Source organism: Carya illinoinensis, chromosome 1 (assembly GCF_018687715.1).
Source record: "Carya illinoinensis cultivar Pawnee chromosome 1, C.illinoinensisPawnee_v1, whole genome shotgun sequence".
Taxonomy (NCBI): domain Eukaryota; kingdom Viridiplantae; phylum Streptophyta; class Magnoliopsida; order Fagales; family Juglandaceae; genus Carya; species Carya illinoinensis.
In genome coordinates, this window is record NC_056752.1 from 47,763,769 (window position 1) to 47,835,857 (window position 72,089).

Below are 72,089 nucleotides of genomic sequence, written 5' to 3' on the forward strand. Positions count from 1 at the left end.
GAACTTAGTCTTGTCTCCCGTCATATGTCTTGAACATCCACTATCTAAAAACCATTTGTTTTTGTTTGTGGAAGACTTCATGCATACCTATAAAAACAATTAAAATGATTTTTCTTGGTACCCAAGTTCTTTGGGTCCTTTATTTATTAGTATTAGAAGAAACAAGATTTTTAGGTACCCATATGACCCTAATAGTCATTGTATGATTTCTTCTAATAGGACAAGTATGATAATTATGACCATTTCTATTACAAAAATTGCAAATAGCATGTGATATATATGAAAAAATTGAATGATTATAATAATATCCTTTTTTGACAAAATTATTTTTATGAAAAGAATTTTGAATATTAGTCTTTGATGTAGAATGATTATCAAAGAAATTTTTATAAGGTTTGTATTTTTGTTTTGGCATATATCCCAAACCTGCCTTGTCAAAAACACATCTTTGACTACCAAGAAGTTTTTCAAAATTTCTTTTTCCATTCGTAAAATTTTCAACAATATTTTCTAAATCGGTTTTCTTCTTATTCAATTCAAGATTTTCATTTTTCAAAATGATATTTTCTTTTCTTAAAATTTCAATTTCGTTTGTTAAAGAAGAATTTTTCTTTTTCAAAGCAGTATACTTGATATCCAATTTTTCAAATTCCTCATATACCTCTTCTAAAATATTTTGCAATTCTTCATATGAAGGATTTTCAATATTATCAAGCTTTGTTACCTCAATGTCATCTTTAGCTATAAGACAAAGATTTGCTGATTTTTCATTGCTTGCTTCACTATCTGAGCTACTTGAATCATCATCCCATGTAGCTTTCATTGTTTTCTTGCCCTTGTTTCGATCTTTCTTTAGCAGAGGACAATCTGGCTTGATATGACCAGGTTTATTGCATTTATAACAAATTAAAGTGTCATTTTTACCTGAATCTTTCTTGAAAAACTTTTTGAAGGATTTCCTCGGAGGAGTTCTATTTTTCTTCAAGAACCTCTGAATTCTTCTTGTTATCATTGCAACTTCTTCATCTTTATCTTCATTTTCCTCATCTTCATCACTTTCACTTTCATGAGGAACAGCTTTAAGTGCTAAGCTCTTCTTTGGCTTTCCTTCTTCTTCTCCTCTTTTCAATGTGTACTCATGGGTGATAAGTGACCCGATGAGTTCATTGACTTCGAGCTTCTTGAGGTCTCTAGCTTCAAGAATCGCTGTCACTTTTGATTCCCAGCGTTTTGGTAGAGAGTTGAGAATTTTTCTTACTATTTCCACCTTGGAATAAACTTTGCCAAGAGCTGTCAAGCTGTTTATGATGTTAATAAAACGAGTGTGCATACTAGAAATAGATTCATCATCATTCATCTTAAACATTTCATATTCATGAGTAAGAATATAAATTTTTGATTCCTTGACTTGCGAAGTTCCTTCATAAGTAACTTCCAAATTATCCCAAATTTCTTTTGCCGTAGCACAAGTCATTATTCTATTAAACTCATTTCCATTGAGAGCATTAAATAATAAATTCATAGCAGTTAAATTCAAAGTATAAAGTCTATCGTCTTCACGATCAAACTCTTCTTCTTCCTTTTTGACCTTTACTCCATCAACCACTTTTGTTGGAATATAAGGTCCATTTACAATACATTTCCAGATTTCTCGACCTTGAGCTTGAAGGAATATTCTCATTCTAACTTTCCAGAATGAGTAATTATCTCCACAAAAGAGTGGAGGCCGACTGCTAGATTGACCTTCACCAAACGAAGCTGAAATGTTAGCCATAAGATCTTAACTCAAAAGATAGTTAGTCTTATAATAGAGCTCTTAGCTCTAATACTAATTGTTGCCCAGATAACTAACACAAGAGGGGGGGTGAATTGAGTTGTATAAAAAAAATAACAATTATAAATTAAATATATAATATAAAAAATAAACAAAATATGAAATAACAATAAATATAAAGAGTAAGGATAAGAGAGAAGCAAACTCAGTATGTTAACGAGGTTCGGCCCCACTACCTACGTCCTCGCCTCAAGCTACCCCTTGAGGATTCCCAAATTCACTATTCAACCTCATTCAGGTGGAGATAGAAACCTATTACACCTTTGAACAACACCGCTACAAAGGATCCGTGTAGAACACCCTCTACACTTGCAATCACCTTACACGTGGTGATTCAACTATTCCCCGTGTAGAATAGTTGAATCACACACAAGGGTTATACACACACTTTTTCTAATACAAGAGCTGATAGTGGGTAGGTTATCAGAAAACACTCCTCAATGAGTGAAATAAGAACAATACAGCGCAAACTATATCTCTCAAAATGAACAAGGATTAAGGCTCAATGCTTAGAGAAGAGAGAATGAAAGCTTTGAATGAATGTTGTATGCTCTTGATGTTGTAAATGTGAAACTCTCAAATGATCTATTTATAGGCATATGAGACTTCATATTCAAATTTAAAAAGATTCACATGTCAAAGACAACATCATTCACTTTTTCAAAAAATTCAAATAAAAGGATCTTCTTTTTCAATTGTCAAAGACAACATCATTCACTTTTTAAAAAAATCAAACCTAATCTTTTGCTTTTGGCATATGACAAAATGAGCACACTTTACTTTTCAAATTTTTCAAATAAAATCATCTACCTTTTGTATAAGTTCAAAAAAGTATCAATCACTTTTGAAAATATTCAAATAAAACATGCACATGTGAAAGATGACAATCAATCATCTTTAATATTTTCAAAATTCAACCCTTTAATCAAGGCATGCATATGTAAAAGATGACAATCAATCATTTTTCAAAATTTTCAAATTTAATTTTCAAAAATATTCATGCACATGTGAAAAATGTATTTTAATGCTTTATGATAAAATATTAATTTTGAGCATTAATCCTAATTTCGAATTTTGAAGAGATTTACAACATTACTCTATAATTTTAATGTGAACTTGTTCCCTTCTTGCTCATGCTTGTTTCCTTGATGTGCTTGACTCCATTGTGTAGACAACTTGAGTTTGAGACTTATTTATTCTTTGAATTCATTTGTTATCATCAAAATCCACGTGTAAATATATAATTACACAAAACTTGAAATTTTGGGTTCAACAGTGGTGCTGCGACGACAGGATTGGATGACTGAGTTCTATGTTCGTGATGCTATTGCGTGGAGGTTGCTCTCGGGTTTGGGCACAACTGACTCCACTAGGTGGTTGCCGTGCGTTTGAGATTGTGGACCTTGATGTTTGGTGGTCAAATGGAGGAAAAGCTCGGTGTGGAAGCTAGGCAGGGTGGTTGCATGGCTAATTTGGGTGAGTTGATGGTGGTTGAGCTTGCAGAGGTGATGGTTCATCGTTGCTGTGGGGAAGATGTGGGTTGCTTGTTGCAAAGTCGTGTCTCTTAGCTGGTCATGGTGCACGACGATGTGGGTGGTTTGCTCGTGTCTTTCGATTTGGACAGTTACGCACCCCATCTCTGATCAATTTACAATACAAACGGCGTTAAGTAAAATAATAAAAATTAATAGAAACTAAGAAAAATGAATGGAAAAATAAGAATTGCTATTAGATAGTCACTTATATAATGAGATAGATATGGTTAATCAAAAACTCTACGTGCAGTCATTTTTACGTTCTCTTTGCATACTCCATTAATATAATTAGTTGTCTCACATTTTTTTTAAATTTAAAATAATTCATATTTTGACTAATCACATTAATAAAATGTGTAAAAAATACATAAAAGTTATTGTATAGAATAGAGCTCTTAACTAATTTAGACCGGGCCCCAATTAAAATATCCGAATAAATAATGGGTATATAATTAATTAATAAAAAAAATCTGATCAGCATAGTAATAATATGATTCTTTAATAAATAATTATAATAATAACTCCATTATAAAATATTTACACCACACACCATCACGTGATCGGCTACCATCACAAACTTATTCAAACTACATGCAATTGAATCATTACTTCTTTTCTCGTACTCTTGCACATTTTTTTCCATTTGAGATGGATCGAGAAGCTGGTGTGGGACATGCCATTAATTAAAAAAACATTTGGAAAGTGATTGGGCCTGTTAAAAATATGTTTTGGAAGAGAATTGTTTTGTGAAGGTTGTTTTTGTTTTGTTTGCTACGGATCGAACCCGAGCTAAAATGTTTTCGTGATTTGTATTGTTTTGGTATAAAGATATTTAGATTAAAAATAAGACAAATTTGAGAGAATTTTTCAAAAAACTCTTTATTCCCCTAAAGTTAATTTTAGATTAATGTTGCAACTTGCATATGATCCTTCCCGGGCATAGATGTTGTTTCCATTTGGATCGATATTCATTCACGTACGCATAGATCTGGAGCAATACTTGAACAAGCAATCTGGGGTGTACGTACGTGCTGGCGTACTATATGCATGCAGGCAGCGTGAGCTAGACATATTATATGGTGGACGGGCCGGGATGCATATATGAAGTACCTATAGTCGAATCATTTTGGCAATTTCCAAGTTGTCTCGATGCTGCATGCCAATGATGCCATTTTATATACAATACAGGTAGATGTGAAGGGATTAATAAGTACTCTGCACGCGCGGATAAAGAATAAAATCGAACATCTCATATAGTTTTTGTTCAAATTTTAAGTCCTCAAGTGTGAGATCACAAAATAATTTTAAAGTTCTAAATTTGAAAGATACTTAAAACAGACCCTACTATATGTATTTACAGAGCATTTAAATATGATATTCTCTCTTTCCTTCCCCTCCCTCTCTCTCTTAAAAAGCTAAGGGCTCCAGATTTGATTTTTGCTCTCCCTCAATCTTCCTCTCATTCTCTCCCTCCTCTTTTCACCCACCTTAGCTATCAAGGTTTTTTTTTTTTTTTTAGTTTTATTTTGCTTTATAGAAGAAGGCAAATCTACGGCTTCCCGACAATTCATGAGAGACATGCGTGGCACATGTAGATGACTAGATTCACATGTCGAAAATCATTTAGAGGAAAGTTGCGGTTTTGAGAGATCTAGTCACCACAAGTAGTTCTCACACGCCACCCACATCTACACATGCCATCCTTTCCGACAACTCTTCTCAACACATGTGTTAGATCACCAGAGTTGTCACCACTAAACCTTTCAGATATGATCATTATGGTTGAAAAGAGATAAGTGTTGCCTTTACGAGTCGTCACAGATTCTGAACTCTACCTGAGTTAGTCCAAACTATAATATGTCATTTTTTCGCATCTATTTTATTGTTTTCCTTTTTGGTTTCCTTATTGTTAATTAAACTTTTTTTAAAAAAAATTTATCTCTCGGATGTTTGTCTGTAGAGGTTGAGTCCTCTAGATGAATGGTGAGGTTGAATCTCTATTTAGATAGAGAGTGTTGTCTCTTGGATGTTTGACTGTAAATAGTAACAAAATAGTGAAGACCAGATCAGTCGCAAAAGGAAATAGTATACTGGTGGGGCTCCAAATGCATTATTTTGGTTTAAAATGTACGCCATGTTTGATATGATGATATATCAGAATATATCCAGTCATGGATGTAAGTTTCTCTAATGAATGAATCATGATGAAAACTTTCCTTAAAAAAATATAATATTCTGTAAATCTTGTATAGTTCATGATTACCATATGTAGTGTTTATCTTTTCTTTCTTTAATCTTAAATTCTAAAACTTTGAGAGATTTAATTTAGGGTATCTTAATCCAAATCTACTATATAAGTTTAATGGCTGGAAACTTGAAGAATATTGCTTTTGAGTTTTGACCGGCCAAAGATATATAGTAAATTAGTAATTGGATGGATAGATCATATCCTCGGGATATAAATGGGCATGCAGATAGAAGTAATATAGACATATTATTTTCATTATAGCGCGCACACACACATATATATATATACTAGGTGAGAGTAACGTGCAAAGCACGTTTGTCTAATTTTATGAAATGATTATTTGTAAAAAATAATATATATTTTATAAAAATTATTAATGTCACTTAATAATTTAAGGCATATTGGAGAAAATAAAAAAATTAGTTCAAAGTATCATATAATCCAATACATGTTTATAACATCTATAATTTTAGCAAAGATGTATACGAAAAATTTAATAAAAGTCTAACACAAACGGTAGTTCAAAATATGTGTCGTTTGATGTTTGTATTATAATTCATCAATTTATATCATCCTGTAAACAATCAATAGAGACAACATTGAAATTCTTATTTTGCTGTTGGTTGAGTCGATCAGGGATAACATAAAGTTAAAACATAATCTTTTTATAAAATTTGTGGTATAATATTTTCTATATATAGCATATATATAAATCATAAAATATATTTTGAAATTGTTGGCCGAATTTACTCTTTCTTGATTAGCTCAAGGATCACGGCCTCTGTCACGTGCCTATCATAGCAAGCCCATGTATGGAATATGACTTAGCGGAAGCTACTTCCTACTACCATGGGGAAAAAAAACACTTTGATTAAATGCACTTATATTATATATTATATGAGATTTTTAAATTTGAAATACTCAATAATCTGAGTTAATGAAACGTATAATATACGTATATTATATTTAGGGATTCACGTCTTATGCACCTAATACACGTGTATATGTTAAGGAGAAAGAGAAAAATATAATAACTAATCTTTAATTATTTATTATTATATAAACTATTAAGTATTATAATTATTAAGATTAATAAATCATATAACAACATTGAATGCTATCTCTCTCAACATTTATGTCTTCAATTTATGTGCCAAACCGTTAAAACAAACGGTGTTAACTTTAACGGAAAAACAAGAAAAACCGTTAAAACAAGATTTTCCGTTTCATACACACTTTTTATATATAGAAGATATATATACACACACACACAACAGCTAATTAATATATATATATATATATATATATCCCATGCATGCATCACTTTCATATATCATGACTCATCAGTAGCAGTACCATTGCTAGCTAGCGGCTGGAGTTAAAGAGGTCATGAGGAATATGGCCCACGGATATATCTCTACCGGCCATTGTCAAGATCCAGTTGCTCATCTCGTGCATGCATGGCTGCTTTTGCCCTGCTCTTGATCTTTTCACACGAGCTTCTAATGCATGCTAGGTAATGCAAAAATGGAAAAATCATGTTGCAACCATATGCAGTGACGATTTTCAATTTTTCTCTTTGAATCCCATTTCCAGCTAGCTCTTCCTCGTTAATTGATTAACCTTTTTCCATTTAATTATATCATGATCATTTACGTGCTGGCCATGCAGCACCGTAAAAAATTGGCTAAAAAAACCGAACATAATTACAATAATATTGTGTATCTTACTACGTACGTACTCAAGTCTGAGCTATTTTGCATCGTGGTACTGATGATCATGTATATATCAGGAAATGATAATTACTTATATTTAGTGCAGGAAAGGCTATGGGTTGGTTGCCTTTCAACAATACTGTTGTTGCGAAGGTGTGGATGTTCCATTTGGGCCGAACTCAGTCCAAAGTTTAGCAGAATCCAAATCCGAATCTGTTCAACATTTTATGCGATGCATGTATGATTGGATTTCGGATCTTCTTAGATTTTGACCATCCAAACCAATAATTCCATCCACGTATCACCCATCAGCCACTCGACTAACCTTGAAAAAGAAATAATTTAAAAAAAAAAAGAGTAAATGCAACAAAATGGAATTCTGATTAACATTAGAAATAATATTTACAGTTATAAAATGTTTAAATTTTATACTATTTTTTAAAAATTATTTTTAATAATAAATTTTACTTTTTTAAATAAATTATGCAGAACTTGCATATATCTTGAAACTATATCGCTAGAATACAAAGGGGTGTGGACAAGTAAAAAAGACCAAGCTACACAATTATCATTATCAATGACAAACAACTATTCATGCCATTAGCTTTGAAACTTTCAATACTACCTTATTATAAGAAAGAAGGCAACTTTAAATCTGATTTCCTTTCTCCAGATCCAGAGACTCAATTATTTGATGGACCTACGTAGCACGAGAAAAGTCATCGTGAAAATCATTTAGTATTTTTTTAATCCTCTCAAACATTATAAAAAAAATTTACAATATCATTAAAAAATATTCACTTATTCATTTAAAAAAAAAAAAACCAGGACCATTGTCGAGACACCAAGCGTTTTCCATTACCATTAATCCACCCATAGAGCAAAATCATCTGTTAGGTCAAAGCTTTTTCTGATCTCTCCAACTTTTATTACTGAAAATGCAGTCCTAATAGGCTATGCCATAGACAGACAAAGCAGCACAGCAGTCTAAGGCCCTCGGAAACGTACACCAAGTGAGCAAACTCGGAATCAATTCTTTCATGCTGACTACAAACTGGGCAATGAGAAAGTGGGGAACTCAGTCGACAGACAGACGCCCATTATAGTGAAACACACATGCAGGGAATCAAAAACTAACCCCAACTCATGTTTTGGTCCCACCCAACGGAAATTTACAGGTTTAAATCATTATTGACAAGATCCTTCAGTCTTTCCTAGATAACGACTTTTCCTCAACTTCTTACTAGATTCTTTCCATGCTAGAGAATGGTTCAGTGGCAATAATTCGATCAATTTTGTGCAGAAAAGGGTAAAAAGGAGTAGTTTAGTTTAGTCAGTCATCGAATGGACATAAAAAGTAGCACCAATCCATCAGCCTCAATGAAATGACCAAACATATTCAGACCCTGGATGTCCTGATATCAGCTCAGAAAAGCTAGAAAAGAGAACGAAAAACATTTGCAGACATTGGCTTCTTTTATTTATGGATATTTCTGTGCTTTCCCTTTCTCTGTTTTCCCAAGATAAAAAAAGGGAATTGGTGTTATATGACTGTCGTATCGGCCAATGTACCCGTTAATTTCTAAGTTCGAGTTGTCATTCTACCATTCTGAGAATTTCCCACATGAAATTCTCAGTTTCCAAATTATTAAATATTCTGGCTCCGCCACTGTGACTGTACGCAAACACTAGTGACTCTTGGTTAATGCCCCCAGGCTCTGAACCCAACTCGAGTAATGTAGGCTTTTTGTGTGTGGTGAATTGGAACCTGGAAATTGGAAGAAAGGAGTTGTTCTGCATGTATTTAGAATACTGGAGAAAGCGAATTTCCAATCGTTGGCTCTATCTGCATTAATAAATATCAATCTTTTTCTCTTTACATTGATAAAACAAAGAGTTTTGAAACTGAAGAAAATCACAAGCCACTGCAAGCACCCCTCTGTTTAGCTACAAACAATATAGTTCATCCTTTGAAATTAAATTTGGCACTGGAGGAAGATGAGTAAAGTAGTGAGGAGGCTGAAAAGCTAGTGTTATTGCTTTTAGACAGCAAGCTTTGCATGGCAGGTCTTGATGATGAAGTGGCTGGAACACCACTAGAGTTCTTATTTTCTTGAACATTGCTTACAGGAGAACCCTTGAGGAGGGCATCCACCTTTGCATACTCCTCTCTTTCATGTTTAATTTCCTTGAGCATTGCCGCCACATCTTTCATTGTTGGTCTTTCATCAGGGGAGGAGTTTACACATAATATGGCTATGCCTAATGCTTGCATCATTTCCTCTATATCTGATTCTGGTCTAGATAGGAGGCTTGGATCAAGGACCTCAATTCCTCCTCTCCTTTGTCTCACCCAATCCACTAGATGGATCCCATCTGGTATTGTTGGATCGATTGGTTGCTTTCCTGTCAAGACCTCCAAGACCACTACGCCGAAGCTGTAAACATCACTCTTTTCGGTGATCTTCATCATGAATCCATATTCTGAAAAGAAACATTAAAGCCAATATGTTATTACGTTGTTGTATTTAGAGGGCTGGCTAAACCAGCCATTGTGGAAATTGCTGGAAATCTCATATTGCTATTTGCAGAGACTATAATAAACATGGAAACAAACATACCTACAACTATGTTGCAAATGGAAATAGTAACTCACCAGGAGCGATGTATCCATAAGAGCCGGCAACAGTATTGGAAGACCGGGCAAAGTCTCCATCCTCAACAAGCTTGGCTAGGCCAAAATCAGCGATATAAGGCTCAAATTCAAGACCAATTAGGATGTTGTTGGCCTTGATGTCCCTGTGAACAATTGGAGGGGCACAATCATGGTGTAAATAAGCGAGGCCTTGTGCTGCCCCCAACAAAATTTGGTACCTAAGTTCCCATTCCAAGGCATTTCCTGTCCTCTCATGGAGTAGACTTCCCAGGCTTCCATTAGGCATATAATCATACATGAGCAACCTTGTGTTTCGATTCCAACAGCACCCCAGGAACCTGACAATGTTCTTATGACGGATTGAGCCAAGGGTTTTCACCTCTGCAGAGAAGGAATCACGAACTCCACATTTCTCGTCATTACAGTCGGCGGCTCCAGCAGTTGTCGAAGGCCAGAGTTTTTTCACTGCAATCACTTCACCGTTGTCCATATCGGCTCGATAAACAACCCCAGAACACCCTTTTCCAATCACGTTCACATCTATTAAGCATCTCAGCACTTGGTCCACAGAGAAACTTAGTTTCTGGAATGGAGTGAATTGCCATGGCCATAAGTCTCCCAATTCCGAGTCATCATCATTTCTGATGCTTCTTCGTGCCCTTATGACTGCAGTCATCCCCATAACCAGCATTGCCACTGTCAGGGTGATCAGCAAGGCAATTGCTAGTTTAAGTTTCCGCGTCCGCCTTAGATCATCCTCATTTCTTGCTAGTCCTGTCCTGCCAACATCGCCCAAGAAACATGAGTCGTGGCTCGAAGAACAGAGTCCTTGGTTTCCAGCTAGATCCATTGGTGATAATTGCCGAAAAAGCTTGTTGTCAGGAAGATAACCGGTAAAGTTATTGTAGGAGACGTTGAGCAAAACAAGATTCACAAGCCCAGAAAGTGGATTCAAATCCCCCTCTAGCTTGTTATGAGAAAGGTCCAGGATGGAAAGCTTATTGAGAGCAGATATCTGAGTCGGGATTGGCCCAGTGAGTCCATTGTAACTGAGATTAAGAGCGATTTCGAGAGCTTCAATCCGACCCAGTTCCGTCGGGATGCCGCCTGTAAGTTCATTGCTGCTGAGATCAAGCAATTGGAGACTTGAACAAAGACCGAGAGATGGGGGCATCAATCCAGAGAATGAATTCCTACTTAGAATGAGTTTGTTTAAGGAAACAAGACGACCGAAGCTTGCTGGAATCTGGCCGGAAATTTTGTTGGACGAAACATCCAAGACCTGGAGCCCGGATAGAGATGAAAATGAATTAGGTGTAGGACCTTCTAAAATGTTGTTGCTGAGGTCTATCATTTGCAATTCTGTACAACTTCCAATCTCATCTGGCACCGACCCAGAAAGACGATTTCCAGCCAGATCAAGAAAATTTAATCTTCTGAGATTACCTATTGTGTTAGGAATCCCACCAGCAATCCTGTTGCTTCCAAGCCGTAGCCTCACGAGAGAACTGCAATTACCAATTTCTGGGGGTATTGAACCCGAAATATCATTGGAAATCAATAGTAGCTTTGTGAGGTTTTGGAGCTGAAACAGGCCCGGAGGAATGCTACCTGTGAGTGCATTGTGAGATAAATCTAGTGCTTCAAGATTTCTACAACTAGCCAAAGTGGAAGGAATGCTTCCTTCAAGCTGGTTATCCCAAGCAAAGAACACCGTGAGATTTGACAACATCCCAAGCTCTGGTGGGATCAAACCTGATATCTGATTTGTATCAAATTGTAACTGTAAAAGATTTGTAGCATTGGAAAGATTTGACGGTATGAATCCAGACACATTGTTATTACTAATCATGAAATCTTGAAGCTCCGAAAGGCCACCTAAAGTTAAAGGTATGGTTCCGGATAGAGAATTCAATGATATATCAATCATTTTCAAGCTACTGCAATTGCCAATTTCTTCTGGGATCACCCCAACAAGACTATTCTGCCACAGCATCAACTGCTCTAGTTTTTTAAGCTTACCAAACTCTGGCGGTATTGAACCAGAGAGGCTATTTTCATAAAGAAACAAGTTTTCAAGCTCAGAGCAGTTACCTATTTCAGAAGGTATTTCACCTGAGACCATTGTAGTGTAGATTGACAAAGTCTGAAGCTTGCTAAGCCTACCTAATGAGGCCGGTAAAGAGCCTGAAATTCTGGTATCAGCCAGCCCCAACACTGTCAAATTGCTGCAGTCTCCAAGCTCATCAGGGATTTTCCCAGTAACATCCTTGTTTCCGCCTGTCCGAAGAATTTCAAGGCTCGACAATCTGCCAATCTCGGAAGGGATTGTCCCGCCTAACAGATTATCGAAAAGCAAGAGGTTTTTTAGCCTTGTGCAGCTGCATAGCTCAACTGGGATTTTCCCAGTGAGTTTGTTGGAGTTCAATATCAAGTCCTCCAGGTTTCGGAGATTGCCTATGCTTGGAGGGATTGAGCCAAAAAGACTATTTGATCTAAGGTCTATGGTTTTAAGTCCAATGCAATCACCAATCTCAGCTGGGATGGTTCCGGTGAGATTGGCATCAGATATAACCAGTTTATGAAGAGCACGAAACGAAGAGAGATTGGAAGGCAATGGAAGCTCGAGCTGGACAGATTGTATACTAATTTCGGTAACTAACCCTTGTGGGGAGCATGCTATGGACGTCCAATTACATGGGTTGGTGTCAAGTATGTTCCAGTTGGAGAAAGACGACGGCGGTGGGGAAGTGGAGCTGTGGAGCCAAGAGAAGAGAATGGAGGCTTCATGGTTTGCTGTGGAAGCAGGGGTGTAGAGAAGAGCAATGAGGAAGAGAAAGAAAAAGAATGAAGAAGAAGAAGAAGAAGAGGGATTGTAGAAGAAGGAGAAGAAAGATTGCCTCGAGCTGGGCATCGACGACATTTGCCTCAATTTCCAAAACTTACGTCTCGGGTTTGCATCATCGGGTTTTGCAGCCTCTCTCTCTCTTTCTCTCGCTCACACACACACTCGCTGTGTTCCTGCTTTCTTGCTTTGAACTCAAGCTCAAAGAAGTAGTACTTGGTTTTTCTACGATTCTGTGCAAGGCAAAGCACAGAACCACAAACACACCGAGACAAACCATATTAAAATAAAGAAATGAAACCAAAAAAAAAAAATGCCTAGAGATCGGCAAAACTGCACCACCACCGCACCACAACTTGATGTCTCTCTCTCTCTATCCACTAAGGTGATTAGAATAATGAAAGAATTGCTAGCTGGGTTCACGCACATAGAGGAAAGACACCATTTTTATATGAGAAGGACGACCACCACGACTTCAAATCTTTCTTTAGGGGTGATTACTCTGATTGACTCCCCCTACCATAGTGAGAGAGTAGTTAGCTCCAACTTCAAGTCAGCATAATTATTTCTTACATGTAATTCAAACTTCAAACAGAAATTGATGGACTTAAAATCTTTATTTGGCTCATGGGGAAAGCCAGCTTTCTGGGCTTCAGCAAATTCATTGATGAGCCCTCTCTATCACCCAATCAAAAGTTCGTTTGAATATATGTGTATATACATATGTGGAGTTAGCTTATGTATAAATGCTAATATTATTTATTAAATTACAACTGTTTTGTATAAAACTGGGAAACCAATGACTATCTTCTGATAGCGTTCGAGTTGTTACCGTCCTGTCTCCCTATATTTAGCCGATATGGCTGGAAAATGGCTGCACCCTATACTCCAATCACACATATATATGGCAAGTGTTATGTCCACAAAAGATTTCATAAAAATAAATATAGGATACAGGATTTTATAAGATATCGTTAGATTTACTTTATAATTAAAGTAGTTTTATAATTTAATAAATCACAATAAGTCATGTTAACTTATGAGTTTTACTCTTGTGAAATTGGTTAATATATATATATATATTATATTGGGGAGGCACGCATTGTACAAAGCACAGTACTTGTTTTGATAAAGATCTTGGGCCGCTCCCGACTGATGATCACCATGTATATATGTCTCTTCCTACTAGCTAGATCTCCGGCTTATATACAAGGATCTAATTGTAACTATAATTGAAAGTCTGATCCACGGGAGGATCAGACTTAAACTCCAAGAAACGAAACAAAAGAATGTGCACAAGATGATGGTTGATTGCTAATTCCGCAAGCAATTGCCTGCACCATAGCATGCAAGCCCATGCGCCTTAAGCATGCATGCATGGCTTAATATCTTCTATATATAAAAAGTGTGTATGAAACGGAAAATCTTGTTTTAACGGTTTTTCTTATTTTTCCGTTAAAGTTAACACCGTTTATTTTAACGGTTTGGCACATAAAATGAAAACATAAATGTTGAGAGAGATAGCATTCAATGTTGTTATATAATTTATTAATCTCAATAATTATAATACTTAATAGTTTATATAATAATAAATAATTAAAGATTAGTTATTATATTTTTCTCTTTCTCCTTAACATATACACGTGTATTAGGTGCATAAGACGTGAATCCCTAAGTATAATATACGTGTATTATACGTTTCATTAACTCAGATTATTGAGTATTCCAAATTTAAAAATCTCATATAATATATAATACAAGTGTGTTTAATCAAAGTGTTTTTTTTTTCCATAGTAGTAGGACGTAGCTTCCGCTAAGTCATATTCCATACGTGGGCTTGCTATGATAGGCACGTGACAAAGGCCGTGATCTTTAAGCTAATCAAGAAAGAGTAAATTCGGCCAACAATTTCAAAATATATTTTATGATTTATATATATGCTATATATAGAAAATATTATACCACAAATTTTATAAAAAGATTATGTTTTAACTTTATGTTGTCTCTGATCGACTCAACCAACAGCAAAATAAGAATTTCAATGTTGTCTCTATTGATTGTCTACAAGATGACATAAATTGATGAATTATAATACAAACATCAAACGACATATATTTTGAACTACCGTTTGTGTTAGACTTTTATTAATTTTTTCGTATACATTTTTGCTAAAATTATAAATGTTATAAACATGTATTGGATTATATGATACTTTGAACTAATTTTTTTATTTTCTCTAATATGCCTTAAATTATTAAGTGACATCAATAATTTTTATAAAATATATATTATTTTTTACAAATAATCATTTCATAAAATTAGACAAACGTGCTTTGCACGTTACTCCCATCTAGTATATATATATATGTACTGTTTTATATTCCATAATAACCGGACAATTACTTTATATATATGACATGATAATACCGTCTTAATGATCACGTGCCTAATGCAGTCGTGCACGCTCCAGATGAGCTGGTTTTGTTAAATTAATTTGCTTTTACTGACATATATGTATATATATTATATACAGAGCAAAAGAGATTAGACTCAAATTGCCGTTATATCCAATGGCATTTATGTTGTGTTTTTCTTTTATTCCAAAACGTCCAATTTTCTCTATGTATGAAATTCAAATAGTTATATTTCTGAACCATATTGAAGACTTTTGAGATGACCTCTGCGCCCATTTTGAAAATTAGCATAAAGTAGCTTATAAAAAATTGTAACGTAAAGTAATGCCAGCTCTGGCATCTTCCATAAAGTATTATCCAGCAGAAGTCTATATTATGTGACACTAAACCCTTTCAATTTCATTGTAGAAACATATTAAGATTAATGAGAATAAGTAAATTTTATTATTTATATCATATTTTTAACACTTTCCTTCACATGTAAGTCAGACTCTCAATTTAGAGGAAGACTTCTACCCTTAATGAAAAAGAAAAAAGAAAAAAGTATTACACATCCAAGTTAATGGGTCCATCTTAAATTGTTCAGTCAATTTTGATCTCTCGGTCAACATGCATGATCTTTCTCTCCATTCTAAATTATTGGCACTAATAATTCTCTTGATGACAGTCAAGCAAACAAGGCTAGGATTAGGAATTTGACTCTTTCAAGCTCTGGACCCTCTTACCGATGATTCAGATCCTACATTCCATAGCCATGAAAAGAAGAAAAAGTGAAGAAAAGAAAGCGAAAGAAACAAACAAGGCATCTTCTCATCATATAGAACCTTAGACGTCATGAATATTAAGTAGAGAAAATAAATAATCGAGGGTTTTGGGTTGAAATGGGGACGTTTGAGTGGAGTGGTAGCTAGCTTAGCTTAGCTTAGCTTTACCATGCATTAACCCACAACACATCCCTGATTTTGAGGCCACTTCACGTGGGAATCATAGGAATCCAAAAATTAGTAGCCTGACCAAACCAAACCCTCTTCCATAAACAAATCCCATGTTGTACAACTTGTCGATCTATATGGATATATTAGTATAATAATCATAATTAAGGCATATAATATTCAGTATAGGACCTTAAGGTTTCCCTAGAACCACTGCTTTGGGACCATAAACAGCCAAAAAATAAAAAAAATTAAAGGTAATTAAGCGGCGGTGCTACCGCTTGACAGCCCATGTTTTATGGGTCGTGACCTTGGAAAGCTCCAAATGGAATCTATACACGTTTTGTTTCTATCATTGCCTTAGAAGAAGCCTAACCTAAAAACAGTACTCTTGCTCAGTGCTCACGGTCACACCCACTCCACCTCTCAGCTTGTCTTTTGAAAAGTAATACTGATGAGGAATGAAGGTTTTGAGATCTAGATCGCTTTTGGATCTTCTTGATTCTTGCATATTTGTCCGCATTACTCTTTCTTAATTAGTGCAAGTAAATCATTTCCAGTATGTTAGTAATGAACGGGGATAAAAAAAAATTATCATTAAAGTTATTTTTATGCATTTTATTAATATAATTGATTGCATTATTTTTTTAATATAAAATAATTATTTTAATCAATTACATCAGTAGAGTATATAAATAATATGTAAAAGTGACTGTATATAACAGAATTAAAAAAGAAATATATGGACTATTCCTAGCTATATTACTATTTGAGAGTCGATTCATGCAAGGCTACAAAGTATATATAAGACTGGATTTGAAAGTACTGATCATCCGAGGTTGAGCTAGCAGAATTGAATGACAATTTTAATGAAGTGTCATGTGTCCCATATTCATGTAGTTTATGGACATGTTGCCTGCTCAAACAAAAACCAAATATTGCTGTCGAAAACAAAAAAGCTTCTCCAGTAGCACTCCTCCACATCGATCCCATATATTCTTCTGCTACTGGCTATATATATTATATATATATATATATATATATATATATATATTTATCCCACTCAATTAGTGAGGGCAAGCAAGCAGTTCCAGTACTTTCAATGCTACTGTACGATGGTAGGACTAAGGGAACAATGACCAGTCAATTGGACTTATCACGTGTTTTTTTTTTTTTTTTTTGGCATAAACCGTTTATAACAAAAGTAAGCACAAAAACTCCGTTCGATACATACGAGAAAGAAAAATGTCCAAAAGGCAAAAGCTGCATGGAACCCTTGTCTGCTGCACTTGTTTTGGAGAAGTAAACTGTGAACCTATAGGGGAAAGGTGCAGATGAACCATGATTGGGCCAAGCTTATCTTTAAGGCTTTCTGCAAACAAATCTAACTGGCTCCGCCTGTCTCAATTAATTTTTGTTTCTTTTCACAATATTTCTCAACTTATTTAATTAAATTATTATAAATTTTTATATAAAATAAATAAATAATTTAATTTTTTTAAATTTTAAAATAAAAATAATATTAAAAAATATATTTTAATAATATTTTATTTAATTTTTAATTTTCATTTCAACTCATATAATATCATCTATAAAAACAAACGAGACCTAAATATGAGATAAAATTTTCTTTTGTATTGGAAAAACTCAAATCCAGAACCATATAATAAAACTATTTATTAAGTACAGTTACGAAATACTCCTATCCCATTATAGGATGGCAAGTCAGGGCTTAGGTAAGGATTTTAATAACATTACCGCGTCATTTATATTTTAAAAATATTTAATAATTAATACTTAAATAATATTTTTTATAATATAAAAATTATAGAAGTAACGATTAATCTATATTTTCTTACCATTTAATAATTTTTCTTAATAATTTTTTTTCCTTACATGGCACAAAAGAAACATCTCAAGCCCATTTCATATAATCGATGTGTGCGTGTTTTGGACCCAATTCGGTCTTTTATATCACATGAGCTGTAAATAAATATCGGGCCTGTAGCCAATTCTGAAAAACAGCCCAATTCCGGAATCCAGTGAGTCAATCCCGAGTCCGAATCTCTGTCCAAAAACCCACAGCCGTTGGATTTCTCTCGCCCTAAAAATAAAGTGCAAAGTCCTAAAAATAAGAAATCATTCTGCCGAACAACTTGAAACAACTCGTAGACGTTGAGGATCTAAACCCTAGCCGGCTCTCTACTGAGGTATGCTCTCTAGCACATGAAAAACTCTGTTTTCCTTTCTCTTGCTCTGCTTTCTTGGCATACCATTAGTTTGAGAAAACTCGGATATGGCTGTTTTACGCACGCGCACAACACTATGGGCTGTGTTAAATTCTCTCATCTTCCAAATCGATTACTGGCTCTGAAATCTTTTTATGTGTGTGAGAGATAAGTTGTCGTGTTTGCTTAAAAAGAAAAGGAAGGTAGAATATAACGTTTTAGTGTCTGGTTTTATTAGTGAGATGGGGATCAAGGCAAAGAAAGTCATGAAGAAGAAATTGAAGAAGGCTTCTTCGCACTTCTCAGTTTCTGCGCGCAAAAATGAAGCTCCCGACTTCTTGGTATGCTGCTTATAACTTTGACATTCTATACTCCTGCTAATGTATTAATTTACCTTCTATTTAATCAAGTTACCTTATTTTTATTGACATATTAAAGCCTCTAGAAGGTGGTCCTGGGCGTAAAATTCCTGAACAGAAACCACCTGAGGATAAAGTTACAGTTCTCTACATTGGTCGGATACCGCATGGGTTCTACGAGAAGGAAATGGAAGGTGTGATTAGATTGTTATGTAATTTTAGATAAAGAAAAGTGAAGCATTTATATATTAGCAGTCATGTCCATGGAGTTGTCCATTTTTCTCTTCACTGATCAGGTCATTACTTTCAGGTTTCTTTTCACAATTCGGTAAAATCAAGAGACTAAGAATTGCACGGAATAAAAAGGTTAGGTACCCGGGTTTATATGTAAACGGTTTTCTTGTAGCTACTAGCTTTTATAGTTGTGCATCTATGCATTTTTTTTTTTTTATCAAACATATTAATGTGGATGTTCTTTGTATTTTTTATTGTTTTCATTTTTCTTTTGTTCTTGGCATCTCACATCCAAGTTTGTCTTGTTAATTTTGGGGAGGGGGTTGGGGATTAACTTAGAAGTTGGATTGACCTTTTTCTATTCTTGAATTTATGTGAATGGACCTTTATAAGAAGTTGGAGTGGCCTTTTGTTTATTCCTTCCTTCCTGTGGTTGGCAATTAGGGGTGATTGCTGTGGGGGCTTTTGAGTTCATTTGTTTGTAAGATTGTTATGTTGTCATTTCCCTCTCTTTGGCATTGCTGTGCCGGCTCATGGATTTTAATCTGAGCTAGAGCATAAGGAGTTCGTAAGAAATTTGGCTAGGATAGATAAATCTTGTCTTGCATATGCCTTGCTCAAGAAGGTAGATTTTAATTTTGGATGCTGAATTGGGAAGGATGGAGAATTGGGTAGGAATGGATAGGGGTCATAGTGGGTAGTGAGCTCTATTGGGTCCCCTGGGTCGCACCTTGTTGCCATGGAGTTAATGCTTTGATTATAGGTCCCGGTTTAAGCTGTAGTTAGAGGGATTTTGTTTGTCTTAAGGAAGATCATTTCACTCCAGCCGCTTAGAATGCAACATGCCAGGTTGACTTTGGTTTTAAACACTTCAAATGGTGAATTTCTAAATTTCCAGATGATACATTTCTTGTAATTAAAGCTGTTCCAAGAAATAAGTCAGTTGCTGAAAACAGATTTTCTGTTGTCATTCCAAAGATTCTTGATTATCTAGTGAGGTCTTCCAGTTTTTCTGCTGCTTAGACTGACAGTTATTGAATAGGTGAGATCCCCGTATATAAAAAAATAAGAATGAGATCATGATAGAAAATTGTTGAAACACTAGAGGCCTCGCCTGTGATTAAGTTTCAGATTCGCACATGTGCGAGCTAAACTAATGGTTTATTTATTTATTTATTTTTATTTTTTATAATTTTTTACTTTCTATAAAAATACTAATGGTTTTTTATGTTTATTTGTTCAATTAAAATTTTTTGTTCTATGTTTGTGGCGTTAACTCTTCTGTTTCTCTTAATTTTATGTTTCATAGACAGGAAAATCAAAGCATTTTGGCTTCATCGAGTTTGAGTCTCCTGAGGTTATAATGATCACCTTTTTACTACCTCCATCATCATCATTTCCTTTTATTCTGTCTATCCTAAGATTCCTTTTCGGCATGCAGGTGGCCAAAATTGTTGCTGATTGTATGCATAATCAGCTATTGTTTGAGCACCTTTTGCAGGTCTACCCTATTCCTTCAGAGCACGTTCATCCAAAATTGTAAGCAGCTAGTTAATATACAATGATTTTGTAGCGGTCTATTTTATAGCCAAGTTGTTCGCATCTCTATGTTAAAAAAACTATTGTAGAATATTGATTCAAGCCTGATACAAGCTTTGTGAATGGTGTACGTTACACTGAAAGAGAAATAATAAAACATACGAGGGAAGTAGCAGAAGGGTTGAGCCACTTGCATAACTTTGTTCTTATTCATGCAATGAAAGTTGAAGGAAATTATTCTTCATCCTTGTGGAGGAGTGTTGTTCTTGACTTTTTGTTGTAGATTTTATCTATTTTGGGAAAATAATTTGCTGTGGTCTTATCATAGCATTCTGTATGATAACTTATGTCCGTGTTTACCTACTTTCATACCCATGTAATGAGCTAGGGAGGTTGTGGTACATTTTATGGTTTCCTTAGCTCATCCTCCTAATGATACAAAATTATAAACAGTAGACACAAACCAAGGTTACAAGTACTTTCTGGTACATTTTCTTCTGGTGAAATCATTAGAGAAAAGTTAGAAGACTTATAGTCAGATACTTACTAGTCTGGTGTCAAGGATTATCTTTTTCTCTGTAAGTAATAATCGTCCTAATTAAAAAACATTTTAGGTGCTGGCATCAATGATAAAACAATGCACCAGGCTGTGTTTCTGTTGTAATTTTTCTGGATGTGGTAAAATTCACTTCCTTCATTATGGCAACTAATCTGGGTAAAGCTGTAGGGAGGTGGTGGAAATAAGGGTACGGATGGAAGTGTCTTGAAGTATGTTGTGGAGCACGTTTTTAATATGTACTTTACTGATGAGTTTAGTTGCTAACTTGATACATGTATGTGCATGTTGGAAACAGTGGCCTTTATATTTCTTACTTCGCTACTCAATACTTTTGCCTTTTGCCAATGCATTACGGATCATTTATTTTATGTCATTCTATTATTCTGATAGGTGGAGGGGTTTTAATTACCGATACAAGCCAGTCGACCGGGTTCAAATTGAACGAAAGCTGCAAAATAAGGTAGCCAGCTGTAAGGGGATAATCTCTGGAAGCTTTATTGTTTTTATTTCTAAAAATGGCTATTGAACTTTTCACTGTTCTGTGTTGATTGCTCAGGAAAGAACATTGGAAGAACAGAACAAGTTTGTAGAGAACATCATGAAGCGAGATCTAAAACGGCAAAAGAGAATAGAGGCTGCTGGCATTGAATATGAATGCCCAGAAATTGTAAGCACTACACCTTTATCTTAATCTGCTGTGGCATAAATTCTTAAAACAAATAGAACTCGAGAAAAAGTATCATCCAGTCTCCCTGCTGATTTGAGGTTGATTTTGTTTTTGCTCCGTATTGTGATATTTCGCAGGTGGGTATCATCCAGCCTGCTCCAAAGAAGATAAAGTTTGCCGATGACTAGGCATGATACCTTGGTAAAGTTTCGTGCTTTTTTATTTTTTTATTTATTTTTAGAGACCCCACATGATGAGATTTGATTATTATTATTATTATTGTTATTATTATTTTCCTTTAATCTTGATAAGTAAACAAGATGGCTGTGTTCTCATCCTGTCATTGTAGATTGATTTTAGGACACGGAGAAGTGGTGCACAAGAAGAGTTATTACGAAGATCAAACGAGTCGATCTTTATCTCATTTTGAAACGGCTTTCTGGAAACCCGAAGTTCTCCGGCCTTGCATCCTTGAGAAATCCTTCGAAGCTTGCTTTTTATGACTTTGTTCTTGTAAGATCCTTTTTTACGTTGGCTAATTACTGTTAAGGAGTCTGGATGTAGAATATGTTACTTATGATAGAAATTTCCATTCAGTTTTAAAAAATAAAAAGCTCCAAAACCGCACCTTCAGCAGCAGCGTAATAATCCAAGAAACTGGTGGGTTGTCCAGACCGCAAAGATTACCCAGAAAGTTGTTGCTTGAACCTTTTTAGACTTTCGTCCTTGTTTTGACGAATCTAAAGAGAGTGGCTCTGCCGCACACACGGGGATCCCGCCAAGTTCTTTTTTGTTTTGTAATAATTCTTTGAACACTTTTAAATAATTTACAAAAATAAAAACAATTCACAGTTAAAAAAAATAATAATAATAGTGGGGATCCCCCACTGTAAGAGCAGCATTTCTCATCTAAAAAGAGATATTACAAACTGAACCGAGAGATCTTAAGCTTTGTTTGGACTAAGAAAATATTTTAACTTATCTAATTATTATAATTTTTTATAAATTTATAAATAAAGTATAATAAATAGTTTAATTTTTATTAATTTTAAAATAAAAATAAAAAATAATATTTGATCTGTTATTTAAAGCTTTCTATTATTTCAAAAACAGCTGTAGTAGAGAGAAAAAGTTAAACCATTTATTTTTTCTATTTTTAGAAAAAGCGTAAATATAGCAAGTATTTATAAGTTTATTGTTGTACAGAAGAAACGTAATCAGTCCCGATGGTTTCCTCCGAAAGTATCGAAAGGGAAGTGGCTACGATTTAAAGTATCCTTCTCATGATATTCTATGATATAAAACTCTTAAAAATCTCCGTAATTTAAAATTTTCATCTTTTAACTTTTATTAATTTTTCAAGCAAACACTAAATGATTTATATATATAATTTATTATTTTTACTATTATAAAAACATGTGTATTTACTGATAAGACAAATACTCATGCATTTAATGAATTTTAAACGGTTGAACATTTTAAAAGTTTGAATATTACACAACTTATACGTGCAATGTTAAATCTTTTTATTTGAGTGATATTTAAAAATAAAATCTTTAAAAATATTTAAAATAATTAAAAAAGTCAGCGCTATAAATGCGTCCTTTATACTTGTGTTTACATATAAATGTATAAGTTGCTTTTAGATGCTGCTGAATTGCCACGTGAGATGAGAGGTTTGTACAGGTTTGACAAAATGGGTATGGTTTATCGTTTATAATTTTTAGATTTGTTAGTTATTGGGTTTAAGTTTTATTTTATAAAGGAAAGGTTTTATTATTCTAAGATTTTTTTTGAGAAAAATTATTTTTATCAGTTATTATTTATCATTATACACCACATATTTTATAAAAAATATTTATATATTCTATAAAAAGTACCTCTACATCTTATCAAAAATTTATAAATATGTAATGTGAAAGTAAATAGTGACTGATGCATATCACTTTAGGGTTACAAGTGAGGTTTAATTTAAAAATAAAAATTACATATATCTATTTTTAAGTGGATGGTGCTATACCAATGACTGAGAACGACAATTTTTTTGAATCATTTTAAAAATTTTTTTTAAATATTTTTAAAAAATATTTTCTTTATTATCAAATAAAAAGACCAACTAATCAATGAGAATTCTCGATAGCCATGCCGAGAGGTATTTTCCTTTTTCAATTTAGATATAATCATTATTAATTATAAAATTTGTTCTTATCTATAAATATTTTGTTGTTATTATTAATATTAAATTATTATTATTATTATTTTGAGAAGACTAAGGAGATGGCTCCTGCGGTCCCACGTCAGTCGCCAACCCTGTGGTCTCTGTGCACTCTGGCACCACCTCCTCCTCCGCTTGCTGTCTCTCTTTTCATCCCATTCTCCAACACTTCCTCCTTGCTTCCGACGGGTAAGCAATTCTCTCTCTCTCTCTCTCTCTCACATGATACAACATGATGTAACGCCCATGGTACTTGGGTCGGCCGAGGATTATACCGACTTATGATTTAATTACTCATATATGTGCTAAAGTAGCAATGACATATGGTTGCAACTCTTCAATGTCTTCATGCATATTACGATCCTCTTCCATTTTCCTTTGCTTGGTCTGTATAGTTTGGTTTCCGTATTGGGTTTGTGCTCATTTGCATTTATTTTAACGTTACGATTTTTTCGCGATGCTTTGGGCCACTTGGAAGAATTTGAAAGTAGAAAAGAAGAGATCAAAATTTTCTTGTCTCGTTTTTTCATTTAAAAACGGAACGAAAAGAAAAGAACCCGCGGCATTCTTGTCGATGTCTTAATTTTCTGGTGATAAAAGAGGGTTCTCCTTTTTGTATCTGTACTCTTTTGTTTTACATTCTTGTCCCTCTTTTTTTCAATCAATCATTTGGTTGGGGTGTGGGGTTGGTTAATGAGGTTAGCACTGAATCACAGTGGCTCCTACTGACTTCCCTTGTTTGATATGTTTATTTGTTTTGATCCAGATGGCAGCAACAATCGAACCGTTCTCTTGTGCTTTGAAAAGAAATAAAACTCAAACGTCTGGTATGTTTAAGTACTAATGGAGTCATTAGATGGCTGTTTGTGAGGCTACTGCTTTGAATCTAGTGTCTGATATATATATATATATATATATTTACATATACTCATAAATTCATGTGTAGTAATGCTTTTATAAATCCTCTACACCATACACTGATTACGTGACATAATTTGATTTGAAAGATAAATTTTAAAATTTGAATCTTACAAATCAAATCTTACCATTTAAGTGATGTGGATAGTGTGCTCTATACACTGGCTTGAGAGTAGAATAATTCTCTCTCTCTCTCTCTCTCTCTCTCTCTCTCTCTATATATATATATATATATATATGTAAATGTGCGTGTGTGTACTTGTCGGAATTTGATTTCTTCAAATGACCTCAGATCATTCATTTTGCAAATAATTCTATTGTATTTTTTGGAAGGATTCCATTAAGTGGCTTAAAAGATCTTTTTGTTAACTGGGGTATATTTCTTCCATGGATGTATCAACCAATGTTGGTTTCATGATCCATATTATGATACATCCTGGGATCATCACCTATTTGGGAGAATTTTCTAGTATTATTGGTTCCTAGTCAATACAGTAACTGGACTGCAAATTTGATATCAGTCCTTAGTAAGGAAATTCATATCTACAATGGGTCTTGGTTATCCAATAGCTACTCCCAAAGTAATGCTTCCAATAAATGGTTAACCTATAGGCATTTTCGTATCCTGGCTTCCAGGGGAGATGTTGATGGAATTTGTGCATCAGTAGTAATGTTTAGGAGAAGCAACATCACTGCAAGGATTTTTCAGCGCCAAATCTGCACTCCTGCTCCTGGAACTAGTGTATTTTCTTCTTACCCTAGCCATTTGTTATTTTGTATAATTCCATTTGTGGACTTTCGGCACTTCGATTATCTTGATCATTTATAGTTCTTACTTCTATTGACTAGCTGTAGTCACTAGTTAATGATTTGAATGTACAATGACGGATTGAAGATGATCTTCTGTGAGCTTGGAGTCATCTTTTCCGTTGGCTGAGTTATTAAACTCAGGCTTTCCTTGGGTCTATTTGTATTGAAAGTTTTTCTTATTTTGAATTTTGGTAATTTGGACCTCTGTCTCTATCGATGGTAACAATCAAAAGCTTAAGCTACTACAAAGTGGGCCAATGTCATGGACATGGTAACATTAACACTACCCCTCATGTTTAGGACCACGCGGTAGCGATGATCCAACTGTAGAGGACTTGCACCGTATGTAACAGAAAAAACTAATGAATAGGATATATATATTTTTTGGTAAGTACTAATGAATAGGATATATAAAGGCTTGAACAAAGAACCTTGTACAAAAAGAAAGCTTTGATACCACCTCTCACATCCAAGCTCAACAGAATTAGAGCCTAGCTGGAACTTAGACAAACCGCAGCAAACTGGCCCAATTCATTTAACCAATTACAGAGGAAATTTTGTCCAGCACTTGAGGTATGAGAAAAAACAAACAGGCTCTATACCATATGAAGCATCCTATCAAAACCTTAAGCTATTAGGAAATGGGCCAGAAATGTATATCAACCTCACAGAGACATTAAACATTAATGTTTGTTTTTTCTTCTTGAAGAACACCCTTCTCTTTTTATGTATCAGAAAAATGAAGAAAGAACACCCTTCTCATTTCTTGTGTTTTCCATCTTATCATGGATTACATTTTTTTAATGAATAAAATAAAGATTTATTAATTATGAAAGAGGATGTTACCCCCAACTTACAGGGATACAAGAGATATTATGGAGTACATGTTCTAACCATAACACAAAATCAATATGGTTTCTGCAAAAACTAAAATATTACTGGAGAAGAAAAAATATTCTTACAGTCCTGAATATTGGGGAAGGTGCTTATATGTCGTGTTATTTATTAAAACCTCGTTTTCTATTTGCAAACAGCTTGCCAGAAATCATTTCAATTATACAATGCAAAACCCAAATCATACTATGCTGCTTGCAGGTCCATTGTGCAAGGCGATTTTATGAGAATTTAGTCCCAAGTTGTACCATATTTGATGTCGAATGCCCAGACCAATCATTCTGCAAATTTACTGATGATGGCCAATACCTAATAAGTTTCAGCAGAAACCAACAGAATCTGATCGTTTACAGACCAACATGGCTTTCATTTTCATGCAAAGAAGAAGATTGTGATGCTTTTGATCTCCCTCCAAAAGCAAAGAGATTTGAAAGTTTCTTCACACGGTTATATAGTGTATCGCTTGCTTCCTCCAATGCAGTCATATGCAAAGACTTCTTCCTTTACATGGAGGGTAACCATTATGGAATATTTGCTACTTCTACTTTACCAATTCATGAGCCGCCTGCTACCGGTGGAGCTATTCAGGGAATCCCTTATATAGAAAAGATAACCTTTCATCTAATAAGGTACATCACTGGTTCTATATATTTACAAGAGACTAACATGTAGAAGTTCTAATTCATTTGTAGAGGTTGCTTCATGCCTTTTTTAATCCATATTCTCTGATATAATTAGATTGGAAGATGGATTCGTATTGGACGAGAAGATCCTTCACAATGATTTTGTTAATCTGACCCATAACATGGGTGTCTTCTTGTATGATGATTTATTAGCAATTGTGTCGCTTCGCAATCAAACAATACACATTCTCCAAATTAGAGACTCGGGGAACCTCGTAGATGTACGAACTATTGGGGAATTCTGTCATGAAGATGATGAACTTTTTCTCAATTCAAATGCTCAGGCAAGTGTCATTTATTTTGAAGCTTTTAGTGTGACTTCACTAAGCTTCAACGAGCATTCTACAGGTTGGCTTTGGCTTTACACTTAGACTTCTTAGAATTATTGAAAAAGCATTACCTTTGGTAGGGTAGAAAGGGACAAACTATTACTTCAGTTTAGAAGTTTTGTCTGATTTGATGGGGAAAAAAGAATATTTTTTTAAGGTTTTTGTCTCATAGGGAGATCTACACGTACACAAAATTCTTTCTGCTATCTTTGGATATAGAAGTAGGAGGGAAAACAAGGTTGGCTGCTAAATGTCTATAAACGTTTACAATTGTGTGCTCTTCATAAAAGATAGTTAGCCGTTTATTCAATCATTAATCTTATACTCATTTGGGTTATCATTTAATTTTTGGGGAGCATATAAAATATAATTGGGTGGTGGGAGGAGAGATGGAATCTACCCTTACACAGGAATTATTATTTATTATTATTTGAGACATAGAACACTACCCTTGCACAATAATTATTATTTTCTTATTATGCCTCCAGTTAGTTAGTGATGTTTTTTTATGTCTTGGTTGGTTGGTTTCATCGACATGCTTGCTGTTATGGTTAAGTTCTCAGATTTCATTGTTACTAGGTGTTCTCTACCCCCTATCATTTTCATTTCAATCAACACAGTGAATAATTACTTTTTCTCATGCGTCATGTGTGGAGCTTTGAATTGACAGTTCAGCTATTAATGGCAGTGCTTGGCATTTCCTGACAAAAGTAAACTGCATCAGTTGCCCAGGATCAATGTTCAGAATGGTTTACAGCATAGCCAGCCTAATCTAGAAGATTCTTTTCTGACCGGCATCAAACAACGCCTTCTTTCATTCATATTTCAAGGAATATGGAATGAAGAAAAGGACCATACCTTGGTCGGTTTTCTTGCTTTCTGTTCTATTTTGTTTTTTATTTTCAGAATATCTTTTGTGGATTAACCTATAAGAAAAAATGATTCTCTTATGCAGATTATCTCATTGTAAGCATTGTTTCAGTCATCTGTGAACAAGATAGGCTGTTTTCAAATCTCTATATCTACTTTCTTTCATTTTACCATTTAATGTAAACTTATCAAGCTTTATCCCACTGGCAAATTCAACTATTTCTTCCATCATCATTGATTTGAAAGTAGTGGTTTTTTTGTTTCTTAATAGCTGATCACTAACTTTGAGTCTAGTATGCATTCTAAACCTTACTATATGGTTTGATTTGTCAATGGTCCATATAAAGAGTCCTATAAATGTTTGGTTGAGTTCTCATTTGTCAAAAATTAGCATGACATAATCTAATAAGATAAAGGTTGAAGGGTTTTATTAAATCAACCGTAATGGTTTCCAAAGGAGCAATAACCAGTAGTGCATTTGATGGGCAGACTAGTGCTGAACTTGAGGGTGGGTCTCCACCAACTTCTCACATGAGGAAAGGTGTTTGATGTAGAAAGTCGTGATCAAATTTAGGAAATATTTAAAGAAAATTCATTTGGAGTGAAAACTAAATAGGTTGATATTTTTACTAGGAGCTGAACTATGTGATTAAAAAATCACCTTTTAGAAAGAAATGAAGTTAAATCAATTGACTGGGATTGAAGACGAAAACAAAGAGAGAAAAATACTTTTGTTGTATATTCATTGATTGCTTTCGGACGATACATATACATACAATGGCTATTATATCCTCATAACATACACTAATTACAACTATGTATTCTAACACTCCCTCTCAAGCTGGGGCAGATATATCATATAAACCTAGCTTGGAACAAAAAAGCTTTAGCTGACTATAACACAGTGGTTTGGTAAACACATCTGCAAGTTGATCAGCAGAGCTCACAACGGGTGTAGAAATGTCATTACTGAATATCTTATCTCGAATGAAGTGATAATCAATCTCAATGTGCTTAGTCCTCTCATGGAACACAGGATTAGACGCAATATGCACTTTCGCTTGATTATCACAAAATAACTGAAGAGGGATAGGAACTGGAAACCCAATCTCCTGAAGAGTGTTCCAACCATGTCAGCTCACTAGCAGTGTGAGCCATTGCTCTGTATTCAGCCTCTGCACTAGATCGAGCTATTACTGTTTACTTCTTACTCTTCCATGTAACCAAGTTACCTCTCACAAAGATACAATATCTAGTAGTCAATCTTCTATCTAAAGGAGATCCTGCCCAATCAGCATCTGAAAAAGCTTCAATTCTAAGATGTCCATTGGTCTATACCATAATCCAAGGCCAAGGGCTCGCTTAAGATACCGAAGAATATGGATTACAGAATCCCAATGTGAGACCCTAGGCATTTGTAGAAATTGGCTCAATATAGTCACTGCATAAGCAATATCAAGTCTTGTGATAGATTAGATAATTTAATTTTCCAACAAGTCTTTGATACCGACCTAGATCTTCAAACCCTCTTTCAAGATTTTGCGATTTAGATCCATAGGAGTGTCAATAGGCCGTGCACCCAACATGCCAGTTTCTTTCACAAGATCAAATACATATTTTCTCTAAGATAGGTTAATACATTTTTTAGATCTACCGACTTCAATTTCAAGAAAGTATCTAAGTTTGTCCAAGTCTTTTGTTTGAAACTGATCATGAAAATTGTTTTAGCCTGGTGATTCCAGCTGAGTCACTCCCAGTAATTACAATGTCATCTACATGTACAACCAATAAAATATGACCTGCATCACTATGTAGATGAAATACCGAGTGGTTTGTTTGACATCTATGAAGACCAAATGAATATACAGTATCAGAGAACCTCCCAAACCATACTTGAGGAGATTGTTTCAAACCATATAATGCCTTTTTTGACTTGCACACAATACCTCGACACTCCCCCTGAGCAACAAACTCAGGTGGTTGCTCCATACACTTCCTCATTTAAGTCGCCATGTAGGAATGCATTTTTAATATTCAACTGAAATAAGGGCCAATCCAAATTAGTAGCAAGATAGATTAATATCTGAACATATGAAATTTTGGCAATAGGGGAGAAAGTCTCATCGTAGTCAATGCCATAAGTTTGAGTGTAACTCTTAACAACCAAGTGAGCTTTCAGTCATTCCATAGAACCATTAGGATGAAATTTGATTGTATATACCCATCTACAGCCAACAGGTTGTTTTCCCGGCGGTAGAGGAACAAGATCCTATGTCCCATTATGGTGAAGTACATCTATTTCATTTTCCATAGCTATTCTCCATCCTGGATTAGATAAAACATCTTAAACTGTCTTAGGAATAGAAAATTTTGAAAATTGAGAAGTAAAATATGCAAAAGATGGAGACAAGGCATGATAAAAGACATATTGGCTAATAGGATGCTGAGTAACACAAGAACGAGCACCTTTTCGGAGAGCAATAGGTGGAGATTCTGACGCACTAGGTAACTTAGGATCTGAAGACGAAGACAAAGTTGGTGGAGGCAGGGGAGCTGAGGGTTGTAATCGATGCGAGTACACCTGTAAAGGTACAAGAGAAGGCACTGAAGAGAGTTGGGTAACAGTGGGTGATTGTGGAGGAGAAATGTTAAGAGTAGGTAATGGAAGAGGATCACACTTAATAGCCGAAGACGTGTATGAAAAATAGGATATGGACTCAAAAAATGTGACATCAGCACTCGTGAAGTAACGTCTAAGAGCAGTACTATAGTAGCAATATCCTTTTTGAGTCCGGGAATAACCAACAAAAACACTTGGTAGCACGTGGATCAAGCTTATCAAAACCTAGGCCAAAGTTATGAACATAGTAAACACACCGAAAGATTTTAGGATGAAGAGAAAAAGATAGCAATGAGGGAAACAAGATGAAGAAGGGAGAGGAACCATCGAGGATAGATTTGCATACGGTTGATAAGGTGACACGCAGTAAGAACACCATCACTCCATAAACTTTTACGAACATGCTTGTGCAGTAAAAATGCTCGGGTTACATCTAATAAATGGCGATTTTTGCGTTCAGCCACCCCATTCTATTGGGGTGTATAAGAGCATGAATTTTGATGAACCATTTCTTTATTGCTTAAGTAAGCAACAAAGGCACTAGATTGGTATTCTTTAGCATTGTCAGAACACAAATTGAGTTTTAATTTCTTTTCGAAAGTCTTTAAATATGGAAAGAAGTTCAGATCGTGTTTTCATCAGAAACAACCATGTCATACAAGAATAGTTATCAACAAATGTAACGAAATACTGAAACTTGTTTGATACAATGTTAATTGGTCCCCATATCCGAGTGAACCAATGCAAAAGGACAAGATGTTCGATTATCAACTCGAGGTACAAAAGACACACGATGGTGTTTACTAAGCTGACTTGCTTCACAAGGAAAGGGAGACACATTTCCAAAATTCCTAACTTGACGTTTCAAAAGAGAAAGATATGGGTATCTAAGGCGGCAATGCCATTAAAAAACGGATGATGATGAGGAAGTGAGGGCTCGAGTGGGTGACTGCTCGACATCAAGGTAATACTGACCACCAGCTTCATGCCCTATACCAATCTTCTTCCCCGTTTTGAGATCCTGAAAGATACATAAAGAGAGATAAAAGGTCACAGAATATTAAAGATTTTGAGTAATTTTACTAATAGACAACAAATTAAAGAAAAAACTAGGAGCATATAGAACAGATAAAAAGGATATAGAATCGGTGAGTTTGGTGGATCCAATGCCCGTAACTTTAACAAGAGAATCATTAGCAAGAGTAACACTTTTGGAAAATGACATAGTACCTAACTTAGATAAGGAATGAGACAAACCTGTCAGATGTTCATTAGCTCCTGAATCGATGATCCATGGGTTTTGAATAGATGAGACAAGACATGCAGATGTTGTACCTGGTTGGGCAGGAGTAGCTTTGGAAGATGAAGCCGCCCGTGTGACTACAAACTGATTATACTCATCTTTCGATATGCTAATCATCTCTAGAGTCAAGTTGGAACTCGTTGCTTGTGATGTAGCATCTTGTCAAATGGCCTGATTAGTGGACCCAAATGGTCTACCATGTAGATTCCAACAATAGTCCACCGAGTGATTAGTGCAACCACAATGGGTGAACTTACGAGATTCATGAGCTCGAGTGTAGTTACCTCTGGCATTACATCCCCCACGTGCACCTCTACCACTTCGGCCTCTACGCCCACCAGGAGCAACATAGGAGGTAACTAAAGTAGATTTCTCATTATTCTGATCAGAGGATAACTGAGGTCCTTGTTCAGTTAATGTAGCTCGTTGAAATCGGGAGAACACGTTAGGAAATTAGGGAAGCTGTGGGTTTGCCAAAATTTGAGAGCACAACTACTCATACTCAGGTTTTAAGCCAACAAGAAACCGAACAACATTGAACTCTTCACGTTGTTTTAGCATAGTTGAAACATCAGAAGTGATAGGTTGATAAATTTTGAGTTATTCACATATGCTCATCACTTGAGAATAATACTCTTCTAGGCCCAAAGTACCCTGTTCCAACGCAAAAAATTGTTGACACAACTTATAAATACGGATTGTGTTTCCAACACCCAAGTACATTTGTTTGAGATGCCTCCATATCTCTTGAGCAGTGTCAAAGTGTACTAAACTAGTACAAATATTAGGCTCAATACTAGCCAACATCAAAGAGCAGATTTAAGCATCTTCTTGCTTCCCATTCAGCAAATGTAGAACTAGTCAAGTCAGGCATTGGATCAACCAAGTGGGTACGTCTTCGCTTTCAAAAACATTTCAACAGATTTTGACCACAAGATATAGTTTTTTCCATTCAACTTCACTGTAGTCATAGGCATATTAACGTTTGGTGCAATAGATAGTGACTCAAACTTAGCTGCCATGGAGAAAAGTATGAAAAAATGGATGAAAACTGAACAAATACAGGCTGGAAAATAGAAACCCAGCTTTAAAACCAAATCTTGGATCTGTATAGGTTGAAAACAGATTGTACCGGTTGAAACAAGCCATTTTCGTGTCTGAACCGGCCTGTTTCGGGTTTGCACCGGCCCATATCGGGAATGAATTTTCCTGTATCGGGTTTGGCTGTATTGGGTTCAAAGAAAACTGAAAACCGAGAATAAGCTATCCTAACTAGGGATAAGGGAAGCAGGGTTACCGTATTCCTGTTACCAAACAGGTGCTATTCCATATAGGAATAGGCTCTTACTCTAGGTTGGGGGCATGCACAGTTGAGGATAGGATAGTGGAGACCTGCAACCAAATGTCCCGAGACTTCGAGTTCTGCTGGCGATAAACAGCCCTTCCGGTAGCTGATGGAGATGGCGAACTCACCGGATATAACACCCTCTTGCCACCGGAAACACTTTGGAAAAGAAAAACTTCCGGCCAAAAAGAAAAAGGACGCACACATGGCCACTAACCACCAAGCACCACCACTAACTCCATCGCACAACCACCACCAGAATACTCAAAGCTTTGGTACAATGAAGACAAAAACAGAGAGAGAAAAATACTTTTTTTGTATATTCATTGATTGCTTTCGGACTATACATATACATTCAATGACTATTATACCCTCATAACATACACTAATTACAACTATGTATTCTAAAAGAAAAAGAACCATTTTTTTCCAGTGCTTGTTCTCCTCCTTACTTACCATGGTAGAAGTTTCCTTTGTAACTATGGGTTCGTTTCTTCCTAGTGGCTCTATTCCATCCATTTATAGCGGTTAGGTTCACTGGAATTCCAGGGCAGGGTTATGATTATGAAAGGTGAGAAGAGATATCATACAAGTCAGACTATCTTTTGGTATGAATATTACCTGGTTGAAGTTGGGGCTTTTGGCCATATTTTCAGGAATCTATAGTTTAAAGCCCTATTGTTTTTAGCACAAGTAGTTTTTATGCCAGATCAAAAAACTTCTTGACTGAATGGTCCATGTTATGTGCTTTAAAATTTTTGCGAATATTTGTATGTCTATTTCATTGCTTTAAATCCATTGTCCTGCTTCCACAGAGGGTCCAGTGCTTGAAGAAGAAATTTTATTACCATTTTCAAGATTATGCAGACTTGATTATCTGGAAGGTAGGTTCGTAAGAGCACATGTTCATGCTGTTCTTTTGCGACATTAATTAAATGTGAATATCACTTGCACATTTGAAATTGAAGATCTAACGTAAAAAGTTGTTTATACACCACTCTTTGACAGGTACAATTCTTGGACCGGCACCACCTGCTAATCAAGTTTGGTAGTGTGGATGGAGGGGTGAGGCTTTCTTCTTTCTATTATTCTGGTTTATATCACTTGAACCCCCTGCCTCTCACGTGGGGCTCCAAAATACTCTGATGACTACTCTCTCTTTGGAAGATAAAACAGGACTACTCTGGGGAATGAGCCTTTCAGCCGGACATTTCTGTGATTCACTAGATACAATCACATCATCATGGCTGTGATGGATATTTACATCATTCTTTGCTTTTTGCTGGGAAAGCCTTCCTTTCTTGCGTCCACCCATGAGGGCATGTGGGAAGGGTCCATAATTCTATTAAGAATTTGCCCTCTTTTGTATAACGGATCATAAGTGGGGTCAATAAATTGAGTCAAGAATCTTTAATTTCTATAAGAGTCGAGTGTTATGTCAAAAATGATGTGCCTCATTTAATTCCACTTTAGGGAAAATTCATAATTTCAATAACATACACAGTTATTTTGATATATTCACAACTCCCAATTCTATGTGATCAGAGATCTGTTCACAATTCCCATTCAATGGGATAATTGATCGTCAATTGAATTTTTTCTATAATCTGAGTTATGGATTTGAAGATAAACTAATGGATGTTGATATATATATGTATCAATGCCTGCATGCCCACGCAAATGGAAGATCTTTTAGGCTCTCAAGTCATCTAGTCTTTAGCCTAATCACTGGTCAGTTAAGCCTATTATGAAAAAAAGTTTTATGATGTTCATGGTGGCTCTGGGAGCTTTCAAGTGATACCCACTTAAGTTGACAGTGGTGAAGCTTATTGTCTTGCAGAGTCCTAAGAATCAAGGTTATTGAAGTCTTTCTAAGAATAAGCAATGTGCTATTTATTGGAAACTGTTAATTTCTGGTGGTTGTCCTCGTTTGCAACTTCAGGTGTCGCGAAATGCTGATCAGCACCCAGCTTTTTTTGCTGTATATAACATGGAGACAACTGACATCATTGCATTTTATCAGGTAATTTTATGGCCAAGTCGTGCTTATCAAGTAGAACATGCTTCTTCTTTTTTTTCCTGGAAGATATAATATTTTTAAACTGGAATATTTCTATCTTTTACAGAATTCTCCGGAGGAGCTCTATCTCTTATTTGAGCAGTTCTGTGACCACTTCCATGCGACATCAAGAAATTCTTTGTCTATGAATTTTGTTTCATCTCACTCAAATAACATTCATGCTCTGGAACAACTAAGATGTGTAAAAAATAAAGCAAGCAGCTCTTCACAGGTGAAGTTTCTCTTTAGCACTTGCTTGTAAAGATATTTTACACGGTATACTTCAGGAACCTGTTTTCTATCTATAGGGCATGAGAACAAGTTTGATCCGTGGCTCTTTTGGCCTCATAGTCTGTAGCTTTGTCACATAACCTCATATCTCATCATCTAAGGAATTCTGCAGTTTGTGAAGAAGATGCTGAGCTCGTCTTTGCCTTACAGTTGTCAGTCACAGAGTCCTTCTCCCTATTTTGACCAATCTCTCTTTCGGTTTGATGAAAAGGTTTGATCAAAAACCTATTGTAATTTTTTCTTTCTGTGCTACTAGGTACCCAGTATTTGTGCATGTTTGGGGTTGCGGTGGATAATATAGCTTTTTGTTTTTGGGCTTTTAGTTGTAAAGAAGCTCTACTATTAAAAGGTGCTTTACCGTTTGATAACCATGCCTAAAACACTTTCAAACATGTTCCATTTGTTTGGAAACAATATAAAAAAGTGATATTTGATGTAGAAATGATATAAAAGGTCATTTGAGGTAGTGTCATGCGTGTGATAGATTAGTGGTCAAAGATGTGATAATCTTAAAGTTAGGTAGGTATTTTTGCCCATTGAAAGTTTTCTTTAAAAAGGAATTACGTTTCACTTTATCTAGAAAAACACATTTGAGAAAAAACGTTTTAATATGTAACGTACTTTTTAGTTGTTTTTAGGTTAAAAAGTACTTTAATACGTAACAACCCAATTTCATCATTAAAGAGCTTTTGAGGCTATTTAAGCAGTTTTTATGACCCTTAACGCAACCCCAAACAAGCCCTTTGTTTGGTAATGGTATGTTGAAGATGAAGCTCATCGGACTTTATTAGCAATTTTTCTCTCCTTAAGTTGTTACAATGCAATTTTTGGTTATGCATTTAAAAATTTATTTACTGGGGTTTTCTCCATTTTAACTGTCCTGCTGTTGCAGCTGATTTCTGCTACGAACCGGCATAGGCAGTCAACAGACCATCCAATCAAGTTTATTTTAAGAAGGCAACCATATTCCCTTAAATTTAAGATCAAAACAGGTATATGTCTTTGCTTTTGGTATTTGGACGATCCACAGGTAAAATATGAACTGGACGATCCACAGTTCATATTTTAGGGAGTGGTATTTGAATCAACAGGCAAAGGTTTTTCCTTTTGGTATTAATTATTTTTTCCTTGTCCTTGTTCACTTAGACCATCATCATGAGAGTTGGCGTAAATTCATATTTCTGTAATACCTGTGAGTTGAGTTTTGGATCATGCAAACAATAATGATTCCCTGGCTTTTTCTTTAGGTCCTGAAGCTGGTAATACGGATGGTCGGACAAAGAAGATCTCTTCATTCTTGTTCCATCCAATACTACCTCTCGTTCTCTCCATTCAGCATACTTTGTTCTTGCAGCCGTCAGTTTTGAATATTCATTTCCGGAGATGAAGCTTCTTATTTTGTAGACAGCCTTTTAGCGAGATTGTAGATTAAATTGAGGAAATGCGTATTTTTATTCTGAAATTGTACAATAAAAATAATATACAGTCAGAGATTGCAGTTGAATGCTTGAACCACTGTCCTAAAACATTCATTAACCACTCTTAACCTTGCAACGAGGAATCATTGATAAGAGTGGTTTTTCCTACCTCTAATATATATATATTTTTTGATAAGTGACTAGTTCTACCCACACCCCCGGGACGGGCGTGCCAGTCCTGCCCATATATTGGGGTAGGGGTGCTACCCACACCATACGGTGCGGGGTAGACACCCCCCCCCCGGGGCATGGGGTGGATGGGGTAAATCTCCCCCGTCCCCCGCTCCAGGTGTGCGGGGGCGGGGTACCCCATCTCGCATGACGGGGTACAGGGTGGGAGGCAATCCGTCCGGCCCCCGCACCCCCCTTCTGTGCCTTGGGCCTAGGAGCATTTTTTGGGCCGAAAATGGCCCAGAAGCAATTTCTAGGCCATTTTGGGCCCAGAAACCTCAGCCATAGGCCAAAATGACCCACAAATATGTATTTTTGGCTCAAAAAAAGTTTGTAGGTCATTTTCATTTTTCAGCCCATAAAATTATAAGTAAAAAGGAAAAAAAAATTAAAAACAAGATTAAAAAAAAAAAGTGTTATGAATAGTAATTGATTTTATGGCTAATAAAAGTTACTAGTCTAAGAGTCTAATACGTAATAAACTAATAATAATAACTAAGTTATTACAAAATTGAAAGGCTAAATAATTACAAAATTACAAACATAAAAGTGTCCAAAGGACATTGTATCAACATTACAAATTATTGAATACAAAATTCGAACAAATAATTAAAAATTAAATATTCTAAAGAGACTTGTCAGCTGTGGCTTGTCTTTGAGTCAAGGGGTGTGACAGTTGGGGCAGCCCGGGCTTGAGCACATTTTTATGTTGCAGAGGTGCTAGCGTCTCACGTGTTACTACAAAAATTAATATTAAAATTAATAACGATGAAATGGAAATGAATATAAAAAAATTAAAATAATAAAATAAAAAACATTTACCAGGTGGTCCAAATCTAGACTGATCACCACCCTCATCGGTCTCCTTAAAATCTAAAATATCCGGAACATGAATATCCTTTCCTATCGTCCAACTCTGTGTGCATATCAATGCCTCTACAGTTGTAGGAGACAATAAACTACAGAAAGAATCCAATATACGACCTCCGGTACTAAAGGTTGACTCTGAGGCAACAGTGCTAATAGGGATGGCCAAAATACAGCGGGCAATCTCAGAAATGATGGGATATTTCTTTGAGGCATTCTTCCACCATCCTAATATATCGAAATGATCATTATCATCTTGGACCATATCCGCTGACAAATAGTTGTCTAACTCAGAAACGACCTCCGTAGATTAATGGACTAGTGTGGGATTCTGTGCGAGGGTCTTAGTCCACGGCATTCTGCGCTTCTTTGTAGGAGGCCCGGTGACGGTGTCTGTAGAAGGCGTTGGGGTCGGTGTATGTGTCTTCGATGTAGTACCATCCTTAATTGCCATAAACTCGTCATACAATTTTTTCAGGGTATCTCGGGCCAATTCACCAATAATTTTCAGTCCATACCTGATCGTAAACAAGTCTCAACCCATATAACAAGCCTGAAACTTTCAGACGGAGATCAAGAATAACAGCCACATATAAGAAAATATTCATTCTAGTCAAATCTCTCCAATACTTGTCATATTTTAGTATCATGCTCACTGCCATCCCCCTCATCCTTTCACTGGAACCCCTACGCATATCTTATAATTATTCTTTTACCCTACATATTTGTTGACAAAACCCATGAGATGTAGGGTACAAAGAACCAGATATATTCAATGTGACATCATAAAATAATCCAAGAAAATCAACAAAAGTAGAAACTACTACCCAATTATCATCATTAGGCTTTCGTGATCCACCGTGCTCATCAAAGTATTTGACATATTGGATGTCTTCATCACCCAATAATTGAAAGGCTGCCTTATATTCTTGGGCCGCCTCCAACATCAAGAAGGTTGAGTTCCATCTGGTAGGCACATCAATACAAAGACCATTCTTCGATGTTATGCCCGCAGCCTTTGCAGCAATTTTGAATTTCTCCAATCTAGAAGGAGAAGACCTCACCCATTTCACAGCCATTCTAACTCGTGCAACCGAGTCATCAACATCTTTCAACCCCTCAGTCACAATTAAATTCAAAATACGTGCAGCACATCTAACATGCAAGTATTCACCACCCAAGAATGTCTTATTTGCATATTTAAGATAATTCTTTAGATACCCCAATGCGATATCATTAGACGATGCATTATCAACTGACAAAGACAAAACTTTTTCCAACCCCCACTCCTTTATTGCGGCCACCAAGACTTTCCCAATCGTCTCACCCTTATGATCAGTTATTTGACAAAATTTAATAATTTTTTTGTGCAGAACCTAATCAGCATCAACAAAATGCACAGTCAACGACATGTAATTCATATTTTGGATTGAAGTCCAAGTATCGGTAGTGAGGCAAACTACCAAACCCGCCAATTGGCCCCTCAAAACATCTTTGTCACGGAGGTACATCTTCTTAATATCCTTGCCACAGTGTGATGAGAAGAAAGTACAAATCTCGGTTCCAACTCTTAGACAAACTCTTGGAACCCTTTACCCTCCACAAACTGAAAAGGCAGCTCGTCCATGACAATCATACGAACTAACATTCTTCTACACTCATCGGGATTATACTTCGTATACCCCTTCAATGTTGGCACCCCGGCCCCACTACTCCCATCCGCCATTTTAAAATCTAGTCTAGATTGACCCTTCTCTAATAAGGATTTTAAAATTGGACTCTTCTTGCATTGTTCCTCTAGATGGACTTTCAGCTGGGATGTACCATGTTTCCTATAGTGAAATCCATACATTTTTCCACAGTGCTTACATTTAGCTTGTGGGTTGTTCGGGTCACCACCCTCTAGTTTGGTAAAGTGTTGCCAAACTATGGATACAGGTTTCTTGCCCTGTGTGGGCTTCGGAGCAGGGCAATGTGTACTCGTTATAGGGGTAGGAGTAGGGTTAGTTTCTGGGGTAGGGGTGTTGGCTGAGGAAGGCGAGTTATCACTGAACTCCGAAGACATTCCTGATTCTCCAACAAAAAATAAAAAAAAAATTCAAAATGCAATCCAACACAATCAGGGCAAACTGCATACAAAACCAAATACATCAAAAAAATAATTGGGTTTCGGATTGGAACTCCAATCTGGGGTTCCAATCCGAAACCCGACAATCAAATTAGGGTCCCAATCCGAAATCCTAACCCCTAAATTGATTTAGGGGTTAGGGTTTCAATGAAATTTACAAAAAAAAAAAAAACAATCCAATGAAATCCGAAAAAAACCCAATCTGAAACAATCACACGAATCCATAGCACACAATTCACAAATCCCATCCTCCATCTCCGATTCAACCCCATCCTTCCTTCAATCTCCGATCAAAACTCAAAAAATTTAAAAATCAACGGAGAAAAAATAAAGAGGAGGAGAAAATTTATCGTGCGTCCGGCGTCGTGTGTCGTGCGAGAGAGAGGGAGGAGGGAATACGGCGTGCGGCGGCCGGACTGGTTGCGAGAGGGAGGAGGGAACACGAGGGCGTCGACGGGAGTGGATTTCGTGCAAGTGCGAAGGCCGAAGGGGGACTCGGGAGGGGAGGGGACCGGGGTGGGGGGGGGGGGGGGAATGGGATCGGGGGTGTTAGGGTTAAACTTAACCCATTAATGAAACGGCGCCGTTTCATTAATGGGTTAAGTTATTATATATATATATAATATATAATATATTATATTATATATATATAACCGGTGCGGGGCGGAGGAAAAATGGACCGGGGGGAGTCCGTTTCCGTCCCCCGCCTCCATTGGGTAGGGCTATACGGGCCGGGGGGCCCCTCCCCGGCCCTAACCGGTGCGGACGCCCCGCCCCGCCCTATGCGGGGGCGGGGCGAATGGGGCAGCGGGTTCCGGGGCCCCGCTGCCCACCCCTATATCGGGGTAGGGGCAGTTTGGGCTCTCAAATCCAGGCATTGCCCCTTGTGGACGGTTGGCCCAATCTGGAGGACGGATTGGCCTTCCAGTCATGGCTTGAGAAATCGGATTCAGGAAATGATCGATTCAATAAATCGGGTGATTCATGATAATTTTGAATTAAATATTTTAATATTAATAAAAAGTATTAAAAATTATATTTAATACAATTCAAACATTTTATCTAATGTATAAAAGAATATAAAATATAAATTTATTGATTAGTTTCAATAAAAATATAATATTAATCTAAATAATTTTAATAAATATGTAATTTGTGTATTTAACCTCAATAGTATTGGTCGACAGTTTGTTGCCTTATATATAAAAAAATATAAAGACAATTAAGTTATAAACACATGACAAATATAATATTTTCTGCACAACTATAAATTTAATAGAAAATGTTCATTCATCTCTTTAATTTTTTTGTTCAACTAAAAAAAATATAAAACTATATTTTGTCTTTTAATTTTTCTATAATTCTTATTGAATAGAATGATGAAAAAGTTAATATAGGTTTAGTTCAATCATAGTTCTATATAAAAAAGTAAAAGAAAAATTCTAGTTGTCAAACAACTTAAAAATAAATTCAATTTTTCTATCAAAAATAAATAAATACAAATTTGAAATCAATTCAAAATAGTTTAAAATCGGCTAGAATCGGTTTGAATTGATCGATTGAAGCAGTTTAGTAAATGATTCAAAATATTCACTAAAATTAGTTCGATATCTTATTTATTCAATTTGAATTGAATCGTTTATTCGAGCCTTACTTCTAGTCCATCCTCCACCATGTCTAACACTACATTTTTTTTTTTAAATAAAAAATCACACAAAGCAAAATTACAAACTTACCAATCTTATAAATCCAAACAAAAGCCAAAATATACGCAACAAATTAGACAAATATCATAAAATCCAACAAAAAATAAAAACAAACTTACGAAATTATAGATCAATTTAAAGAAATAAACAAAACCTAATAATTGGCGAATCACATAGATTTGAAGATTTGTGCACAAACCCATGGCCCACGGTTGCAATCATGGGTCATACAGATCTTCAAAAATCTATGGGCAGATCTATATGGCCCATTGTCACGGTCGTGAGTCATTAAACTCACAGACCTGTCACCGCGTCACCCACGATCACAACCGCGAGTTAAAAGAAAGGAATAAGAGAAGATGGAGGAGAATATAATTGAGATACAAGAGAGGATGGTGACTGGCAGTCTGGCACCAAGGCATGAGAGCCAGAAAGGAAGGGGGAGAATAGAACATAAGAGAAGAGGGGGATAGTGGCTGAGAAGTGGGAATGTGAGAAATGAGATGAGAGAGAGAAAAAAGTAATATTTATAATTAGAGTTTTGTCTTAAAATGATGCTATTTTAAAATACTCAAAACGACGTAGTTTCATTATAAATCTGTTTATATATATATATATATACACACACCCACATGTATATTATATATTAAATAGATGCGATCGGATGGGGTATCTCAGGCGGGCCTGGGCTAAGTTTGGGCCCATCCTCGGTACCTTCTAAATATGCGGGAATCCACCCACACGCCGTCCTAACGAACTGTGCCCATCGTCTGCCCCAGGGGCTGGATGTTGGGGGGTGGATGGATAGCAAGGCCCCGCCCACCCATAAGCAGTGGCCATCGAATTATTGGTCTAATATGCATTTTAAATTATTTAATTTGTCAATTGGCACCTAAAACTATCATTTGAGTCTGGTTATAGTGTTAAAATTTTATTGGATTGAAAAATAAATAAATAAATTGAAAAATAAGAAGACATTTTCATTAATTAAAATGAGTTTGCATGTAGAGTAAAGGAATAATCCTTGAATATGATTGAAAGTATAGATCATGAGCCTTTGCAATTGCCTTGCTGTTTTTAACATTTACCCTGACTTTTCCTTTTCTAAACGTTACGTGGTTCTGAATTAAAGGAAGGAATCAATGTGTGAAGTGACTCCTTCTGCTCCTCCTGCTGCACAAACAATACGACAAAAATCTATTCATACCACAAGGGTACCTTAATATTTAATGGCCACACAAATAGAGAGTATACCTTGGCGGTTGCCACGTAATGGTGTAATGCTTCCCCCCCACCCCTTAAATAATAATAATAAATAAATAAATTTATTTTCTTGGAAATGCAGATGAAATATTAGAAAGATCTGTAGAGATTGCAGATATCTGATATCTTGATGGTTTTGTCAGAGCGCTTAAATCTTATCTGGAGATATAGCTAGCCTGCTGGACAGATGTGTCGTCTATCCTTTATCATTACAACTTTGATCTTCAGAATCTGTTGCTTTTTAAGAGGCAACTTCATTAATGGCCTTTCTTGCCAATATTTGTCTCATGCATTTTAATACATGATACATTTATAATGACATAATCCGTTTGGATTTGGCTAGATTTCACTGCAATTAACTTGTTTGTTTTATTCTCTCCCAAAAAAAAAAAAAAAAAAATTTATATATAATTAATTATATATATACTTATAAAATATATAAATACTATATAATTATTTAAAAAAAATAAAATTTATTACTAAAAAATTAATTAATTTTTACTATGAGTTTTCTATTTTATTTTTTTTAAACGATTACACAACAGTTACACAATTTAATAATTTACGGTTGCAAATATATATATATTTATAAAAATTTTATGTGTAATCATTTTTACGTGTTATTTCTGCATTCGATTAATGTGATTAGTTACATTATTTTTTTAATATAAAATATTTATTTTAACTAATCACATTAATAAAATACATAAAAAAAATATATAAATGTGATTCTATGTAGCAGAATTATATTTTATACTATGTTTTAAACATCTTGTTCACTCACTAAATTAACTTTCTTTTAATTGAGTTTATAATTTAAGATCGAATTTTATTATGTATACGCCGGTGTGATAATATAACAATGTTAATTATTACGAGATTCATTACAATTTTTAGAAAAATTAAAATATTGATATTTTTTAACATAATTCATATGGAAAGCTTTCACATCAATGATATATTATGTGTATTAAAAATCATACAAGCAAACAGATTTTTTTCTTCGATCACTTACCTTTAAGGATTCGTTTGTACATTTAAAGTATCTTATAATTATGTAAATAGTAATAAATAGTTTGAATAAAAATATTTTATTAGATTTAGAAAAAAAAGATGTTAAATAAAAATATTCTAAAATTAATATAATTTTTTATTTTAAAATTTAAAATATTTTATATTTAAATAAGATTTAAAAAGTTAATTAAAAAATTTTTTCTTATCTCGTTATCCAAAAAGGAGGTTCCGATGTGATGTCCATTGAAACATATGATACAGGATATATGGCTAAACCAGAAAAGTTATGTATGGAATTGAGCAGAAATAAATTCTTATTCTAAAGGAAAATGATTGGTTCATTGCTGGTGGCTTCTGCTGGGGCTATCGTTAGCCTTATTTTATTTTTTTTTAATTTTTTTTAATAATTAAGAAATTTTTTTAATATTATTATAATTTTTTTATATTTTTTTAAAATATTTAAAAATATTAAAAAATAATTTTAAAAAAATAAAAATTTGTTTTTACTTATCGGAAGCCACCAACGTGCCTGTTGCACCGTCCTATTCTAAATTCGTAAAGCAGTCGAGGCCAAAGTCATGAGGCTATTTTTATGGACAATTGAGGTAAAAGCTTACCTAGTAGTAGCCAGTAGGGCTAAAATCCTATGGCCTTTGACAAGTCAATAACGGAAGAAAGAAAAATGATTTGTATTGTATTAGAATAATTCGATCTTATTTATATTTTATTATTTTTAATTATTATTTAATATTCTATTTTTTTTATTATTCATAATTTTTCTTAATATTTTTCATTATACCCAAATATACCCTAAAAGGATACAAGTCTTTTTAATTCACATTTGGATATAGAAATGGTTTTACTTCTGACTCATGTTACTATTACAATGTTATAAAATTTTTATATAAAATATAATAAAAAATTTACTTTTTTTCAAATTTTAAAATAATAATAATATTAAAAAATAATATTTTATTTAACTTTTAATTTTTATTTAAAATCATCTCATCTCATCTAACTATCTAAACTACACATTAATAGTTATGATATATGAAAAATGTAATATCTAGCAATATATGGTTTGGATTTTGAAAAAATTACAGTATTTATTCTTATTAGGAAAAAGTAATACTATATATAGTTATGGAATATGTAAATACCGCGAAATTATTTTGAAAAAGAGTAAAATTTATGATTAAAAAAATTAATTTTTTTTCATGTAAATTCTATATTAATTTATTTTTTTCAAATAAACTACACGACGTTTGCATAACTACGATTACAAATATCATTCATAATCTATTAAAATGCAACTAGCTAGCTATGTTAGAGAAAAGATCACGAGATTAGGACGTATGATTCCAATCTTTTTTGGGTGATTGATTTTGAATGAAATATACTTGGCTGGCTTAATTTGCATAAAATTAGCATGTTTTGGAAATTAATGTGGTTTGAGTTGTATTGCAATTAATACGCATTGATATCATTAAATATAAATACGTAAAAACAGGAATATTATAAACTGACACATATAAAATTTATTACTCCAAGCCAAGGCCAGTGCCAGTGCCAGTGCCAGTAGTGCCAGTAACAGATCAACAACATCATGAAGGTTCATATCAGTCTTTTGCTCACTCTCTCCCTTGCAATTGCATTGTTTGTTGTATTCACTCTAATATCACAACCACAGCACCTAAACGGCATGGAATATGAGGTGCGGGTGGTGAATGGATTCACAGACAACTCCTCTCTGCCTTTGGTAATTTGGTGTACATCAAAAGACGGTGATATGGGTGGACGTGCACTCCAAGAGCACGACGATTTCAGCTGGGTTGTCAGGACCAACTTCTGGGGCTCTACTCATTTCTTCTGCACCATGAAATGGGACCAAAAGAGGAAGAGTTTCGATGCGTTTAAGGTTCCAAGGGACAGTTATCGCTGCGGCCTTCTTAGGAAGTGCTTCTGGTTGGTGAAAGAGGATGGGTTTTATTTCAGCAATGATGATGTGAATTGGAAAAAGGACTTTTCCTGGTATTAGTTTAGCTGTTTTTGGAGAGAGAAAAATGAGAGACAGGCTTGCTTTGTGCTGTGCTATATATATATATATATATATATTCTCCGAGGATTTCATTGATCAGATACTTTGTCAGCAGAAGTTGCGGGTTTCAGAGACCTTGACTGAAGACATATTTTCTGTATCTAGACTTCTTCTTCTTCCTCTTCTTCTTCTTCTTTTAAAAAAATATATAGACATTCCTTTCTTTTCTGCAAGACTTCAATATCTTTGTGTAGCCTCTTTCTTTTTGTTGTTTGGCATGGCTATCAAGTTTGAGCTTTACATCATCCGGACACGTTTCCTATCTAATTGCTGCTAATTATTGCCATCATGGTTGAACTATGTAGTCTGATCAGCTGCTTTCAATTTTTTTTCACGAGAAAAGAACAGGCGAACAGCAAGGTTAGGTTAAACTTTTCACTGAAATTGAATTAATCATATATATTATCTGCTAAAAGCCAGATATTTTCCATCCTAGCTAGCTTTAATTTCTAGTTGAATGACTGATGCATGAGCATAAGATCATCAGCTTTATGCATTTCAACTTTAAAGGCACAAAACGCCAATCTTGATGAGCTAGAAGTAGAAGTTATAGACTCTGGGATTCAATCGTACGTGGTTGATAAAAAAAGACAAAAGACAATATCAAAAAGTATGTAAAGATATATAGCGATAGATTTTTTATAGATCTAGCTCCTTAACCTAATATATAGGAATATTAGGAAAATATATATGTTTATTCAAGTACTACATGAATCATGTCTCCTGCTTAGAGTTCAAAACAATGATCTCCTAATTCATGGATTATTTTTCTCGTAAATAATTTTGACCAACTAGATAGATAGATAGATAGATAGGTAGACGTGAGATAAATCATACGAGGAAGTGAGGCCGGCCTTTGACAAAGACGTGGGTGTAGTCCTTTTATTTGGAAGCGCATATAAATACATGAAAGGTCAGTAATCGTGGTGCAGTACTCATCTAGTCAAGTCATTTTCAGAAACCCATGATCATGATCACAATGCTTCCTAAAAAACTAATGTGTGTCACGCATGCCTATCTATGTTAAATTAGTACTGTTGCATCCCACATGGAGATCATCAGGCCAGAGAAGTTTTTGTGATCTCTGTTAGAAGCTGATCATCATCAAGTTGCGTTAAAGCTAGCTAGCTAGCTTAACTTTCAAAAGTGCCACACTAGAGATGACCAAAACAGGCATTTTCAATATCTTGAAAAAGGCGCCTTGCACTAGCTATAGGGGCATGCAGCAGTCTCTTTCTCATAAGGAATCCAGAGACTTCTTTCCAGGAGATCTTTCTATCTTTGCACTGTTTCCTTCAACAGTTTTCTAGCTTCTTCTATTCGATAGGACCGGGCATATATGCTATTATGCATGCCCCAACACCATTCTAATGGGGTTAAAATTGCGTATAGTGGATGTATGGCAATTTGAATCTTGATGCTTTTTTTGAGCCTCGGTCTCTCAAATTCTATTGGCAATTGCCAACTTAATCCACCCAAACCCAACCCATCTGTAGAGGCGCGTTACTGTTCTTATAATGAATGATGATGATCGTGTGCCCTCCAGTTAATATGGCACTAAATTTTGTAGTTTTTTTTTTCTTTTTTTATAAAATAAAAAAGTAGAACTTTTATTAAAAAAAACTATCGATAAGGCGGAGGAATAATCATATACAAGCAATCAAGACGTTAAGATTTATCTATCTAAATAAGACAATTTCAAATAGTCCGATTGCAAAAGACCCCGTAAACGTACAATACTAACACCATTCCTGTCGAAATCGATCATCTTACTTTTAGCACCTTCCATTTGTAGCTTAATGTCGAGAATTTTTTTTTACATAAATATTCATCACTTGCAAAATACCATAAAATATGAAGATAATTATTAATATATATTGGGTTGATATAATTGTAAATATTAATTATGTAAATACACTAACATTTTAATGAGAAATCAATAGTGAATATTTAAGCAATAAATTGTGAAGATCATCCGAATCCAGACATGCATGTAAATATTGCAAGGGAAATTAATCTAAATTTATGTTCTTTTGACCTCCTCAATAACTCTTTAGTAATTACAAGATTAAATTAATAAGAGTAATTTGCTTACCAATTCTGCCAACAATGGTACCGGAATTTCCGTACCTTTTATATATATATATATATATATATAATATACTTAGAAGTGCAAGAAAAGCAATCTAGAAATTAAGTCATATATATATAACGGTTAATATCATGAATGCATTTATATATATATAAATATTTATATATTATATTAAGCTTTCGGTAACAGATCCATGGACGTGGCTTGCTTGAAAATCTACATGAATACCATAATATTGCTATATATTAATAAATTTTTACTACATACAAGTAAAGTGATATACTAATCTATATATTAATACTGATTTTTTCATATTTAAAATTTAAATTAGTATTATTTTTTAATCAATCACAATAAATTAATACAAATATTAATGTATAATTATATTTACAATTAAATTTTTTCATATTAATATTCATGCAATGAATCTCACTAGTATCACTTCACTTTAATTTAATTGGTTAATATTTTTGCCTTCGATCATTTATTTTCTCGATAAGGTCTGTGTCAGGTTTTTGTCCAGTTTCGAGCTATATCTGTCTTTCCAACTTAAAGTACCCTCAAGATCATGGAGTAATAACACGAGAGAATGATCTAATTCTGGCTTTGATCTGGGTTTCCTAGGACTTTTTTTTCCCAAGTTGGTGCAGTACGATATAAATAGATAAAAATAGGAGTACTCCCAACAGAATTTTAATTACAGTACCAGAGACAAGCTGGCTTTTTTTATTTTTTCTTTTAATTAACCGACAATCCATAAGTTTCTCCAAAAATTCTCTAATAATATTAACTCACAGCACAAGGGTAAGGGGAATCAGCAAGATCTCAGGAAACTAACATGCAAGTAGCACTCCCCACCATTGATATTTTGTTATATATAGTTAGTCGAAGATCTGGGCATTAATCCCATGCAGTGTACATGACCGTCTTCACGTACAAAAATGACAACTCAGAGCGGCTTTGTCTTCCTTGTTCTAGCATGCACTACTGCTAATTTATTCGCAATAGCATCTGCTGTGAAAGACAATAACTTGACCGTCGTTCATGTCATGAATAGCTTGCCAAAGAGCTCACCATATCCGTTGAAGATCCAATGCAAGTCGAAAAATATGCAGGTGCGGCATGGGGAGGAGGTGCTCAAAGTCGGGGACGATTACAGGTGGACGGTTGAAAAAAATGAAATATACTACTGTCAAGCTGTATGGTTCAGATTCTTTGCTTCCTGGCATGCGTTTCAGCCCCAAAGAGATTTAAGCAATGAGACTGTGTATTGGCTGATAAAGGATAATGGCTTCTTTCATAGCTGGGATAACTCTAGTTGGGTGAGAAAAGAAACGTGGCAAACTGAATGATTTGATCTCAGTCAGGAGCTTTTTAGATGATCGTCATCGTGCAGGCTAGGATTTCTCTTCTATGTTTACGTTGAATGCATATATGATGATCAACTGATCATGATCTCAAGGAATTAAGTTTTTTTTTTTGCTCAGTTTTCTTGCCATGTTTGATGTCACGGAAAGTACATACATGAATTCGGGCAGGAAATTGAGAAATGGGAATTCGGGTACATATGCATGATTGATCATTATTGTTAATTTATTATATTTAATTTGAAGAAAGGTGAATTAAGATTTCTGATCCACCTAATTAATTAAGAATGCATCCATCCATCTAATTTCTTACTGTTAGATCAGTGGAATTTAAATCGCCCGGCCAGCACGCATGCAACATATATATTTCCTTGATCTCCTGATTCCTAATTCCATTGCCTTCGTTGGACGTAACATTCATATTCTAGAGAAAGGGATGTCTATATTCTATAATCGGTTCTCGATGAGTTCAGGGTTTAGCGTATAAAAGAGCTAAACGCGTAAAGTATGAGTAACAACAACGCAGTAGGAAAGGTACATACGTTATAAGATGAGAAAAACGCTACAAGATCATGTGCTGTATAAAAATCTTGAATTTTATTATTAGGGTGATTATTCCAATATATTTCGATATTAGAATAAAATTTTTGTATACAGTACTGCATATCATATATATTTTTTTTTATTGACACCAGATGTCGAGGAACAACATCCAAACTAATCCCGGTGGCACACAGACCCTCAACAAGAAATTTTCCATAATTACACATCGGATAATTCAAAAAAAAATCTCTCGACCCCTAAAGATTGTTTACACCCAAGAAAATTTAAATCTTAGACTTGGGGGAATATGTCTCGAGCCTAAGGCCTTTACCGCTTGATCCAGCCAATCCTTAGGGGTTTGCATGCTATATATATAAATTATAGAATTATGGAATGAACATAGGTTAAAACCCACGAGAAACAAACCATAACGACTAATGAACAACCACAACAGAACGCATAATGTTGAAACAAAATTTGAAAATTCATACAACATAAATGTTAAACAAAATGAAAATTAAAGAGAGAAAATATATGTCAGGGCTAAGAAAGCAAGGAGAAAATGAGGGAACAGATTCAAAATTACAAAAATATCATTCATACTCAAAATTACAACAATGCTACCAAGAACTAAAAGGTTACATATATATATATACACCATTTGAGTTTAAACGAAAAAAGCACACAAATGCCATAAATCAAATTCCATACTAGAATGCAAATTCTAGTTGGGATGGTCTGAACAGTTCGAAACAGCTCAGAATTTAGAGCGAAACGAAAAAAAAAAGGGGGTAAAATGTACTGATTATACCCCAGTACAATAAACTCCAAGCATTTTGATTGAGACGAAATGTAGAACTAATTGTACTAGCAGCACTATCGATAGCTGTGTACAAAATCAACAGTTGATCTTGTACAGAGGTTGATTTGCAAATCAGGTCATACATCTGCAGTCAACAGTAATTATTGTTTCAATGAAGCATATTTTCATTTTCCTCCACTACTTTGTATTTCCTACCTGCAGGCCAAACGTGACTTACAGAGATGAATGAATACAAATAACATGCCTCAAAGACAGGTTTAAGATTATGAACGATGTCTATGGCGATCCTTCTCCCTTGAAGAATAAGAGGAACTGTAGTAGTCACGATCTGAAATGAAAAAGGGGTTCAGATAAAAGGAACTATGGTCTAACGAGAACCCATACTACAAAATACCAAAGGGGAAACAAGCACATACCTCGTGATGAGTGGTGTCTTGAGCGTCCTCCTGCATCCACAAGACAAAGTCGACATCATTAGAAAATGTTAGAGAACAAAAGAAAAGGGCGCCACGCTACATTCAAATTTCAAGGATACACCCGTAACACATATTAAAGATGGCATCAGGTTCATGAACAAAAATGGTTGTAAACATACCTGAATCCTTTCCTCTATCCCTAGAAAGATGACTGCGATCCTTGACTTTATCTCTGTCCCTCTCACTTTCCTCTCGGTCCCATTCCCGGTCAGAATCTCTGCCCCTATCACGATCACGAGCCTTTATTCTGTCCTCCCTCTCCCTTTCCCTGTCCCTTTCCCTCTCTTTCTCTCTCTCCCTATTTCGCTCCCTACTTGCCTCTGTCCTGTGCTCGGGATAGGATTTTAGCATGGGCTCTTCTCTAGCATCTCCTTCAACAGGCACGTTCAATGGCTCATCATCACTTTTCTTAGTCTCCTTCAACTTGTCAATGGCTACTCTTATCAATACATCTTTGGATCCACCAGATCCTGGATTAGCTGCTGCTGAAGTTGGCTTGGCATTAGCTGTAGGGCTAGTCTGCTGAACCTCCTACAGAAAAGAAATGACATAAAAACCTGGCCTTACTAATGTGATTCTAGTCTCATTGGGAGATAATAGTTTCAATACATGCCATCATCTGGTGAAACAAGTTTTCTGCAGTCCTCACAATTGCCATTCTTTCTCTAGAAAGAGCATCAGTAATGGTGTAACATAACCAAAAATCAAGTGGTCTAACAAGCCAACTCCACAATTAGAATTTTTGGAAAAAAAACCCTAAGGGATTGGCAATTGGAAAAGAGTAATGCTACATATAGTCATAGAGTGTGCAAGTGCCGCACAATCATTTTGAAAAAGAGTGGAGTTCACAATTAAAAAGTTAGTTTTTTTTTTTTTTTTTCCTTGTGGGTTTCATATTAATTCAATTTTTTCAAAAAAACTGCGCGGCATTTGCACAATCCATGACTACAAATATCATTTCTCATTGAAAAATTGCAAACAACATATTAGCATAAGCTCAATGTTTCCAATGAAAGTTATAAGAGTGCAAGAATAAGATATAATACCTTGGGTACAAACTGAGATTGCGAATCCCTTGACTTGTTAGAAAATGTAAAAGAATCTCCATCCTTACAGACTGGAATGTACAGTGCCTTAGGAAGGCTGTACAGGTGAGCCAGAACACTACAAACTTCATCAATCCCAGACTTGTCTGCATCAAAGGCCTTCCACCATGGAGGATTCTCAGGAAGGGGTACCTGGAACCGACGTGCCGCAACATAGACAACCCCACAGGCCACAACCTCGCTCTTGAATCGAACACACAAGGTCGTACGCAAACTGATAAAATTTTGATGTTAGAAACAGAAGTATACAATAAATAGAGCCTAGCAGTGGAAGTATAAGCCATAGAGTAAAACAGGAAAAAAATAAAAAAAATGTCAGAATCAGAGGTCAAAATGCTACAAACAATTGGGGAATAGAAGTCTACATACACAAGAGAGTACACAAAAATAAACTCAAAAACTTATGTGACTTCATATGATCCATTAGATCTACTTTATAATAAAAGTAACTTTACAATCTGACGTACTGCATCAATCCACATCAGCTTGTGAGCTTACTTTTGTGTAATCCCTTTGTGGCTAAAGTATTTCTCATTGGGTAAAGGAAAAATATGCTTTTGGAGTTCTAACCATCATTTAAAATTATAAAATATTGTTGAATGCAATTCCATCCAGTGCACCAAATTCAAGCAGTGGGGTTACAAATAAACAACTTTCAAGAAATTACTCGTGGTGGGTTGATTGTTAGTAACTTGGAAAGTTCTTCTACCAAGAAACAGAAGTATTTCTGCATCATTCTAGTATTGGTCGATCTTAATTTTGTAGATTCTATTCCAGCGACTGAAAATTAGGAACATGCAGGAATTAGAAGTATGGAACAAAATAAAATAATTTTTATGATTCTATAGCTATTTCTACATAAATAACAACCAGAAGAAGAATAGGTGGAAAGATTCAAATCAAATCGAATCTACACTTGGAGCATGACCTGATTGGCAACAACAATAGTTCAATAGCTCATGACATCTTGAGAAAACCAAAAGGAGCAATTTAATCACGTGATGTCAGCAATTTTGACAAGTGCCATTTCTACTGTAGGCCCATTTATCTTCAAATAAGCAATATTTGAGTCTACCATAGTTCTATGTAAACAAAACTTCACAAGAGCCAATGGGATCAAGTCCTTCATTGGAAGTTATTGTTACTACTTATTTTCTATTGTGTACCAATGCCAATTTGTGCATGAAAAGTAGATCAAGTCTACCACAATTTGTGTAAGCAAATTCTAGAGATGCAAAGCTTTTGTGTTAAATGGATGTCAAAATAATAAGAACACAAAGCACATAGGTTATGTAGTAACTAATGGAAGATATATCTACAAGTACTTTATTTGCAGAAGGTACCTATCATTTGCGAGATTCCAAGCTTCTTGCGTCAGTTCTGGAGGTGTTTCAAGGGTGGCGAGGTAGTTAGATATGAATTTATGAGGATGTTCAACATGACAAATGAATCCCATCTCCTTCAATATATGTCTTTCTGTTCGACTCAAGTCTGTCTTGAGCTCATGATATTTCTGTTAGAAAAGAAACCCAAAGAAATAGGAAACCATGAAAATGGACTTTTAAAGAAAAAAATAAAAACAACACTTGAACAGCTAAAATCAACCACTTGTCCAGACAAAAAGCCAGCATACTACAAAGACGCCAGAAAGGAAACAATGCATACAAAAGAAGAAAACAATAAAAAATAACAAACGTAATTCCAAACATTTTTTTTTTTATAAGTAAACGTAATTCCAAACAAAAAGAAGGCGGATGTCTAACCAGCGATCCAATTTCCAAATGCTCTATGGGCAAGTTCTCCCTCCTACATTCCATTCTATGGAAAACAATGAGGACTTGTCTTGCTTTCCTAGGGCTTTCCTCCAGCTTTGATGCAAGCCACACACAGCCTGCAGCAACTTTCTGCAAGACATTATCCCATAGCAGATAAGTTTAAGATGAAGAACATGGGCATAAAGCTATTGGGCTGTTTCAAGTCAATAAAACAAGCATTGGTTGTCAAGAAAATGTAGGAAGAAAAAACCATTCCAGAAAACTAGGACTTTAATTCAATGGTTTTCAATACAACTATTTGGCCTAGCAAAGGTGTGTAGTCAATATGAAACTAGAATGTACTTTAAAAGTCCTTTCCTCTTTATTCTCTGTGTCTTAGCAAAGAATGAGAAAATGATTTTGTTTTTTTTTTTTTTTTGGGGGGGAGTGGGGGGTTGTTCCAACCTTCACATTGAAGCGGGCAAATGACTTCTTGCAGTAGAAACGATGGAATACAACCTGGCCAGTGGCCATTATTGCTTGAGGCCTGTAAGTAAGAAGACTTAAGGAAATAACACGGAACCAAAAAAATGTAGGAAAAGGAAGCAATTCCATAAACGAACATGTACTCGACCAATAAACAACACAGGATACAACTTAAGCAAGATGCCACTTTCTTGGATGAGATCACAGCCATAGATTCGTAGGGCAGTTTCGGTCGCTTCATCTATACCATCTTTCCTAGAAGGTGAGTTCTCTAGCTGCTCATCGGTCAAGTAGAAATTGTCAATCGCTGTATATATCATTGTCAAGCAAAGGGCTCAACAAGCTTCAATCCTACCACAAAATAACAAACTCACTCTTAGAATTAACATGTAAAAACCAATCGAGGCCCTTTGGAAGAGGAGGGGGGGGGGGGGGGGGGGGGGGGGGGGGGGGGGGGGTGGGGGAAGCGAACGGAAAGAAATTGAGGGGAGAAGGGCGAAGGAGAGATTTTTCACACGAATTCAGAACTAGTGTAAAACCCAAAATAAAATTTTTAAAGAACCCATTAGATACAGCCAGGAATCCAACATGTAAGGGGAAGAAATTGAGAAAAGTACCTTGAGTATTGTACGGATTGTCGAGCCTAGAGAGGGGGGTGGCAGTTCTTGGCTCCGAAAGTGAGCTCTAGCGCTCCGTAATTAGGTCGCTGGAAGGGAGTTGTCGCGGCCGGTAGTAGCGGTGGCGTTGGTGGTGGTGATGGGCTATCGAAGGGTATGGCGTGGGCGTACTGTGTGGGTAGAAATTTGAGAAGAAAAGGGTAGGAATGAGTCAGGGTGTAACGGTCTGTACCGATAAAATCAAAATTTATACCGAATCGGGACGTACCGATTTTATATTTTTTAAAATTGATTATCTATTAATTATTTTTTTAAATTGGTATTTTCAATTTTATTAATTTTTTATTCCATATTGCCGATTTTTCAATTTCAATAAAATGAAGAAAATATGTTATGTAAAAAGAATTATGCTATAAAAAAACGATCAAATGAATTCTCATATTTAAGATTAAAGTTTTATATTATAAATTATAATAATATTTTCTTACACATAATTATAATTTATATTATTATATATAAAAATTATATATAATATTTTATACATAATATTTAAAAAATTAAATTAAATATATATTATAGTAAATGGGCCATCCAGTTTTGACATTTTAAAAATCGATTTCAAATCGACTCCACCTACTCAATTTGGTTCGGATCGATTTTCTGATTTACCGGTTAAAATTTACATTATTAAAAATGATCCGATTGTTTTCAACGAAATCGAGTGCTTGCTTCTTCTTCTTTTTCTTCTTCTTTTTTTTTTTTTTATAATTTTTTTTCTTAACTTTACTAATGGAAGCAGAAATTAAAATAGTGTGACAGAAAAGGGCTATCGATCTGAAAATGGACTTCTTGTACTTCCACTAATTGTCCCTGGGATAATATATCATGCCCATGGTTTTGCCATTCTTGTTTGTTTACACCCTTTATCTATTTATTTTTTAAATTTTTTACTTAATAATTAAAGAAATAATTATTAATATATTAGTATTTTTTTAATATTTATTATTATTTTTTAAATATAATTTATATAAGAATACGCCGAACGATAAACACTAGCAGCATAGTAGCAGCGTCCTTGTGAACCTACATACCCGCAATCGTTTCACCACCATGCATGCTATCAACTATATTTTTGCTATAAATAAAAACATTTAAAAAAATAATAATAATTAAAAAAAAAAACTATATTTTTGCTATCGTTTTCCTTTTCTTCAAAACATGTTTTATTTTAAGGTTTAGTCTTATTCATTTAAAACATGTTTTGCTTTAAGGTTTTGCCTATTTTATTAGAGATGTAGATGATTAGGAAGTGAATGTTGTTTCAAATTTTCTAGGAAGAATTTATAACTCTAAAGTGATGTAGGGAAGAGATAAATTTTAAAGCTTGAATTTTATAAATACAAAATTACAATTTAAATGATGTAAATTGTATACTCTACACACTATTTAATAATATAATAACTCTATTAAGAATATACTACAAATAATTAAATTTATCTTTTTTATCAATTTAAAATTTATAATAATTTAACATGATATCAAAGCAGAAATCTTAATTTATATAGGTTAAATTTTTAGAATAAATGGTGATTTTATTTATTCAACTACAAGAAATTTCGTATTTGTGTGTATGTGTTCTTTTTTTTCTTAGTAATTTTTTTCGAAATTTAGAGTTTATGTAACGGCAAATATATGATCTCAAGCCTTTTGGAATCTGATACATATAGAAAAATTTTCATATCACAAGTTAATTACTGTATTTAGAGTTTCACTTATACACAAATTCTTTTATAATTGATATGGTCTTAACTATTGTTACAGCTCTGTATCTGACTTTGGCTTCATATGTATTTTAATTTTCTCAAACAACCATCAATTTAATATGGTATCAAAATTTGAATCCCGGCTCTATTCCTTAAATGTGTAAAATTAAATATTCTCTTTATAATTTATTAGTCATTAAAGGGTGTACGACTCACACTTAATGAGTATTATGATACAATAAATGATATTAATATTCTAGAAACATTAATATATTATTATTCATATATCAATATCATATTTTTATTTTTAATCAAACACGAGTAAATCTTAAATTCATTGTCGAATTCTATTTTCAATTCACAAACAATTCATTTATTATAAAAATAAGTTCAAACTTGTTCATATGCTACCCACCGTTTGAGAATATATATATATATATATATATATAATAACTCTATTAAAAATATAATATAAATGATTTAATCTACCTCTTCTCATTAATTTAAATTTTTAAAATATATAGTGATTTCATATAATATCTTAGTAGAGATCCTAAATTCAAATAGTTTCAACCTTTTTGTGATAACCAGTGATTTCATTTATTCACTTATAAAACATTTCATGTTCGTGTGTTTTTTTCTTAATGATTTCTTACAACTTGAGAGTTTATGTACTAATGACGAATATATAATCTCAAGCCTTTTGGTTTCGGTTTGACGTGATTATATAAATATATATATATATATATATTAATCTTTCTGCCCTTTTTAGCCCTAAGACACACACATACACATATATATATAATCATATTTCTTGATTTTTTTTGGGTTGTTCTTTAGGTTTGTTTAGTTTTGCTATGGGGTTAGGCTTGTTTAGATTTTTTGCGGTGGATTTTGTTGGTTCTGAATTGGGGGGATTTGCTATTTTCCCGTTGCTTGACATATAATCACGGTTTTCCTCTTTTATAAATAGGGGTTTTTTAATAAATTTGAGACGGGATCACCATATGTGTAGCTATAGGCTCTTTGGTAAAAATATAAATATATATATATACATATAATCTTTCTGCCCTTTCTATCCTAAGACACACACACATACATACATACACACTTTTTACCCTTTTTAACCCTGAGACATACATACATATATACATATATATCTTCTATATATAAAAAGTGTGTATGAAACGGAAAATCTTGTTTTAACGGTTTTTCTTGTTTTTCCGTTAAAATTAACACCGTTTGTTTTAACGGTTTGACATATAAAATGAAGATATAAATATTGAGAGAGATAGCATTCAATGTTGTTATATGATTTATTAATCACAATAATAATAATACTTAATATTTTATATAATAATAACTAATTAAAGATTAGTTATTATATTTTTCTCATTTTCCTTAACATATACACGTGTATTAGGTGCATAAGACGTAAATCCCTAAGTATAATATATGTGTATTATACATTTCATTAACTCAGATTATTGAATATTTCAAATTTAAAAATCTCATATAATATATAATACAAGTGTGTTTAATCAAAGTGTTTTTTCTTTTCCCATGGTAGTAGGACGTAACTTCGGTAAGTCATATTCCACACGGAGGCTTGCTATGATAGGTACGTGACAAAGGCCGTGATCATTGAGCTAATCAAGAAAGAGTAAATTCGGCTAACAACTTCAAAATATATTTTAGGATTTATATATATGTTATATATAGAAAATATTATACCACAAATTTTATAAAAAGATTATGTTTTAACTTTATGTTGTCCCTGATCGACTCAACCAACAACAAAATAAGAATTTCAATGTTGTCTCTATTGATCGTCTACAGGATGACATAAATTGATGAATAATAATACAAATATCAAACGATACATATTTTGAACTACCGTTTATGTTAGACTTTTATTAAATTTTTCGTATACATTTTTGCTAAAATTATAGATGTTATAAATATGTATTGGATTATATGATATTTTGAATTAATTTTTTTATTTTCTCTAATATGCCTTAAATTATTAAGTGACATCAATAATTTTTATAAAATATATATTATTTTTTATAAATAATCATTTCATAAAATTAGACAAACGTGCTTTGCACGTTGCTCCCACCTAGTATATATATATATGGCAGCACCAGCGGTCCACCAACCCCAAATTAAAATGACTTAAATAAATATTTTCAGTCGAAGAAAATATTAATCACGTTTAATTGTGACGTTCCTCACCACTTCCTTTAATTTGGCATCACCCATAATTACTAATAATTAATAGCTCTCCCTTTCTAAAATGCCATTAAAATCGTTTCTATAACCGGTGAGACCATATTGCCTTGGAGACAGATCACCAAGGACATTAATTAATGAGTAATGTTATATACGGTCACTTTTACGTATTTTCTGCACACTTTACTTATATGATTGGCTGGATTAATTTTTTTTTAATACACAACCAATCATATCATTAGAGTGCATAAAAAAATTTATAAAAATGACTATACATAGAATTTTTATTAATTAATACTAATAAATTAAGGGAGAATGACTCACACTTAATGAGAGCAGCATTAAATATGGTAGTATTTAGACAACTTTTAGTATGACTCACACTTAATTAATGAGAGCAGTATTAATTATGATAGTATTTAGACAACTTTTACTACTCATAAACCACATTAAATTGGACAGAAAACAATGATACTGATCATCATCCCCTATATATAGGGTTTCGGAGTCCTCAAGATTTCCACCCCACCAAAAACAAGAGAAGAGAAGAAGACAGAGAACATCATCGTCAACATGGTTTCATGCATAAGCAAACATGTAGTAGTTTTGGTGCTCATGATCCTGATGGCTAGAGTGTCCATGAGTGAGGACGGGTTTTTGCAACACAAAGCAACCGTACGCATCAGTAACGATTTGGGTGAAGGTATGGAACTTTTGGTGCACTGTATGTCATCGGATGATGACCTTGGCACCCACCTTATTTTCTATCATTCTGGTTACTACCAATTCGAATTCAGGCCCAACTTTGTGCATACTACGCTTTACCACTGCGGCTTTCAATGGAATGATGTATTCCATCATTTTAACATATACATCGCCAGTAGGGATCAAAGCCTTTGCACCCTTTGTTTGTGGAACATTCAGGTTGATCGTCCTTGTATGTTTAATGAAAAGACTAGTAGGTACGATATTTGCTATGACTGGTCCTCATGAACAGTCCTAGCTAGCTAGACCCTCCTCAGTTCATGTGTTGATTTGCTCCTTTAAGATAAAAATTAAAATAAAGAATCTCCCGGTCTGACCTGGCCTACCTTTTCTTTTTATTCTATTGCCTTTCCCTCCCTTTAGATATTTTTTTCCTTTTACTTTCTTTGTTGTTTGAGTTTGCCATGTGACATTTATATACGACTAACTTAATATCCACGATCTCACTCACCCTTCTCATAACTTCCTTCCGAAAGGATTTTGAAAATTATTTGATTCTGGCCATCAATATAAAAATTACTTCTTAATGACCAGGTGACCCAATTCCTATGTTTTATATATATATATATATATAGAGAGAGAGAGAGAGAGAGAGTTTAAAATGAGCAGTGCTAGCCCCTTGCAATAATGTATATTTGAACTGGTCATGAACTTTGAAAAAAACTGATACATGAATCCTCGAGATTAGTCAAGACTAACACTCAGTATATATCAATTAAAAGAAAAAAGCAAATGATTGAAAGAGAAGGAAACCGACAATGGGTATCCTTTAAAAACAGATGAAAGCTTCTGGTTAAACCAACTATAGATTAAGCAACTTCCATTTCACGATCTAATTGCTTTTTACTAATCTTAAATTGTTTTCTTCGCATGCATGCACACAGGAGCTAGCTTGTAAATATGTATTGAGCGTATGTACGTACGTGGTAGGTTACTCAAAACTTTGATGCAATTTTCTCTCGAACAACCTTGAATGAATTTAGGAGTATAAATAAGTTATGGGCGGTTAAGTTGTATTGCTTTAATTTTTATTCCAACACAAATACAAATAATATCTTAAATTTATCGTCGAAATATCTTTTCAGTTCGTGAACAAATTACTATTTTATTATATTCACAAGGGCTCAAGCAACACATACGGTATTAAGAGCATAATTTCGTCTAATTTTTTTAAGACTTTAGATATTTTCATTATTATAACAAATCGAGTCGGAATTAATACAAGTAGTTTAATTTGATAATCGACCATGGTTTTTCATTTACAAATGCCTCACTTAATAAACGAACCAAGCCAAACTCGAGTTTGACCTAACCAATCTTGAGTTGCTTTTTGGCTAATCTTGTTTATTAAGAGCTTCTTAAAGAAGTATTTTGTTAAGCCAACCTAGATTCAAGCTCAGCTAGATTTAACTTTTTAAAGGAAAAGAAAATGGTCCACTCAATTACTTGGTTTTCCAAGTTTGGTTCGTTGATATTTCAAAGCAGAGTACCGAGTCATTTGGAACCTGATTACCTGATCAACCCAATTTTGAACCGAGCTCATGTGTTGTTGCATCTGGTCAATGAGAAGGATTATCTCCATGTGTGGGCACGAGAAGGAAGGGTTGTGGCGGGTTGCAGCTTTCGACTTTTTAATTGGACAGTGGATTTTGACACGGCTAAGGAACCTTCCGTTGCTCCTCAATGGATTTTCGTTCCTAGTCTTCCGTTGCATCTCTATCAGGTGGAGTGTCTTCAAAGCTTTGCTTCCAAATTTGGAAGATACCTCGACTCTATAAAGAACCAGGGCCACTGGAGCGCGACTTTGTGTTGAGGTTAATCTAAAGGATGAACGTATTAAGAGATTTCCTATGGTGTTCGGACAGAACCATTGTTAGCAAGAGGTTGTATATGAGAGGGCTGGATTTTATTGTAAAAAGTGTTTTTGGCAGGGGCATACGGAGGTTGTGTGTCATGCAGGGGAGAAAGGGAGCCGGAAAGTCACAAAGGTAGAACCTGCGGCAAAAAAAATGGGGGAGGAAGTGGTCTGGAAGGAGGTTGGAAGGAAGAAAGTGCAGTTAGAGCATAACTCTATTCCGACTGTGGATGATAATGTTGTGGATAATCCCACATTACCCAAAGATAAGTCGAAGTGTGGGGAGTAGTATGTGATAAAGGCAAGCAGGTGGTTACAGAAGGAGGAGTAGTATGTGATACATCGGAGGGGGTGTAGTATGTGTAGCAGGGCAGTACTCTATGCGTAATGAGTTAGTGTGCCTGGAAGGGGAGAAGAATGGAGAGGCATCAGGGGGCTGTGAAGGGAGAATTGTGGCGATTGAGATTGAGGAAGCAGAGGTTACGGAACCAGCATGTAAAGGCTTAGTGAGCCTGGAAGGGGTGCCTCCTGTGTCTGAACGTGAAGAACCTGTTACGGAAAGAAGCCCAGAAGGTATTACTCTGATGACTGTACGAGATGTTGATGAGGATTCGGTTCAATGTATCAATCGATTTGAAGTCATGTCGGAAGGCAATGAAGATGTGGAGCAGGAGATGGGCAAGGATTTTGAATCTGATCCTAGTTCTCGGGTGGCTGTGCAAGACAATAAAAAAATTAAAGGAGGTACGGTTCGAAAGTCTCAAAGGACGAAAGCCCAACCCCAAAAATTAAGTTTATGATTGATAACTTGATGGTTTGGAATGTCTGTGGTTTAGGAACGTCCAAACAGAGATTAAGGAAGTTAGTGCGTAAGTATTGTATTTCGGTCTTGACTATTTCGAAACCATTTCAAGCTGCTGATAAGTTGCAACAATGGGCGTTATCTCTTCAATTCCCTTTTGTTTATTCTAATGCTGAATGGGGAGGCAAGATTTGGGTTTGTTGGAAAGAAGGGATTGACATGGAGGTGGTGGGGGTGTCGAATCAATGTATTACAGCCTTGTTTTCTGATTTAAACGGTTCATTTATTGTTTCCTTTGTATATGCAAAGTGTGCTCAACTGGACCGTAAAGAGCTTTGGGACCATCTTTGTGGAGCTTCTTGTGTCAGCATCCCTTGGGTTGTGATGGGTGATTTTAACATCATTCGGTCAAATGAGGAAAGGGTCGGGGGTGATCCGAGATTGAGGTCCCCTATGGAGGATTTTAATAATTTTATTAATGCTTGTGATTTAGTTAATTGGAGGATGGAGGGGAAACAACTCTCTTGGTGTAATGGGCAGCAAGGTTTGGCTAGGAGCTAGGCTAAACTAGATAGGGTGCTTGCGAATAATGTGCTTGTGTCTAAGTTTGGAGGTGCTGTGGCTCGGTTTTTTAATAGAAGAACTTCGGATCACTCGCCCATTTTATTTTAGCGAGTTACGGAATTGGAAAGATACGGACCTACCCCATTTAGATTTCAGTATTAGATTTTGGCTTCTCCCCCCTAATTCCATTCCCTCCCCCTTCACTTTGGTTTCTCTCTCTCTCTCTCTCTCTCTCTCTCTCTCTCTCTCTCTCTCTCTCTCTCTCTCTCTCTCTATTATATAATTTTTATATCTTAGATTCTTACATATTAGTTATTATTTTTGTTAATTTGGTTGATAGTTGTGGATATTATGCTTGTTTGTGTGCTGGATAGTTATGGATTTTAGGATGGTTTGTGTGCTGGATAGTGGTGGATATTAGGGTTGTTTGTGTGCTACGGACCTCCAATGTTTGTGACTTTCAATTTTCATGGCTTTCTAGCTGATTGAACAAAATGATGTAGGTTTTTTAATAAAAATATATATGCTGTTCGTTGAATATTAGGGTTGAATTTATATACTCTATTGTTCGGGAGATCCCAAAAGAAGAAGAAATAAAGGAAGTTTATGCTATTATTTTTTAAAAAAAAAATGGATGGCCAGATTTGGAGATATAAAAACATTTTTTTTTTTTGGATAAATAATAAATATAGCCTTAGAATTGATCTGAAAAATAATAAATAATATTTTTTTAATAAAACTTATATATCATAAGATTGTATTTAACCTTATTTCTTACTTTTTGTAAATAAATACTTTAAGGTCCAAATATTTTTTTTTTTTAAGGACACATTGTAAAATCTGTTTTTGAGCTGAACTCTCAGTTGAGGCTGGGAAATAAATTCAAGTTGTATAGGTAGGGATAGAGACATCCCTGATTCCCTACCATATACATCTTGAATTTTTTATAAGATTCAAGTCTATATGACTTGATGATTATAAGTCCTAGCAACGCCAACCTTCCATTAAACAGTTGTTATTAAGTTAATTTCTTTCGTGCATGAAGATGGCAGTTGTTTACTTGTTTCCATATACGGGATCCAATGCCCCATGTGTTTTTGTAGATCAATTAAAAACACATTGTAAAATGAATTAAAACCATAGAGCATCATCATCAACGAGTTAATTAAATTCATTGTAAGTTGTAACATATATAGTACTATAACATTATCTATAAAATAGAGTTTTATGCCATGAGTTATGTTATATATATGTATATAAATATATTATATCTTTATTTATTTTTTCATTCTATTCAGGCCATCAACCTTAAATAGATTTTCTGTTTCTTGAAAAATAAAAAAGGATTGATGAGATCAAAAATAAAATTAGGATGAAAGTATAATGTTATGCAATAGTTTCTGTTTCTTGCCATTTGCTTTCTTTTCTTGAGTTCTACCTAAAAAATTAACCCCTACCTCACATATATTTGTTTAATAATGTTAGAACAAATGTTTTAAGTTAGGGGTAAATGATATGGGCTATGATATTAGAACTTAAATGATATTTTGTAGTCTACTCAAGTTATTGGGCTATGGTATTTTAAATTTCTTTTTTTCTAAAGTCACTAAGTCATATTGAATGTAGCACTTTATTGTTGAATTTGCTTTCTTAGATTTTTTTGAAAGTATTGTTAAATAGTCTTTAATTGAGATTGAATTGGTTTTAAATTTTAATATTTATTGTTCTATAGAAACTCATTACACTAATTGTTGGTTGTTTATTTTTCTTGATGGATTCTTCAACTTCAACAAATGATGTCCAAGAGTTAATACAAAGCCCAAATATGCCTCCGCCTCCACCCCCATCCAATGTAAGTGATAAATCTAACATTGGTGGGTCACAAAGTGGTAGAGTTAGGTCAATAGTTTGGGATCACTTTACAAGAATACCAAAAGGTGATCCCACTAAACCTAGGGCTACATGTAATTATTGTGGTGTTTCATATGCACGTGATACAAAGATCAGTGGTACAAAATCTATGAAGCATCACAATGAGAAGCAATGTAAGAAAGACTCTTTTAAGAATACGGATAAGTCTCAAACAACTCTAGGTTGGAAGGTGGAGGGAGGTAGTGGTGGTGGAGGACTTGTGCCAATTGTATTTAGTGTTGAGGCTTGCCGACAAGTCTTAGCTGAGATGATTATTATTAAAGAGTTGCCATTTAGATTTATTGAAGGGGAGGGTTTTAGAAAATTTATGTTTGTGGTTTGCCCTAAGTGGGTAGGGATTCCATCTCGTTGGACGATTGCGAATGATTGTTTTAATTTGTTTACGAGGAAAAAAAATAAATTGAGTGCTTTTCGAGGGCAACGAATTTCCCTCACCACGGATACATGGACATCCGTGCAAAATTTTAATTATATGTGTCTCACGGTACGTTTTATTGATGATGACTGGAAGCTACATAAGAGGATTCTTTCCTTTTCTTTGGTTAAAAATCACAAGGATGATATCCTTGGTAAGGGCACAGAGTTGTGTTTGCATGATTGGGGGCGACCGAAAATACTTCCAATCACTCTTGATAATGCAAGTTCTAATAATGGAGTCGTTTCTTATTTGGAAAAAAAACCAAGTATAGGAGGGATACGGTCTTGGAACATAAATTCTTACATGTTTGATATTGTGCCCACATTTTGAATTTAATTGTACGTGAGGGATTGAAAGAATATGAGGAGTCTATTGCAAAGGTGAGGAGAGTTGTGAAGTATGTTAAATTCTCCCCCCAAAAGTGGAGTACATTTAAGAAATGTGTGGGGTTGGAAGAGATTCAATGCAAAAGTCATGTTTGCCTAAATGTGCCGACTAGGTGGAACTCCACCTATCTTATGTTGGAGAGGGCTGGAAAATTTAGAAGGGTTTTTAATCGGTTGGAGGAAGAAGATATGCGCTTTTTAAGTAGTATTGGAAATGATAATTGTGACGCCCCCAAATTCTGTTTGGGATCGGACGGACATTTGAAGCGTCGAGACATGCAACACAAGGTTACCTGCCACCATTCATGACATATAAGATGCAATATTCCTAACATGCATCTAACATTATGCAATATTCGCGTGAATAATTTTTTTTTTAACAATACTATGCACCAAACTGAAAATATCTCAAATACTTAAAACATACTTCATATATAAAGATCCATTGAATAACTAAAATCACAGCACTAGTCCAAAATAGTTATGATTCAAAAGTACTGGAGATGCAACTCCATCGTACAAGTAGTAATTTAACTACTATATTAACATTAACGACTCCTCGTCGTTCAGTCGACTGTGTCTAGTTGGTCAGCTCCTGATCCTCCTTCAAGTCCTGTAACAAGATCTACCATTCAGGGGGAATGGTAGTTGGGACTACCACGGTGAGATTTGATTACAAATCTCAGCAAGTTAACAAAAAACTTCCACACAGGCTAATGATGCATGGATGACAGTAAAAGTATAAATACATAATCAAATTCATAAGTAATTAAAGCATAACTTAGAGTACAACATAGCATAATTGACATAACTTAAATTGAAACATGAACTGAGTTTGACTTGACATGAACTTAATCTGAAACTTGACTTAGCATGAATTTACTCTGAAACTTGAATTAACATGAAAAATACATACTCCACAGTTGTTGTGGCCCCATGTATTCTACGTGTAAATACATACTCCACAGTTGTTGTGGTCCCATGTATTCTACATGTAAATACATACTCCACAGTTGTTGTGGCCCCATGTATTCTACATAAACTGAATGTACTCAAGATGAAACGTGACTGGAATACGAAAGGACTGAAACCCTGACGTAACATAACGTGATTTGAACATAACTTGAAATACATGACCAACTTGAGATAGAAACATTTCGTAACATGGCATAACATATAATAGACAACATATTTAACATGACATACTTGTAATGTATAATAATACATGACAGAATATATTATGTAACAGATAAAAATTGATGACAGAATAAATTCTGTATAATAGACAATTACGTGATAACTTGGCATGACATGACATATATGATAACATACATACACACACTGTAGTTCCTTTACTTAGCACATGTAACAGCCCGCTAGAAATTCAATTGTGAAATTTCTATTAACTTTAGGAATCTCGTGAAAACCCCATAAGTTTTCACGAATCCATTAATCGTATAGGTTTTTGTCTAACTACATAGTTAGTATTATTATTTACTATGGTATCAGAAGTGTATTTTTAATTATTGGAGATAGTTAGAAGTGTCAAAATGTATTATGGTTTGTGCCATTAGACTCGGAGGGTTATTTAAAGTCTTATGGCGCAATAACATTTTTTCATATTTTCGAACAAAACGTCTGTTCAAAACTGTAGATATTATTGGATAAAAAGAAATATCTTGAGATAATTTTCATGAATATTATTGGATAAAAATATTTTGAGTTGATTTTTATAAATATTATTAGATAAAAATATCTTAAGTTGATTTTTTGTAGATACTATTGGCTAGAATATTATGAAATAATCTTTTATAGATATTTTGGGTAGGAGAAAACTACACTCAACTCTCAACTCCAGCCTCATCTCTTCCATATCTCATCCATAAGTATCTCCAGCCACCTCTCCCCACGAAATTATCTTCATTTACACTTTCCATTGAAAGAATATCAAACACTCTCTCTCGGATAGTTTTTAGGAGGTCTTTTGCACACCCATTTCGAAGCTTTTGTAAGTATTTTATCATAAAATCTCCTTCATATAAGTTGTTCTTTTTTGAATCTAGTTTACATGGATATCTTATTTGCCCCATTTGAAGATCATTTGGTTAGTCAAATATTGTGTAAACTATAGAAAGGTCATTCTGGGAGATAAACTGGAGAATATGTTATAGTTTGGAGTTTTTGACCAAGCTAATGGATAGATATTGGTCCGAAATTTTTATGGAGTATTGTTAACATGTATATGTGACTATTGGTTGAGGATTTTTGTATGATTAAAGGTTTTGATGAAAGATTTTCTTAGATTTAGAAACTTAGAAACTGGAAGAAGAAAAACAGTTTCTGTTTTGAGAAAGTTTAACTCTTTGGTGGTCTAAACCTATTCTAATGACTTTAATAATTTTATTGGAGGATCCTAAGTATCTTATATACATGTTATATTATTATTTTGAAGATATTTAATGTTAGTTTCAAAGATATGAAATTTTATGCAAAGAGATATTCAAATAAGCCAAAGTGTGGATATTCTTGGCTAAAATTTATGTTTTAGTTAATTTCTAACCATTTGATTTTGAATTAGAAGCTTATATATGTTTTAGGACATCTTTTTAAACTATGTGATGGTTTGGTTTGAAGATCATATATTTATAAGTCATAGATCAAGAGATTTATCAAAACTAGTTGAGGAAAAAGTTTTTGTTTTTGGACTAAGTGTAAAACCAAAAACTTCAAATGTTATTTTGTGATTTTGGTGACTTTAGTTTGATGATTTAAAGTATGGTTGATGTTAGGATGATATTATGAATATGTTAGAAGTAAGATTTGATTTTTAAAATTCTTGGAGATGTTTTGATTTAAAGTCAAAATTTGTGATTCAAGTGCTTAGATCTTTTTATAAAAAAGTTTGGTGTTAATTATTAGCTTTTTCTAAATGGATGTTTTAAGTATGGTTTTGAACTTAGGATTGGAAGATGTTTGTTGTAAAATTTTTGTTTAAGCATGAGTTTTGAAATTGGAAGGAATTGCAACAAAAATCAAGGGAAATGGCCTATGGATGTTTTGGTCATAGTGTGTTCTTCATGGTTGTGTTTTGTTTTAAATTTTTCTGAGTTGATATTTAAGTTTAGGATAAAATTTACATGAGGAATGTAAATTTTGGAAACTTTTGGAGTTAGTATGCAAAATCCTTAAGTTATGGGTAAAACGGTCATTTTCCCACATGTAGAGAGTAAAATGAAAATTTTACTCTTTAAGTTAGTATTTTTCATATTTTAAATTATTAGTGATTTAGTTCTAACTTTTAGAATCACTAATTACAGTTCCTCGTGGTCGTACTTGAAGTTTTATAAAAAAATGCGGAGATCGAGGTAAGTTAGTTTTTAACTTACTAGCAGTCTACTGTGTATGTGTGCTAAGTAAATGAACTACAGTGTATGTATGCGTGTTATCATATATGTCATGCCATGCCAAGTTATCACGTAATTGTCTATTATACAGAATTTATTTTGTCATCAATTTTTATCTGTTACATAATATATTCTGTCATGTATTACTGTACCTTACAAGTACGTCATGCTAAGTATGCCATCTATTACATATATGTCAAGTCATGTAATATTCACTGTTGCAAGTATGTCATATTAAATATGTTGTCTATTATATGTTATGCAATGTTACGAAATATTTCTATCTCAATTTGGTCATGTATTTCAAGTTATATTCAAGTCACGTTATGTTACGTCAGAGCTTCAGTCATTTCGTATTCCAGTTACGTTTCATCTTGATTACTTATGTATGGGGTCACAGTAATTGTGACGCATACACTACGTGAGACACAGCAATTGTGACACGTAGAATACATGGAGCCACAACAACTGTGGAGTATGTATTTAAGCAGTTAAAGAATAAGTTTTCGTAGAATACATGGGGCCACAACAACTGTGGAGTATGTATTTACACGTAGAATACATGGGGCCACAACAACTGTGAAGTATGTATTTTTCATGTTAAGTCAAGTTTGTGTAGAATACATGGGGCCACAACAACTGTGGAGTATGTATTTACACGTAGAATACATGGGGCCACAACAACTGTGGAGTATGTATTTTTCATGTTAAGTCAAGTTTCAGATCAAGTTCATGTCAAGTCAAGTTCAGTTCATGTTTCAATTTAAGTTATGTCAATTATGCTATGTTGTACGCCAAGTTATGCTTTAATTACTTATGAATTTGATTATGCATTTATGCTTTTACTGTCATGCATGCATCATTAGCTTGTGTGGAAGTTTTTTTGTTAACTTACTGAGATTTATAATCAAATCTCACTTTGGTAGTCCCAACTACCATTCCCCCCGAATGGTAGATCTTGTTACAGGACCTGAAAGAGAATCAGGAGCTAATCAACTAGACACAGTTGACTAAGCGACGGTGCGCAATGTTAATATAGTAGTTAACGTAAATTACTACTTGTACAATGGAGTTGCATCTTTAGTACTTTTTGGATCATAACCATTTTGGACTAGTGTTATGATCTATTCAATGGGTCTTTATGTATGAAGTATGTTTTAAGCATTTGGGATATTTTCAATTTGGTGCATAGTATTGCTAAAAAAAAAAAAATTATCCGCTGCCAATATTGCATAATGTTAGATGCATGTTAGGAACATTGCATCTTATATGTCATGAACGGGGGCAGGTAACCTTGTGTTGCATGTCTCGACGCTTCAAATATCCATCCGATCCCAAACGAAATTTGGGGGCGTCACAGCACACATACACAATAGACTGCTAGTAAGTTAAAAGCTAACTTACCTCGATCTCCGCGTTTCTTATAAAACTTTAAGCGCGATCATGAGGAACTGTAATTAGTGATTCTAAAAATTAGCATTAAATCACTAATAAATTAAAATATGAAAAATACTAACTTAAAGAGTAAAATTTCTATTTTACTTTCTGCATGTAGGAAAATGACCGTTTTACCCATAACTTAAGGATTTTGCATACTAACTCCAGATGTCACCAAAATTTACATACCTCATGTAAATTTTATCCTCAATTCAAATATCAATTTAGAAAAATTTAAAACTAATCACAACTATTAAAACTCCATAGGGCCAAAATTCTCATATACTATTTCCATTGATTTTTGTTTTCTATCTTGTTTTGATCAACCTTTTGATTTATGACTTATAAGTATGTGATCTTCAAACCAAACCATCACATTGTTTAAAAAGATATCCTAAAACATATATAAGCTTCTAATTCAAGATCACATGGTTAGA

At 34.5% G+C, this 72,089-nt stretch overlaps 5 protein-coding genes across 12 annotated transcripts; 3 read left to right on the forward strand and 2 right to left on the reverse strand.

The window, feature by feature from the left end:
* Positions 1 to 9,158: 9,158 nt before the first annotated feature.
* LOC122279012 (LRR receptor-like serine/threonine-protein kinase RGI1) lies at positions 9,159 to 13,501 on the reverse strand. The gene is made up of 2 exons (XM_043089259.1): positions 9,989 to 13,501; positions 9,159 to 9,816 (listed from the first exon to the last, which is right to left on the reverse strand). The coding sequence occupies exons 1-2, from the start codon at positions 12,909 to 12,911 to the stop codon at positions 9,296 to 9,298; spliced, it is 3,444 nt and encodes a 1,147-aa protein (XP_042945193.1). The 5' UTR covers positions 12,912 to 13,501; the 3' UTR covers positions 9,159 to 9,295.
* A 4,736-nt stretch (positions 13,502 to 18,237) lies between these two features.
* LOC122279020 (uncharacterized RNA-binding protein C1827.05c) lies at positions 18,238 to 22,404 on the forward strand. 2 transcript variants are annotated; one of them, XM_043089269.1, is made up of 10 exons: positions 18,238 to 18,389; positions 18,646 to 18,748; positions 18,846 to 18,960; positions 19,077 to 19,132; positions 20,310 to 20,357; positions 20,442 to 20,539; positions 21,489 to 21,558; positions 21,655 to 21,765; positions 21,903 to 21,966; positions 22,115 to 22,404. In XM_043089269.1, the coding sequence occupies exons 2-9, from the start codon at positions 18,650 to 18,652 to the stop codon at positions 21,951 to 21,953; spliced, it is 648 nt and encodes a 215-aa protein (XP_042945203.1). In that variant the 5' UTR covers positions 18,238 to 18,389; positions 18,646 to 18,649; the 3' UTR covers positions 21,954 to 21,966; positions 22,115 to 22,404. The 2 variants fall into 2 exon arrangements, with proteins under 2 accessions (XP_042945203.1, XP_042945210.1); XM_043089276.1 differs by having other exon boundaries at positions 22,126 to 22,404.
* Positions 22,405 to 24,031: 1,627 nt separating this feature from the next.
* LOC122279026 (light-mediated development protein DET1-like) lies at positions 24,032 to 37,614 on the forward strand. 5 transcript variants are annotated; one of them, XM_043089310.1, is made up of 13 exons: positions 24,032 to 24,169; positions 24,747 to 24,807; positions 25,511 to 25,640; positions 26,804 to 27,231; positions 27,341 to 27,569; positions 28,303 to 28,476; positions 34,568 to 34,636; positions 34,761 to 34,817; positions 35,695 to 35,775; positions 35,879 to 36,043; positions 36,215 to 36,313; positions 36,995 to 37,094; positions 37,350 to 37,614. In XM_043089310.1, exons 3-13 carry the CDS (start codon positions 25,569 to 25,571, stop codon positions 37,487 to 37,489), a joined length of 1,614 nt encoding a protein of 537 aa, XP_042945244.1. In that variant the 5' UTR covers positions 24,032 to 24,169; positions 24,747 to 24,807; positions 25,511 to 25,568; the 3' UTR covers positions 37,490 to 37,614. The 5 variants fall into 5 exon arrangements, with proteins under 5 accessions (XP_042945244.1, XP_042945224.1, XP_042945250.1 ...); XM_043089290.1 differs by having other exon boundaries at positions 25,535 to 25,640; XM_043089316.1 differs by having other exon boundaries at positions 25,535 to 25,640; positions 28,339 to 28,476.
* An 8,645-nt stretch (positions 37,615 to 46,259) lies between these two features.
* On the forward strand, positions 46,260 to 47,008 carry LOC122303158 (S-protein homolog 6). The gene has a single exon (XM_043114788.1). The coding sequence runs from the start codon at positions 46,336 to 46,338 to the stop codon at positions 46,765 to 46,767; it is 432 nt and encodes a 143-aa protein (XP_042970722.1). The 5' UTR covers positions 46,260 to 46,335; the 3' UTR covers positions 46,768 to 47,008.
* Positions 47,009 to 51,392: 4,384 nt separating this feature from the next.
* On the reverse strand, positions 51,393 to 56,310 carry LOC122279044 (cyclin-L1-1-like). 3 transcript variants are annotated; one of them, XM_043089358.1, is made up of 9 exons: positions 56,092 to 56,310; positions 55,643 to 55,749; positions 55,454 to 55,535; positions 54,998 to 55,138; positions 54,578 to 54,747; positions 53,175 to 53,448; positions 52,248 to 52,659; positions 52,069 to 52,098; positions 51,393 to 51,980 (listed from the first exon to the last, which is right to left on the reverse strand). In XM_043089358.1, the coding sequence occupies exons 3-9, from the start codon at positions 55,520 to 55,522 to the stop codon at positions 51,916 to 51,918; spliced, it is 1,161 nt and encodes a 386-aa protein (XP_042945292.1). In that variant the 5' UTR covers positions 55,523 to 55,535; positions 55,643 to 55,749; positions 56,092 to 56,310; the 3' UTR covers positions 51,393 to 51,915. The 3 variants fall into 3 exon arrangements, with proteins under 3 accessions (XP_042945292.1, XP_042945285.1, XP_042945275.1); XM_043089351.1 differs by having other exon boundaries at positions 52,248 to 52,661; positions 53,180 to 53,448; positions 55,643 to 55,825; XM_043089341.1 differs by having other exon boundaries at positions 55,643 to 55,825.
* Between the last annotated feature and the right edge of the window lie 15,779 nt (positions 56,311 to 72,089).

Coding starts and splice junctions, on each gene's coding strand:
- LOC122303158 (XM_043114788.1), top strand. CDS start 46,336: ATGAAGGTTCATATCAGTCTTTTGCTCACTCTCTCCCTTGCAATTGCA.
- LOC122279026 (XM_043089310.1), top strand. CDS start 25,569: ATGTTTAGGAGAAGCAACATCACTGCAAGGATTTTTCAGCGCCAAATC. Junction 25,641..26,803: donor CTCCTGCTCCTGGAACTAGT/GTATTTTCTTCT, acceptor TGCTGCTTGCAG/GTCCATTGTGCAAGGCGATT. Junction 34,818..35,694: donor TTGGTAGTGTGGATGGAGGG/GTGAGGCTTTCT, acceptor TTGCAACTTCAG/GTGTCGCGAAATGCTGATCA.
- LOC122279012 (XM_043089259.1), bottom strand. CDS start 12,911: ATGTCGTCGATGCCCAGCTCGAGGCAATCTTTCTTCTCCTTCTTCTAC. Junction 9,817..9,988: donor TTATGGATACATCGCTCCTG/GTGAGTTACTAT, acceptor GTTTCTTTTCAG/AATATGGATTCATGATGAAG.
- LOC122279020 (XM_043089269.1), top strand. CDS start 18,650: ATGGGGATCAAGGCAAAGAAAGTCATGAAGAAGAAATTGAAGAAGGCT. Junction 18,961..19,076: donor CTACGAGAAGGAAATGGAAG/GTGTGATTAGAT, acceptor CATTACTTTCAG/GTTTCTTTTCACAATTCGGT. Junction 20,358..20,441: donor TCGAGTTTGAGTCTCCTGAG/GTTATAATGATC, acceptor TTCGGCATGCAG/GTGGCCAAAATTGTTGCTGA.
- LOC122279044 (XM_043089341.1), bottom strand. CDS start 55,794: ATGATATATACAGCGATTGACAATTTCTACTTGACCGATGAGCAGCTA. Junction 54,748..54,997: donor ATTTGGAAATTGGATCGCTG/GTTAGACATCCG, acceptor CTTTTCTAACAG/AAATATCATGAGCTCAAGAC. Junction 53,449..54,577: donor TGGAATCTCGCAAATGATAG/GTACCTTCTGCA, acceptor AAATTTTATCAG/TTTGCGTACGACCTTGTGTG.